General features: G+C 35.6%; 5 protein-coding genes across 12 annotated transcripts; 3 read left to right on the forward strand and 2 right to left on the reverse strand.

The window, feature by feature from the left end:
• The first annotated feature begins 14,286 nt into the window (after positions 1–14,286).
• LOC112741027 (protein transport protein SEC23 G) lies at positions 14,287–17,564 on the forward strand. The gene is made up of 2 exons (XM_025789835.2): positions 14,287–15,188; positions 15,595–17,564. The coding sequence occupies exons 1-2, from the start codon at positions 14,460–14,462 to the stop codon at positions 17,254–17,256; spliced, it is 2,391 nt and encodes a 796-aa protein (XP_025645620.1). The 5' UTR covers positions 14,287–14,459; the 3' UTR covers positions 17,257–17,564.
• A 10,570-nt stretch (positions 17,565–28,134) lies between these two features.
• On the forward strand, positions 28,135–34,819 carry LOC112741028 (uncharacterized). Of its 2 annotated transcripts, none has more exons than XM_025789838.3 (11): positions 28,135–28,715; positions 29,399–29,523; positions 30,067–30,424; positions 30,644–30,753; positions 30,996–31,779; positions 32,045–32,500; positions 32,697–32,885; positions 32,982–33,206; positions 33,396–33,729; positions 33,820–34,003; positions 34,116–34,819. In XM_025789838.3, exons 1-11 carry the CDS (start codon positions 28,506–28,508, stop codon positions 34,588–34,590), a joined length of 3,450 nt encoding a protein of 1,149 aa, XP_025645623.1. In that variant the 5' UTR covers positions 28,135–28,505; the 3' UTR covers positions 34,591–34,819. The 2 variants fall into 2 exon arrangements, with proteins under 2 accessions (XP_025645623.1, XP_025645621.1); XM_025789836.3 differs by having other exon boundaries at positions 28,163–28,715; positions 30,067–30,511.
• A 997-nt stretch (positions 34,820–35,816) lies between these two features.
• On the reverse strand, positions 35,817–43,878 carry LOC112741030 (ATP-dependent DNA helicase Q-like 4A). 2 transcript variants are annotated; one of them, XM_025789840.3, is made up of 26 exons: positions 43,684–43,878; positions 43,424–43,516; positions 43,156–43,329; positions 42,613–42,670; positions 42,157–42,447; positions 41,486–41,656; positions 41,270–41,400; positions 40,771–41,134; positions 40,559–40,690; positions 40,204–40,290; positions 39,985–40,112; positions 39,728–39,848; positions 39,497–39,648; positions 39,289–39,424; positions 38,943–39,066; positions 38,795–38,865; positions 38,564–38,632; positions 38,271–38,399; positions 37,994–38,152; positions 37,773–37,853; positions 37,494–37,655; positions 37,288–37,343; positions 36,943–37,075; positions 36,765–36,859; positions 36,556–36,633; positions 35,817–36,479 (listed from the first exon to the last, which is right to left on the reverse strand). In XM_025789840.3, exons 2-26 carry the CDS (start codon positions 43,477–43,479, stop codon positions 36,110–36,112), a joined length of 3,528 nt encoding a protein of 1,175 aa, XP_025645625.1. In that variant the 5' UTR covers positions 43,480–43,516; positions 43,684–43,878; the 3' UTR covers positions 35,817–36,109. The 2 variants fall into 2 exon arrangements, with proteins under 2 accessions (XP_025645625.1, XP_025645624.1); XM_025789839.3 differs by having other exon boundaries at positions 43,424–43,573; positions 43,684–43,830.
• Positions 43,879–55,071: 11,193 nt separating this feature from the next.
• LOC112741031 (thiamine biosynthetic bifunctional enzyme TH1, chloroplastic) lies at positions 55,072–59,544 on the forward strand. 6 transcript variants are annotated; one of them, XM_025789845.3, is made up of 11 exons: positions 55,105–55,226; positions 55,519–55,539; positions 55,639–55,839; positions 56,221–56,295; positions 56,589–56,664; positions 56,750–56,825; positions 56,935–57,069; positions 57,593–57,657; positions 57,805–57,932; positions 58,115–58,374; positions 58,865–59,544. In XM_025789845.3, exons 1-11 carry the CDS (start codon positions 55,206–55,208, stop codon positions 59,394–59,396), a joined length of 1,590 nt encoding a protein of 529 aa, XP_025645630.1. In that variant the 5' UTR covers positions 55,105–55,205; the 3' UTR covers positions 59,397–59,544. The 6 variants fall into 6 exon arrangements, with proteins under 6 accessions (XP_025645628.1, XP_025645631.1, XP_025645630.1 ...); XM_025789844.3 differs by lacking the exon at positions 55,105–55,226 and adding an exon at positions 55,238–55,376; XM_025789843.3 differs by having other exon boundaries at positions 55,072–55,226; positions 55,519–55,839.
• A 556-nt stretch (positions 59,545–60,100) lies between these two features.
• On the reverse strand, positions 60,101–63,873 carry LOC112741032 (serine/threonine-protein kinase SRK2A). The gene is made up of 9 exons (XM_025789848.3): positions 63,198–63,873; positions 62,902–62,976; positions 62,715–62,816; positions 62,421–62,474; positions 62,223–62,315; positions 62,041–62,133; positions 61,151–61,255; positions 60,973–61,071; positions 60,101–60,689 (listed from the first exon to the last, which is right to left on the reverse strand). The coding sequence occupies exons 1-9, from the start codon at positions 63,315–63,317 to the stop codon at positions 60,372–60,374; spliced, it is 1,059 nt and encodes a 352-aa protein (XP_025645633.1). The 5' UTR covers positions 63,318–63,873; the 3' UTR covers positions 60,101–60,371.
• Positions 63,874–71,536: the final 7,663 nt, after the last annotated feature.

Below are 71,536 nucleotides of genomic sequence, written 5' to 3' on the forward strand. Positions count from 1 at the left end.
GCTCCGAGAACCAGGCTGGCGACCTGGGCTCTCTCACTCATCAAAAGAGAAAGAGAGGGAGCCCAAGAAAAAGGAGGAAGTCGGCCCGGAAAGGCCTATGAGATATCACTCCTATACTCCCCTCCGAGTTTCCCTGGTTGATGTATACAGGAAAATTTGTCATACTGAAAGGCTACCTCCCCACAGACCCATTAAAAACAAGAAGGGGAAAAGTTGGGGCGACTACTGCAAGTACCATAAGATATATAGTCACTCAACGAACGAGTGCTACGACCTAAAAAATGTGATAGAAAAGCTAACAAGAGAAGTTCGGCTGGACAGATATCTCGTTGAAAGGTCGGATCATCACGGGAAGAGGAAGCGAGATGATGAGGACCGAAGATATCCACCACCACAGACCCCAGAGAGACATATACATATGATATCGGGGGGATTTGGTGGAGGCGGCCTTACAAAGTCATCTCGCAAGAGACATCTGAAAGAGGTCTACCAAGTCGGGGGTGAAGATCTCGACCTCCTTACTATCTCTTTTACTAAAGAAGATGGGCAAGGCATCATCCCTGGACACGATGATCTAGTAGTGATAAACATGGTTCTTGCCAATGCCCATCTCCACAGAACCCTGGTGGATCAGGGAAGCTCAGCCGACATCCTGTACAAACCAGCATTTGATAAGCTGGGATTGGACGAAAAGTAGTTGAGAGCTTACCCCGATACTCTGTATGGGCTAGGGGACACCCCAATAAAGCCACTGAGATTCATACCCCTCCACACGACTTTCAGAAAAGGGTGAAATCCAAAACTTTGAGCATCGACTTCATAGTCGTCGATGTGGGGTCAGCCTATAACGCTCTAATAGGCAGGACCACCCTAAATCGGCTCGGAGCAGTGGTGTCCACTCCCCACCTATGCATGAAATTCCCAATACCAGAGGGGATAGCAACCATCAGAGGAGATCAGAAGCTGGCAAGGAAGTGCTACAACGAAAGCCTGAACCTGAGAGGAAAGGGCAAGGAAGTTCACACCATAGAGCTTGGTGGGGTCAAAGCTAAAGAAGAGTTGCGGCCGCAACCAGGGGGAAAATTGAAGAGGTACAGGTTGGAAAAGAGGAAGGAAAAATACCAACATAGGAGCCAGCCTAAGGGAAGACCTGAAACAGAGGCTGATAAAGCTCCTACAAGACAATTCCGACCTCTTCGCCTGGAAGGCTTCCGACATGCCAGAGATAGATCTCGAACTCATGTCACACAAGCTTTCAGTATACCCCAGATCACGACCTGTTCAGCAACAAAGACGGAAGCTCGGGCCAGAACGGCCTCAAGTGGTGGAAGAGCAAGTACAAACCCTCTTAGAAGCCGGCTTCATTAAAGATGTCAAGTATCCGGCATGGCTGCTGAACGTGTTGCTGGTCAAAAATCAAAACGACAAGTGGAGGATGTGTGTCGATTACACTGACCTGAACAAGGCGTGTCCCAAAGACCCATATCCACTTCCAAACATTGATACCTTAGTAGACTCCAGCTCGGGGTATCAATACTTGTCGTTCATGGACGCATACTCGGGATACAACCAAATCCCGATGTACAAGCCGGATCAAGAAAAAACATCCTTCATCACGCCTAGAGCAAACTATTGCTACGTGGTCATGCCTTTTGGGTTAAAAAATGCTGGAGCCACGTATCAAAGGCTGATGAATAAGGTGTTTGCTCCTCACCTTGGAAATTTAATGGAAGTCTATGTGGACGACATGCTAGTAAAAACCAAGGATAAGACCAACCTCTTGACAGATCTCTCGCAAGTCTTCAACACCATAAGGTTGCATGGGATGAGGTTGAATCCCGCAAAGTGCACCTTTTCGGTAGAGGCTGGAAAATTTCTGGGATTTATGCTGACATAAAGGAGGATTAAAGCAAACTCCGACAAGTGCAAGACAGTCCTAGAAATGAAAAGCCCGACTTGTCTAAAGGAGGTCCAGCAGTTGAACGGCCGACTTGCAGCTCTCTCCAGGTTCCTGGCAGGATCAGCACTAAGATCCCTACCACTCTTGTCTCTACTAAGGAAAGGATGCTAGTTCGAATGGACTCCTGAGTGCGAAGGAGCATTTCATGAGTTCAAAAGGTTTTTAAGCCAACCTCCCATTCTGACCCGACCTAGAGTCGGGGAAGAGCTCGTCCTGTATTTGTCTGTAACAGATAAAGCTGTAGCATCAGCTCTAATACGGGAAGATGAGGTCGGGCAGCATCCTGTATACTTCACTAGTAAAGTTTTACAAGGCCCTGAACTAAGGTATCAAAAACTGGAGAAGTTTGTGTATTCCTTAGTAGTAGCCTCACAAAGGCTACGACCTTATTTTTAAGCCCGCACAATAAGGGTACGAACGAACCAACCCATAAAGCAAATCCTTCAGAAGACGAATATTGCGGATAGAATGGTTCAATGGGCAATAGAGCTTTCCAAGTTCGATCTGAAGTATGAAACTCGGGCGGCAATCAAAGCCCAATGCCTCACCGACTTCGTGGCGGAATACGCAGGAGACCAAGAGGAAGCCTCCACTACGTGGGAACTGTATGTGGATGGATCCTCGAACAAAGTCGGAAGCGGTGCTGACATAATACTAGTCAACAAAGAGGGAACCCAAATAGAAGTCTCCCTCAAATTTGAATTCCCAGCCTCCAACAATCAGGCAGAATATGAAGCCTTGATTGTAGGATTGAAGTTGGCAGAAGAAGTCGGCACAACCAAAGTAGTTGTGTTCAGCGACTCTCAGGTGGTGACCTCCCAAATAAATGGAGAATACCAGGCCAAAGACCCCAACATGAAGAGGTACCTAGACAAAACCTTGGAGCATCTTAGGCGTTTTACAGAGACCGAAGTCAAACACATAACTCGGGATCTTAATAGCAGAGCAGACGCCTTCTCCATGCTAGCTAGTACCAAGCCAGAGGGAACAATAGAAGTCTGATACAAGAAACTCTCCAGGAGCCCTCTGTCTCAAAAAAAGAGGTCAAATAAGACGTCCTTGAAGTTTTCGGATTGGATCTCGGATGGATGAACCCACTAATCGAATATATAAAATTCGACATCCTACCCAAAGAGGAAAAAGAGGCCAAGAAAATTCGAAGGGAAGCACAGAATTAAACCTTGGTAAAAAATATTCTCTATAAAAGAGGAATATCCATACCACTACTGAAGTGCGTCTCGACCTCAAGGACGGTTGAAGTACTAGAAGAGGTCCACAATGGTATCTGCGAAAACCACCTCGGGGCAAGATCATTAGCCAGGAAAGTCATCCGAGCTGGGTTCTACTAGCCGACCATACAGAAAGATGTCACCGAGTTCGTAAAAAGATGTCAGCCATGCCAAATGCATGCGAACTTCCACGTCGCTCCCCCTGAGAAGCTCATTAGCATAACTTCTCCAATCTCCAGGCCCTTCGCCAAATGGGGATTGGACCTACTAGAACCTTTTTCCCAGGCACCTGGACAAGTGAAATATCTAATAGTGGGAGTAGACTACTTCACGAAATGGATAGAAGCAGAACCATTAGCCACCATCACAGCCCAGAGAAGTCGGAAGTTCCTCTACAAGAACATTATCACAAGGTATGGGTTCCCCACTCTATCACCACGGATAATGGGACTCAGTTCATCGATTCCATCTTTAGAAACCTGGCAGCCAGCCTGAAGATCAAGCACCAGTTCACCTCGGTAGAGCACCCACAAGCAAATGAGCAAGCCGAGGCGGCTAACAAGGTCATACTGGCTGGACTGAAGAAAATGTTACAAGAAGCTAAGGGAGCATGGGCTGAAGAACTCCCTCAAATACTATAGGCTTATCGGACTACACCTCAGTCTGCCACAGGAGAAACACCCTTCCGACTTGCTTATGGCATAGAAGCCATGATACCAGTTGAGATCAATGAGCAAAGTCCAATGGTGAGCTTTTACGACAAGATTGGCAACATATAGGGGCACAAAGAAGAACTTGAGCTACTCCCTGAAGTCCAAGAACAAGCCCAGTTAAGAGAAGCAGCACTAAAGCAAAGAATGACAAACAAATACAACAAGAAAATCATTCGAAGAAGCTTCGCTCCAGACGACCTGATCCTAATCAGAAACGACATTGGAGTTAACAAATCTGGAGATGGAAAGCTTGCTGCCAACTGGAAATGGCCATATAAAATTACGAGGTCCTAAGAAAAGGCTACTACAAGGTGACCGACTTGAACGGCACCGAACTACAGTTAAAAGCGAACTCCACTCCCTGATGTACTCTTTTTCCCGACTTCATGGTTTTTTTCAAATAAAAAAGAAAAGGGTTTTCCTGAAGGGGGTTTTAACGAGGCATCAAAGTGGAGACTAAGGGGCAACAATCCTTAAACCCCTTAGTAGCAAAAGGTACTTATGCAAATAAATAAAAGATCTTTCTTCATTTCATATCTCTTTGTAAATTCCATTAAGTTATTTATTTCTACAAAACGCGCCGACTTAAGCTCGACAAAACGTGAAAATCCCATGACCGACCTAAGTGGTCGTCAGGATAAAACGACGAGGTACAAGTTGGGGTAAAGAGGTTATAAAAGCTGATCATGTAACTCGGAAAGATAACGACTAACAAGTCGTAAAACCGAGAAAAATGGAATGCATCGCGAAAATAGCCTAAGTTACTGGCAATTCAAATAAGAAAATTTGAGTTCACAAGGAATACAAAAAGAGATAAAAGAAAGCCATGAAAAGGGCAAGCTGTCTCAAGTCTTTTCAAAATCTAAGATAACTTAGGCAAAAACACAACCTACCCAAAGATAAGAGGCTTTCAGCAAAAAGATCAAAAAAGGTTTTTTTTTTCGAAAAAAACCTAAAAACAAGAGCAAAAAGCATGCACCAATTAAACTTAACCCCTTGTCCAAAAAAGGGAAAAGAACTTTTGTTTACGGCCATAAAGAAGCCAAGAAATGTCAGAGACAAACCACCATCAACAAACAAAATATAAAATTGTTTAAAAACAATGGGCCCACGGGCCGAGCCCCAAAATAGCCAAAAAACAATTAAACGGTAGAAGGGTTGGAATCACCAGCAGGAAGGGAGCTCGGGTCAACAGCAGGAGAGGTCGGACCAACAGCAAGAAAAGTCGGATCAACAGCAGGAGAAGTCGGATCGGCAGCAGAAGAGGACGGAGCAATCTCTTCAGGACCTTGAGAAGGAACCCCTGAAGAGCTCGGCTCCTTCCGAGGAGGAGATTCCACTAGCCTCTGCCCCCGAGTCTTCAAGTCGGAATCTGTCTCAAGTCGGGGAGGAGAAACGATCGCCTCATCAACAACTATCTTATCAGGATCAAGAGGAGAAAGGTCCAAATCAGGAGCAATAACTCCGACCTGCACCTTAAAGATCCCCCACGCCTCTTCCGAGCTCTCCGCTACGGAGTCCTCCAGATCCTGATAAGCCTCCCGACCTTTCTTCAGCTCCTTCTTCAGATCCAGGTTCTCCCCGAAGAGCCTGATATAATTCTGCTCCGCCTTCTCCTTAAGGCCCTCTGCTATAACACATTGGCCCATCAACCTCTTCTTCCTCTCCTGAAGATGGGCCCTCTCCTCTTTCAGCTCCTCCACCTCCTCCTTGAGCCTCTTCTCCTCTTCTTGATAAAGGAAAATCCTCCCATCCAACTCCTCAACCTTTTGGGTAGAACCCAAAGAGTTGAGGGGTGTCTTTTCCAAAATATCAAGGAGTCTGGTGCATACCCCAGCTACCCTGACACTCCCCTGAACCATGGTGTTGAGATGGTTTCGAACGGAAGCATCATCCATACCAATTGTGGTATGAGGAAAGATGTGATTCCGAACAAATTTGGGACCATCAAAACTAGGCTCCCCAGAAGAAGAGCTAGACCTCGAAGTCTTACGCTTCTTCTTCTCGGGCTCAGAAGCAGGTCAGGCAGGGGAAGAGGGAGGAGGGAGATAAGAGGCAGAAGATACCACAACAGGGCGAGAAGAGGTTCCCAAGTCACGAGGAGGAGGAGGAGGAGGAGGAGGAGGGAGAACGCCAGTAGCCCTGGCAGCATCAACTCGGGCTCGAGACCTCCTTTTAGCCTCCTGAACCCTCTGATAAGAATCACTGGATCCCTTCTTCACCATTTCTGAAAATGATCAAAAACAAAGAGTTAGTCAACGAATCAGAAAAGACAACTCGGTAGATTTAAAAGTCGGAAGCAACAAAATCAAGTCGGGAATTATCGATAGTCAACAACAAATCTACCTATCTGGGTCCGAACAAAGCCCGGAGACCCCTGAAGGAACTTCTTTGTGTCCAGATTAGGGGCCCTTCTCCAAACTTCTCGGAAGAACCCCACAACAACCTTCTCAGCCTCATCTAAATCATTCAGGCCATACTTCTCCACAGGATAGGCCTCTAACCAGTAAAGGAGAAAGCGGGGAGAAGAATTTCGGTCCAGAAAAAAGGGGTGATGACCCTCCACGGCTTGAATTTTGAAGAAAAAGTTCTTAAAATCATGAAAAGATTAATCAAAAATGGAGAAAACTTTCCGACCTTGAATGGCCCGGAAAGAAATCCAATGTTGCTTATTATTTTGCCCACTAAAGGGCTTGGTCCTATGAAAAAGATAGAAAAAGATCTTTAAAGAGATCAGAAAATCCAGTTCTCGACTAACAAGCTGATAAATTTTCAGAAAACCCCAAGAATTGGGATGGAGTTGATTAGGAGCAACTCGGCAGTGGTTCAGATCCTCAATCTCAAAATTGGAAAAAGGTAGAAAAACTCCCAGACGATAAAGAGACTCTCGTACATAAAAAAGAAATTAGGGTCAGCCTCAGCAGCCTTCCCAAAATAGACCCGGTCTTCAGGACCCAGAGCAACCAACTCGTACTTAGGCTCATCAGCCTCATCACTACAGATCCTATGGTGGGTGCGGAGGTCGGTGATGTAATCTGTATCCACTAAGGGCTCTTCCCCTAGGACAGTAACGTCTACCCACTCAAAAATCAAAGAAGACATCTTTTCTCTAAAAAGTGGTGGAAAAAGGCGACGAAGAGCTACAGAGAAAAATGAAAAGAAAGAATCAAGCAGGGTCCCTAAAAGGCGAAGGTGGCCCCTCAAAAGAACAGAACCATCAAAGCCACCAGCAGACTCACTACGAACTCCTCTAAAAATAACAAAATAGAGCATTCAATAATAGAAGAAGAGAAGGAAAATAATTGACCTTTGCTTGCAGAGATAACCAGGCACGGCAGCAACTAAAGTACTCAAAGAAGGATGAAGTTTTCTTTCGAACAGAGAGCAAGCAAAAAGTTTTCAGAAAGGAAACGAAGAAAGAGAGGGAAAAAGTATTTGTAAACACCCTAGGGAGAAAAAAGTAAAAACGACGCGATCATTAAAGAAACGCGCCGTTACCAATGTAACTGCTCCCCACACATAATTACGCAACCTCTAACGAACGCGACTATTGAGAAATTCGAATCACGTCGGTTTTGAAAAATCACGTCGGTTCCTCACCACGTCGGCTACAAGCCCGAGTTCAAATACTCGAATCTAACTCATTAACAAAAGAGATCGGACTCGAGTAGGGGTACTGTTCATACCCTGGCTCAAACACCAAAAGGCCGAGGTCCCAATAGAATAAAAATGGGCCCAATCCATAGATTGGTCTCCACTCGTAACCGACCTCCTACAAGTGTAGGAGGTCGGATTCAACACAGACCCCCCCAAAGAAGTCGGGAACGAAGATTAGTTGGCAGATAACACTTATTCAAATAAGTAACTGTCCCTAAAATCTCTCAACCCACTTCGAGGAGCAATATCTCAACTTTCCTAAGATAAAGGGACAGTTATTCCCCTTAAAAGGCGAACTACTCCAACGGTGGTTATTGCTTCACCACTATAAATACACTGATACCCCTCAGGTATCAAAAAAGTTCCAATACTCTCTAAACCTGCTTAGGCCCCTACTGACTTAAGCATTGGAGTGTCTTTGCAGGTACCACCCCCATTCTTTCATACACGGAAGTCGAACGGAGGCTCCCTGACACTAAGCAAGTCGAAGACTTCACTCTTTAGACGATTGGGCCAACCTAGCGAGTCCAGCCCACTAATCTCCGGTTACCCAACGTAACAAAAATCATGAACAGAAATCAAACAACAATAATAAATAAAAAATAGAACGGCATGAATAGAAGCATAACCCCTAAATTGAAATCAGAATCATAAAAACAAATACCAAATTTGATTAGAAACATAAACCCATAAATTGAAATCATGATCAGAAATCAAACAGCAATAGCAAATAAAAAATAGAACATCATGAAAAGAGACATAAACCCAAAAATTGAAATCAGAATCATAAAAACAAATATCAAAATTTTTTAACCCTAACCCATAAATTTTAAACAACCAAGTAAACTGAACAAAATCACTAATTGAATGAAATAAGAAGAACAAAAAAAAAACAATTAAATGACTTCATCGAAACAAATTCATGCAGCAGAACATAAAGAGATAAAAAAAAATGAGCTAAATGAAACAAGTTCATACCTGAGGCTGTGACTCCATTGAAACTCTTGAAGTGTAGCAATGAATGGGGAGACAGCACTGAAGACGACAGAAAGACGCGGTGCACGATGAAGACAGAAAGAACGACGACACTCTGAAGCTCAAAAGGGAATTGACAAATAAATTGGCAGTATACGTGGGTTCTGTGAAAAGGGAAGAGAAAGAGAGGTTGATGGCAGCGGGTAGGAATTGTTGTTGATGGCAGTGAGTTCTGTAAAAAGGAAAGAGAAAGAGAGTAGAGAGTGTGTTAGTGGGTTTAGTCACTGAATGAAGGTAACAAACTTAGGGTTACCCAAATGAATTTTAAAAATATTTGTGGTAAAGGTAAAAATTTAATAATTATTATTAAACCCCATTTGGGTTATATTTATAAATTATTTATTGTGCTTATCACAAAAGCTCAAAAACTTGAGCTTACTAAAGACAGACCCTATTTAAAATACCAAAATCATTGCGAATGTAAAAGAAACTTTCTTTGCTTAAAGATTTTGTAAAAATGTCAGTGAGTGGCTTGCTAGTTTTAACAAATTTGACAATTACATCCCTCTTTTGAATACAATACAGTCTCTTATAAAATGATATCTAATCTTAATGTACTTGGTTCTTAAGTATAAAATTGGATTCTTGGTTAAATTAATAGCACTTATATTATCACATCAAATAGGAATGTGATCAAACTTAAGTCCATAGTCGATTATGTCACGATCCAAAATGAACCATGACTAATATTAAAAAAAAAATTGTCTCTTAATAAGCCTAACAAATTTGAAATTAGTTAAATAAGAAAGTTACAAATGTTTTTAATAAATTTACAAGCATTAGAATGAATAGTTATGAATAGTTACACATTATTTTTAACAAAAACATAAAATAGACTAATATAGTTGGATCCAAGGTGCTTCACTGTTACTTTGTTTGACAGGCATCAGTCCAAATAAGGTATGATTCTGTCGTGCAAAGGCATGTTCTGTTGCTTCCAGACATTATAAATACACCTACTTGGCTTGTAGCATATGAGAGAAATAACCAAACCAAATGAAATTCCGTCACTAACAAATTTAACACATAGATTATAAACGGAAACAAACATTACAAGTGTCCTGTCTATCCAAACTTAACTAACATTTGAGATATACTTCAAAATTACATATTTTTCAAACTAATTTTACTATGTTGGGGAAACAAAATTACTCAACTTTTACATATCAGTTTGAAACGTATTTAAATGTATCACACAACAAGTAATAAAGGTCCAACTTTTAAATTCATAAGTCCTACGATAGTAAAACTTAAATATAAGACTCAAATCTTTAATTTAAAATAATCAATTACTAAATTTATGATTTTAAAAATTAAATTTTAAATTTAAAAAACTAAACTACAAAACTTAAAATTTTAAAATTTAAGGATGTAAAATAGCAACCATTAGGTTCTTTTTACCAAATTTAATTTTTAAATTCTAAACACTAAACAACTAAAACTATAATATTCGAAGTTAAACTTACATATTTAAAAGCTATAATTTTAAATCTTAGTTTTTATATAGGTTTAATTACTCAGCAGGTCCCTATAGTTTTACCGAATTTTCAATTAGGTCCCTATACTTTTTTTCTTTTCAATTGGATCCCTATATATATATATTTTTTTTTCAATTTAGTCATTGTTAACGTTAAACGACAAAAAATTGTTAGTAAATTGTGAAATTACTTGTATACCCTTAGAGACTTAATTAAAAAGAAAAAAAAGTACAGGGACCTAATTAAAAATTCGATAAAACTATAAATATTCAATTAAAGATATTCCTATAATCCTTATTCAATGATTTTACAACATACAACATAAAAGATATTCCTATAATCCTTTTTATTTTGTCACTATCATTCTTTTGCTTGTGTACCCTTAATCAATCCAGGTACAAATATGAGTTTCTTAAAACATTTTTCTCTAGTAATATATTTTGGTTCAAATGATACATGAGCTGATGAGCATTCTTAAAACAATTGGCCCAAATTCTTATGGTTCAATTGCTCGGTTTAGTTGCTGCATCTTGAATTCGACACAAGTTTCCGATCAATGCTCATAGATTATCTTCAAGATAATTGTTTGAATTGTCAACTAAAGAGTAATCATGGATTAAACCATACACACATTTTGTTAAAAAAAAAAAACACTACATTATACATGTTGGGCAAAGAGCAATAATGAAATACTTCTCATAATGAATGAAATTATTTCTATACCAATCATTTCCATTATTTTGTTGAATGGAACAAGAAGAAATACAGATTTGGACAAAGTTATGTTCCCACCATAGGAACATAATGTAAAAGTAAATGGACTAAATGAAAGTAAATTTAGAAGTAAGAAAAAGTATCATCAGAGGGGGATGATCCTAGAAATAAAATCTATGATTCTCCAAATATGCAACCCAAGTAAAAGTCAAGTTTGTAGTTGTGGCTGTTTTGTTAATAGCTAGGTATACATGTGGCTGCTACAACAATGAGTTATCAAGAAGAAAACTTGCTGCTTCACATTTTGCAGTGTAGTTGTGCTTTGAAGAACAGTACTTCCGATGCACCCCTATAAGTTTCCCTGACCCAGTCTTCTGATGGAAACCAACCATTAAACTCATAAGTAAGTATCAATTAACAAGTTCGTAATTTTAACCATATCAATGATCATCATCATAATAAGAGAAATGAGAGTTTTTAACTATGAATGTTATCAAGCATGTTGCTACCTTTCTGTCTGCTTGTGCTGCCTTTAAGAACCTTCTAATGAAAACATATGCTGTTGGAACAGACATGTTAAAGTGCAATGTGTTCAGCATCAACTTCTCCTGAAAGGGTTTATTAGACAAAAATAAACAAATAAATATCAGTTTATTTTCTTTATAAATGCATGCATATATGTTAAGATAGTAGTACTAAACAAGGAAAACATATATTATCATATCCAGAACTTCATTCCTTGTATATGCCTTGTCTGATATAAGGATCAAGAACTCCAATTCCTTTGGCTCAAATACTCTTTGAAAGATACGAGTGCAATACAATACATCCTTAATTTTGAAGAATCCATGGATCATAGCCATCAACAAAATTTAGAATATAATTTGAGAAACAAACAGAAGTTGCAAACAATTAAGCAAAACTGAAATTGAACTACAAATTCACACAACTTAAGAATTCACAGCTTAAGAGACAGGAACTAAAAACAACTAAAAAAAACTGGAAAAAAAAAAAACAACACAATACGAATAGAACACCCCTAAAACATTCAGCTTCTCCTTATTCCCAATCTCAGTCAATCAATTCTTCCTCAAAAGCCAAGAGATTAAAATGGGACACCAAGATGAAGAAGAAAGGTTGGAATATCATCATATCTAGAATATCATTAACTATGTTGATGAATTAACTGACTACACAAAAGATAAGAAAATATAACAAACACCACAAGTAAAGAGCAATCACATTGCTCATTGCTACAAAGGTTTTGCCTCTTTCCTACTCCACAAAACCAGCAAACATGGTTAAGAAAAACTAATTGAAGCTTGCATAGCAGACCCAATAAAGGGATCAATGAGTAATCCACTAATCCTAGCTCAAATTTGGGGCGCAAAGCATCACATAACATTATATGAAATCAGATATTAAGGCATGAAGTAACAAAAAAGATTTATCATGATGAGAAGCTTCACGTCTTCAATGGTTAGTGTTACTTCAAGATTTGTCATAAACTTGCCACCATGATGTATGTTTATGGTGAAATCTGAGTCCCCCATCACTACAGGTATTAAAAACAGAAACATAATCCATTTAAAAAACATCAAAACAGCCACAACAATCAACATTCAAGAATAAACACAATTTATCATTAGCAAAATTAATTTATATTTCAATTCCCTCTTTAACAAAATCCATGCATAGAGATATCCATATTGTAAACCCTAAATCAACCATTATCAAAACAATCCAAAAATCAATCCCAGAAATAGATATTCAACCAATGTCATTTTTATAAAAAAATAAAATAAAATTAGCATACACATCAACTTTTAAAACTAACAAAAGAAGCTTTTTTTCCTGACCTGTTTTCAGAGAGAACGTTCGAGTGCAGGGAGATGGAGCAGACGCACAATGCGGGGACGGGAGACCAGGCGCTACGAGACTCCGATCGATACGGCGCAGCGACGGTGATGGGCTTCACCGCAACGGACGGCGACGGGGAACGCGCTGACCACCTCCGAACGGAACAGAGTAGAACAGACCGGTTCACAGGGAAGGTGGCGACGAACGGTAAACCACCAAGCGTTCCTTGCAGAAGCCCCCGGCGACGGATGTTGACGACGGCCCGAAAGAGGGGAAGCAAAGGACGACTTAATCGCGTTCTCCACATAGAACGTTAGGGTTTCTTTTTTTACTTGTGATAAATTGCAAGGGGTGATTTGGGTATTTTGAAATAATGCATGTCTCTCCAGCTAGCCACTCCAACCAAATTTAAAGAATATTCGTTTTTTATTAAGAATATTCTGTTAACTTTAACGTTATACACACGGCAGGGACTTAATTGAAAAAAAATTTCACGTATAGGGACCCAATTAAAAAGAAAAAAAGTATAGGGACCTAATTGAAAATTCGGTGAAACTATAGGGACCTGCAGAGTAATTAAACCTTTTATATACAAACCCTATATTTGATCCTACTTTTAAATTTTACATCTTAACTTTAAAATCCTAAACTATCCAATCTTAAATTATGTGTTCTAACTATTGCACCCGAATACTATATTAGTATAGTTTATATTATATGAAATTCAATAACTAAAAGAAAACAAACTTACTTATTCGTTGATGCTGTTGGCAACGTGCACAACGCCGTTGAGCCGATAAAGATTGCATCCGTCCGCCATAGTCCCGACCCCAACAAAATTCGAATGGCCAATTCCTCATCACACTTTCCTCTCTCCCTCTCTCTAGAACGCCTCTTTCTCTCTCTAAAAAGATGGAAATGGCTCAAATTGAATAATCTACGACTCCCTTCTCGCGTATTTATAATAAAGCATAAATCGCTGGACCCCTGTCGCAGTTTATACACATTTCACATCAATATAAAAATCGCGAGACATCTGTCGTAATTTCTAGCTATTTCAGTTGTCAATGTAAATCACTAGTCGGATGTAGTGATTTACGCTCATTTAAAATCCGTGGACCTCTCTTGCGATTTACATAAAATAGTAAAAAATTATATTTACGTATACAATTTATAAAAATTGTATTTGAATAAATTTGAGACTAAAATAATTTATTTTAGTCATTTATCCTAATAAAATAAAAATTAAATTGAGTCCAATTATAATATTGTCACGTCTTCTAACTATTGAAAATTTTTAGTGAAATAAAAAATAATCACATCAACACTTTGTGAACTGAATTAGCACCAAAAATACACTAAGAACCTACTATAGGGTCCAAAACTAAATATAAAGGACTATTATAAAAAGAAAAAGTCTAGGGGTCAGCAATTTTATTAAATTCTAGTCAGCATATAATTAATAAAAAAAAATTATTAAATAAAATTTTACATTAATCTCATACCATTAAAATTATCATTAATAGCTATTTAATGACTACAAATCACAAAAATTGCTGCCCCTAACACTCCTCTTATAAAAAAATTAAAACTTCGAGGACAAATACTTATAAGTAATTGGGTGAATGGTAGGGACCATTATAAAAATTTATTTATATACCGGAAATGATTTTTAGTGTGGAGATCGATAAGGAAAGAGGAATCTTCAAGGTATTAAGGAAGTAACAAGTAACTGTGTTGCCGTTGGCTACGGTGGATCGGTCAATTTAGCAATTAGGAAAGTCGTCGAGGGCGGCGGGCGATCCCCATCGAAATGGATTTCTTGGAACTGGAGGCAGTGGAAGGCTTGAGGTGGTCATGGAACTCATGGCCAACCTCGAAATCCGAAGTTTCGTCTCTCATAATCCCCCTCTCCATCATGTGCACCCCTCTCATGCAACCCCCCGAGCTTCCCATCGTACCCTGCGACCCTCTCAACTGCTCTCGATGCGACGCCGTTTTGAATCCCTACGCCCGTCTCGACTACCAGTCTCGCATCTGGCACTGCCCTTTCTGCTCCCAACGCAACCCCTTCCCTCGCTCCTACTCCGACATCGCCGATACCAATCTCCCCGCCAAGCTCTTCCCTACCTATAGCTCCGTCGAATACGCCCCCGCTCACGTGCCTTCTAGTTCTAACTCCCTCCTCTCACGTGCGCCTATTACTTCTCCTCCTTCTTCTTCTTCTCTTCCTCCTCGCGTGCTGTCTTCGTCTTTCTCTTCTTCGTCTTCGCTGGTTAGTGTCGCCGCTGCTGCTGCTGATCCGCGTGGGCCTGGGCTTGGGCCTGGGCCTGCTTTGGTGTTTGTTGTGGATCTCTCCTCTGCGGAGGACGAGTTGCGTGCGCTTAAGAAGGAGCTGCTGCTGGTCATGGAACAGTTGCCGGAGAACACCCTTGTTGGATTAGTTACCTTTGACTCCATGGTTTATGTTCACGATCTTGGCTATTCTGAGTGCTCAAAAGTTATCCTATTCCATGGCGATCGTGAAGTTTCGTCTAATCAGGTACTATAGGTAGTTAATTCTAATTCATTTTTTAGTATTTGGCATTGTATCTGGTTATTCAAATTAATCCGACTAGCACTCTGACTGGGCTTAAAGTGTGAGGGCTAGTTTAAGTTAGTGATTGAGATAGTTGCTGACTAGTGATTGATTTGAATTAGGTTTCGCAATTTGGTTGTGACAGTTGTAAAGAAGTAGAAGAGAATCACATATTTAGTTGGTAGGAGTTCATTCAATCTTGTTTTAAGTTCTACTTTTTCAAGGACTTACATGCTATGCTGCTTTATTATCATTTATTGTGAAATGTCATAATCATCAGCTAGATTAAGTTTCTACTTTTTTCGTTGCAGAACAATCTAATCTGCACTGTCCCTAAAATATTTGTTTTTTTTTTTTTCTTTGTTCACAGACCAGACAGTTCCTCAACATTAGTCACGCCCACCACCAGCTGCATCATGGACAAACGCCTGTTGTCCCAAAGCAGGGATATTTGTTGCCAATTTCAGAATGCGAGTTCAGCATCACCGCGGCAATTGAAGAGATCCATTGTATGTGGAAGTACACTTCAGGAAGGCGTCCTCTAAGGTCCACGGGTGCTGCAATATCAGCTGCACTTGGAGTTTTAGAGTCTTGCCAAATAAATACTGGGTCGAGGATCATGGTCTTCACATCTGGACCTGCTACACTAGGACCAGGTGTGGTTGTGGACTCGGATCTCGCCCAAGCCATGAGAACCCACCAGCACATCATGAATGGGCATGCAAGACACCATGAGAAGTCTTGTAGTTTCTACAAACGAGTTTCCAAGAGGCTCTGTGATGCATCTGTTGTTCTTGATCTGTTTGCTTGTTCTCTTGACCAAGTTGGAGCGGCTGAGCTTCGAGAACCTGTTGAGCGCTCAGGTGGGTTTATGATTCTTGCTGAGTCTTTCGAATCAGATCAATTCAGGAAATGTTTGAGGCATCTATTTGAACGTGATGATGGTGGCTATTTGAAGATGAACTTCGATGCTACCATTGAAGTAGTGACAACGAAAGATGTGAAAATCTGTGGAGCACTTGGTCCTTGTGTGTCTCTTCGAAAAAAGAATAGTTTAGTAAGTGAGAGTGAGGTTGGAGAAGGGGGTACCTGTATGTGGAAGTTAAATACTCTGACCGACAAGACTTGTATTGCTTTTTTCTTTCAAGTAAGCAACGAACAGAAAATCCAGCCTGGTTCTGCATTTTTAATTCAGTTTATCACACGATACAGACAAGGGAACTTGGGAATCCGGAAGAGGGTGACCACAGCTGCAAGACGATGGGTTGGGAATTATTCAACCGATATTGCTGCAGGGTTTGATCAAGAAGCCGCAGCTTCGGTTATGGCAAGACTTGCTATTCTCCGGGCAGAGACATGCTATGCCCGTGATGTGATTAGATGGCTGGATGACACACTTATCCGTTTTGCTTCCAAGTTTGGGGATTATGTGCCGGAAGATCCTTCTACATTCCGGCTTTCTTCCAACTTTTCCCTTTATCCCCAGTTTATGTTCCACTTAAGGCGATCTCAATTTATTGATGTCTGTAACACTACACCTGATGAAACTGCTTTTTTCCGACTAATGCTAAATCGCGAAGGAGTAGTGGGCTCTCTTATAATGATTCAACCTACGCTTTTCCAATATTCATTTGATGGGCCCCCTGTGCCAGTACTTCTAGACATTCGTTCCATTTATCCAGATGTTATCTTGCTCTTTGATTCCTACTTCCATGTGGTGATTCATTATGGGTCCAAGATTACTCAGTGGAGAAAGCTTGGTTATGATAGGGATCCGAATCATGAGAACTTCAGAAAGCTGTTGGAAGCCCCAGAATTGGATGCACAGCAATTGGTGATGGAACGGGTGCCAGTGCCAAAGTTTATAAGATGTGACCAGCATAGCAGTCAGGCAAGGTTTCTTCTTGCCAAGTTGAATCCATCCGTAACTCAAAATTCAACATACACAGATGGTTCGGACGTCGTCTTTACAGATGACTTGAGCTTGCAAGTATTTTTAGATCACTTGCAGGTCTTGGCGGTGCAAGGGTAATAAAAAATGACATTAATTAGGTTTAGGCTCTTCAGCATGGTCATACGAGAAAGATATCTGTAAGTAGCTTACAAAGAAGAGGTTTCCGTGTTTTTGGCAGAAAGTATTTCCTTGGTTACTTTTGAATTGTAAATTCTCTGATTTCTTCTGTATGATTACAATTTTATTTAGTAAACTAGTTTTGAAGATGTAGCTTCTGTTTATTGTTTCTTTGTCTAGGAAGTAGGAACTGGGTTATCCGCCCAAATTTCTCTGCCTATATTGTAAATATCATTTGGTATGATTAAAAGAATGCCCCGTTTCGTTTATTTATGATTTGTCTTGAAGGTAGCGAATAAATCTTTACTCTTCTTTTGGTTGGAAAGGTTAGTATGATTGTCAGGAGTCATAACTCATAAGTAAGTGTCAGCATTAGCAATTTAGCATCTCATATGCAAGCAATCTGAGTAATTCTTCGAGGATTGGAAAAATTTTGTCTCAAACTTATTACAGGTTGGCTTGATCTTCTCTGGTCTGTTTTTCAACACAAGAACAATTTTCGACATTCAAGAGCCAAATTTCGTCTGCTATCCAGTAAGGATTCAAAGTTCAATACTTCAAGAATATGGTGAGATCTAGATTCAGAAACTTTATTAGATTGATTCGGGATAAGAACTCCAACCTCTGTTGTGCCATGTATACAGCATATGCCATGAACGAAGGGCGATTTCTTCTGCATAGAAGGTTGGTGAATTATGCAAAATCTTTCTTGCGTTGGCATGGATTTTTTCTTAGAAAACTGAGATAGAAATGTTTGCCAACTTCACAGCTATGATATGATAACCAGTTCCTGAATTCTGTGTTAGTTCCATGCTGATTTTCTCCAGCATTCTGTCTATTCTGGCAAGATTCTAAATCATTACTATTTCCATACATGTTTATAATTGTTCCACTAATGGTATGCAGAAGTTGTTAACAGTTTTTACCAATTTTTATGTTTTCCTTGGACGGTTATTCTTTGTGTAATTTTGTGTTCAGGTTCTAATATCTTAGATCAGAATTACTCCTCTTATGGCAATCGATCAAAGAAGTGAATCAAAGAGGAAAAAAAATACAAAGAATAAAAACAGCAATCATAAAGTTAATCCATACAAACATGTCGAAAAGAAATATATCAAATGATTAATCATCCCATATTTCATATACAAACAAATGCATAAACGTTGTTTTGATATCTGAAAATGTTCTACTATTTATAAAAGTTTCAAGTCATGCCTTAATCTTCACAAAATTTCAAAATTTAAAGTACAAATGACTTAGGATCGAGGATGAAGTTTACATGAATGGTAAAACATAAATGACAAAAAAATAAATTCGACAATGGAACGTACTCAATCAGAGTAAACTTGTAAATTGTTTTTTTTTTTTTTTTTTCGTGATGGATTAGATTTGTAAGTGTTCTTTGAGAGTAAAGTTCCTACTGTTTTCTATTCTTTCGCACTTTCTATTTATAGAAGAACTAGCAAAAAGTCAGCGCATACGCGCGGTGGGTGATTAAGTTTGAGCAATTAATAACAAAGATATATGAGAGAAAAACATAGAAATTGGATAATGATATGTTTGTCATATATATTTATTGAACTTAGAAATATGATGACAATGATATAAATAATAATTTTGGATCATGCATTAACTAAACATGGTTAATTAATATAAATACATGGCATGAAAAGAAAGATTGATTGTTGAAGCAAAAGTGCACATTTTCTATTCTAAATTTGATAGTTGTGCTGCAATAAACGACATAAATACCAAGTGAGTTTGCAAATTAATAATGTGTGCAACATATAAATACAATGATAAGGGTAAAACTTGGTAAAATTTTAGAAAGAAAATATTGAGACATAAATAAAAAAGAAATAGTTAAAGAAAGAATTCAAAAGAATTGAGAATATGATCCTTATCTATGCTGTGTGACACAATATGCCAAAATTAAATATTTCTGAAAACTTCATGATAAACGACATTGTTGGTTTTAGTGTAATTATTTGAATTGTCATGAGAAATAACAATTTTCAGTCCATATTTGTTAGTGACTTTTGAGACTCCAATATATAGTTGGTCACGTGTGAATATTAGCTGTTTAAGGAGTAACCCAACATAATCCAATGATTGTCTTTGACTTTTATTTATAGTCATGGCATACGAAAGTATCAAAGGGAATTGCCTTTGTTGAAACTTAAATGGCAGTTTTGTATTCGAAGGAGTTAATGTCATCCTAGGTATGAAAACCTTTTCACCAATGTTAGATCCTGATAAGACTTCTGCTCCGATAACTTTGTTGCCAAGTCTTGTGATAACTAATCTAGTACCATTACAAAGGCCTGCTGAATGATCAATATTTCTAATAAGCATGACAGGACAGCCTTGCCTAAAGCAAAGCTCATGATTTGGAAGTACGGGAGATTTAATAGTTGCCAAAAATTCTGAAGTGTGCATTGATGCCAGATTGTCTACTGCTCCTTCTTTAAAGGAAGGTGAATCGGAGTTGAGATCAACTTTTTTTTTTCATTTTCATTTAAAGCTAGCATACAATCATTAACTTGTTCAACAACGTTGATTGTTGGAGCCAAAATAGCACAGCCATGCAAATTCTTGAACTCTGTGGAATCCTTTAGGTAGTCACTATATATAGCTTCAACGATTGTATGAATTGGGTCATCAAAATTTGTAATTAAGAGTTCAGGTGGTATAAGGACCACACTGTATCCGTCTTCTAAATGAGCAAGCTTTCCATCTCCTAAATCAAAGATTCACTATGCAAATTCTTCTCGTTCTCTGATGCTTTCATCTTCTATTGAAGACCTTAATCTCATATTTTGAGTTAAAGTTAATAACTTGCATTCATGCCATAGATAAGAGGAATTAATCGATGCATTAACAATATCTTGTTTAGATCCCTTTGTTGTTTTTCCCCTAAATGGCAACCGTAAACTTGAATGATTTGTGTGCTGAAGTAAGTCTCTCATAGTTTGATCTAGTGCTTCAAAGCAAAATTTATTCATCATTGGTGCTTCATCCCAAATAATAAGTTTGGTTGCCAAAATTAACTCAGCTAGTGGGCTTCCTTGTTTTATATTACAGGTGGAATATTCATCAGGAGTTAAGGGGATTGCAAACCTGGAATGAGTTGTTCTTCCTCCAGGTAGCAAGAGTGAAGCTATTCCACTTGAAGCAACTGTTAAGACAATTTGTCCCTTTGATCTAAGAGCAGCTGAGACAATATTCCAAACGAAAGCCTTTCCTGTACCTCCGTACTCATATAAAAAGAAAAATTTACTGCAATCTGAATTGACGGCTTGAAGTATTTAGTCATATACATATTTTTATTCTGTTGTTATTTGTGATAAAAATTGCTCGTGTTGCTCAGCCAACATAACTCGATCATAGATTCATAGCAGAGTTCATCCAATATTAATTTGTTTTGCAAAGAGCCACGTCTCATATTGTGAGTGTTATCCATGTTGGGAAATGGCATTGTTGCATATTCTCGAAGTGTTTTGCCATTGCTGTTAAGTATTTGTTCAATCTCTATTAGAGTAAGCTCTGATAATTCATCATTTGATAAAACTAAATCTGCAATTAAAATTGAAAATGAGTATTAGAAAACTAAGAATAAAAACACCTTAAGACATTTAATTGTACATTGTGACATTTATATTTGCTAAAAAGTTTCAACAATTTTGATATTAATATCAACATAATAAATTATATCATGTGGACATTTGATGAAGAAAGTTTTAGCAAAATAAATGTAGATATTAATGAATAAGTTTAAACCTGGTAAATTGAACATAGTTATATGATTATGTAATATCCCATCTGAAAGTAAAGTCCAACATTTCTGCCAAACTACTTCAGGTTGAATAATTGAATTTGACCACAAAAGAGTTGCAAACAACTTTCTCAGATAATATCCATAACCCTAGTGACTTGCTTCTTCAATAGCATCAATATATTCTTGATCATCATCAAGTAACCCACACACGTAACATGCATCTCTGAATGTAGGATAAACAACACCATTGAAAGACCAAAGTTCTTTGTAGCTTCTTGGCCCTTTAACAATGTTGATTAACATTCTTAAATAATATAATTCACCTGCAGATGGAGGGACAAAGAATAATCTACCAATAACATTGTTTGTTTTCCTAGGCTCCCATATTCTAAGGCTGCGTTTCCAAACAAATTCAATCAGAAAATTGTTATAATTTAATTGTCTAGCTGCCTCATATTCTGTGTTTGCTTGAAACCAAGCTATGAACATGGATTATTTAATTGTTGCTTTCTCAACCGTTCTTTGCAAATTGTCTTGATTTTTAAAGATAACTGGTTGTTCATCGAGCAAGTGAAAGCTTAACCATTCAACTGAAGGTCTTCTATAGTGAATATCAAATGCAAATATTTTTCAAGCAGATTCACATGGAGAGATATACCGACAATCATAGTACATTTTCACTTCATCTATGATTGAATTAGAATTGGGAAGCGTTGAAGTTGAACAAAAAAAGCCGTGACTCGATCACTTTCCTTATTAACATACTTAAAAATATACTTCATCGATCTTGATTGATTGCACCATTCAACATTGATATGAGCACCATAATTCACTAATAAGAACTTATTATGTGGCACAACATACCGATTATCCAAATGAATACTTGAAATTTCAATTGTATGACCGTCATTTCGATGTCCATAAAGTGGATATCCATTTTGATTGATGGTGGTAAACTCTACAAAGTTTTTAGGGAAATGTCGGGTGCAAACACCATTCTCCATGCAAGGTGATTTTTTGTTTGCAATTTCATAGGGTCCATGCATCATTAAAGCCTTAACTGCCTAATAGTATTTTGGATCCAGATTTTTATCTGGAATTTCTGCTGAGATAATGTTGTCTATGTCGTCAGGACTAGGGAATTTATGCTATTGCGCAAGAAATTGTAGTATATGTGCGTGCAGTAATCCATGCTTTTGGAACTCAATAGTATATATAACTGCAATAATAGATATGCATTAAGTATGATTGTATTATAATGGATTGAAATAGTTAACATTTTCCCACGAAAGTGCGGGTTTGGAGTATTACCTGCCTTGATGTACCAAAAATTCTATTTTTTGGATATCTTTGATGAGTATGTCAAACTTTCTCTTGAATAATCTGCAAACCATATCTGGTCTATCTTCAGGTTTTAAATTATTTTTCTTACAATAACGTTTCAATTCTTCCCATTGGGGGTTGCATGTTACTCTTATAAATAAATCTGGATAACTAATTGACCTACAAATTGCCATTGCATCTTGGTAATTCTGAATCATATAATGTGGTCCCCCTGTGAATGTTGCAGGTAAAACAATGCGCTTGTCTAGTGTACATAAGTTGATACTACCAAGTTTGATAAGGGTAAGTACCCATAGCAACTAAACTACAACCAACAAATGTGTACAATCACATTACATATCCTAAATTTAATGAATCACTCAATTTTCCTCTTGGTAGAACCACGACTGAAAGTCTTGTTACTGAACCCTGGCCTTCCGGATTGGTAAGTCCACTAACACCCAAGCTTGGAGTAGAATCTACTATAACACATTTACTAGGAGTATCTAAGTCGCTCTCAAAGATGCTCTCAGTGCCAGAATCCTGCATGAGTGCAACAGAATTTGTAATATCAATTATTGGGTTCTACAATGCAACATGAGCGACAAAGAATATCTAATGGAATCCTGACCTTTGATAGAGAAACAATTGCAGCTCCATTCCCATCTGAGTCGAGGTCATTATTTCCAATTATAGGCACTACGTTTGAAAGGCCTTGTTCAACACCCTGCACCACATGAATTCTAAATTTAATTACGAATACACCCTTTAAGAATATGGAAACTGCAATAGGCAGTTTAATAATGAGTCATAATTTAAATACGAATTCCAATATCTATGGAAGAACTGTGGGATGAATAGAGACCAATCAGTGTCTCGTCATCACTAATCTTAACAGCATTATAAGCTTGGTCAACAGAGGTCAAATTTTTGTGTGAAATAGACAATTTAAAAAGGAACTTCCTATCAATTATAGGTTCAAAAGCTTTTAGGCAGGCATTCTCATTAGCATCTTTCTGCACATGAAAAAAGGCTTCATTAGTTGGTTAACACACCGACAGTCCTAATATTGATAAATAACCAAGTACACTCCGTAAAATGCATAATAGTTTACCATTATATCCCTTATGTCATTAGCAGATTTTTCAAGAATGATTTTTGCCTCTTGATTCCAAAGCATTATATTAATGCATCCAGTCCCATCCGTGACTACAACATTAAGTCGATACCTGAGGAAAAAGAAACCAAACAGAATTAAAAGTGTTCAGGGGAGAGATAAGTATGGATACGAAACTTATAGTGTAAATAATTCTTGAAATTAACGCGTTAACAGAGGTTACATTTAGAGAATTTACTCCATTCCAACAGCCAAGGAAACACACTTTGAAAGAATATGTGTATACCTTAATTGGTCACGTGATTTATTTGAAATAGACAAAAGAATTCAATTAGAGGCAAACTTATTCAAGTTCTATTATCAGTAAGAATACAAAGCGCTAAATAGTGACCTAAGTCAAATACCCTTATTACTCATGTAGTATACCTTGAGTTTATCCATTTAGTTTTTTTTCTCAAAATAGAATTAGTTAAGTAGACTAACTCATGTTTATAATTATGTGTGAAATTTAGATAAAAGTATAAACACACCGCTTTTATTTATATGGTATACCCAGAGTTTTGGCCATTTAGTGTTTTTCCTTAAAAATAGAATAGAACTCTATAACAAGTAATAACATCACCACAAATTACACACCCTTTCTAATTACATCTCATTGCTTCACATTTAGTAAAACCCAACTGGACTTTTTGCTATAAGATCACCCTAATGAGTGAAACTTCATTTGCTCCAAAAACTGATGTGTTATTTGTAATCAGCAAGGTGTAACAAATCAACATTTAGAAAATTGAGATTTTAGCATTGAACGCAGAAAACATGGTCACATTTTGCTGTTAAAAGGTTGCAAAAAATTCATCACAAAGAAACTGTTACCTCAATGGAGCATTAAATCCCACTTTTTGACAATGATCACAGAAATATCAACCCTTATTCTCCACAACTTTTAGGGTATATTTATATGGTATACCCTGAGTTTTATCTAGTGTTTTTCCTTAAAAATAGAATACAACTTGTAACAAAATAATAACATGACAACAAATTACACGTCCTTTTTAATTACACTACATTGCTTCACATTTAGTAAAACCTAACTGAACTTTTTGGCATGGGATCACCATAATAAGTGAAACTTCATTTTCTCTAAGAAGTGATGTGTTATTTGTAATCCCCAAGGTGTTCCAAAATCAACAGTGACAAATTTGACATTTTAGCATTAAACGTAAAAAACATGGTCACATAAAGAAGTTTACTGTTAAGAGGTGGAATAAAATTCATAACAAAGAAACTGTTACCTCAACGGAGCATTAAATCCCACTTTTTGACAATTCTCCACAACTTTTCTAGGACAACTCTTACACGAGACATAATATCAATTGCGGGTGCCAACATCAATAGACACTATAGTGGCTAAAACTCAAATGGAGCCTTCCTGCAACAACATGGACTCTCATCTTAATGACATTTAAAGGCAATGCAACGAAATTAGTGTTAATATAAAAAGGTGGGAAATGAACTCACATAAGTCATGTTCAAAACTTCTTCAATTGTATTGATTGGAAAGGAACCTCCCGAAAGCTCATCACTCACTGAATATTGAGGTTGGATCTCTATATGATTAATTCGTTGTGAGCCAATGTCACCTTCTTTCAATAGGCTAACTCGAAGTAATCTGATAAAAAGAAAAAAAAAACGTTGTCACTAATATACAGCTGTGCCTAAACAGATATACAATCTTTTCCCCAAAAGTAACTTAACGTTCAGTGTTTACATACTGATTCTTGAATGCAATAACATCAGGGAAATCAGGGTTCAGGAATACTCTTGAGGCATAAAGACTATTCTTAACATTAATCTGATTGAGGTAATGATTTGGCTTGAAGAGTTGAGCGACCAAAATCAGTGGCTCACCATTATTCTTATTGACAAACGGAGTTAACTTGCCAATCATTTTACCAAATATAGTGCATTTGATCTTGTTTTTCCTACGATATTGTAAAACATACAACAATAAGAATAGCCACAACTGAAACAACTACTTAATGATACACCAATGAAGCCAGCCAAATGACTTACTGAAGATCCTCCAGGTATAGTGCCATGCATTTGCTTTCTTGACCTGATTTTGTAATCATTGGTCTAACATCCTCCTTTCCAACAACATGACCAATGCAATCTATACCACAATGAAAATAAAAACCAACAAAGACAGCATCAGTTATCCACAAACAAAATAACAAAACCAAATAAACTGCCAAATGATTTATGAATCATTTGATCAATATATTACCTAGGAGGATGTTCAAATTGACACTTGTGTGCAGTTGTCCTTACACTTTTCAAATTTGACTGAACAATGAAATTTCTCATTGAGTATATTCTAAATTCACGAACATCTGTCTTAAAGACCACCACATTTGCCTTCGGAATGGAGTAATGTATATGATCATCCTAAACAGGCACACACACAAACACACACAAATTAACATGCATAAACTCCACAAATAAATATGATCATTCTTAAAATGAATAGTTGGATACATACCATTTCATCCTGGAGCACCAACTCTAAGCTACATACATCAGTGGGATTCCATGAGCTAGGAATCTCGTACAAACGAACAACTCCAACAACCAAATTCCAAGTCAGTTTCGTTGCATTGATGTCTACAACACAATCAATCTTTTGAGTAAAAACATTTGTTAGAGCCATACGGAGGACATGAAGTAATCTAAGCTATGTGGATGGTGGGATACCAGCTTCCAATATATAAAGACTATGTCATAGAAAAAGTTGTTATACTGGTTTTAAATTTCACAAAGTAGCGTCAAAATTATATCATCGTTTAAACTAACGTACTAAATTTTTCAATCGACTAAAACATGTTGTGTACTGGGATTAAGCCCAATCAACCAATCAGAGCAAACTATCAGTGGTTAATCCCATCGTTTTGGGATTGCTAATGCTCTAACATGCGCTAAGCATAATGAATAAAAGGAGTACCTTAAAATTTCAAAAAATATTGTTGCCTCTTTTTCTTTTTTTCTATCAGACACAATGACTTTTTAATTCATTGTTTATCCTAATCATTTAATCAAAAACTAGCATTTTTGCTTTCTTCTATTAAATGGTAGTTTTAGGATTGCTGCTCCATTCACTTTCTATGAGTGAATATTCCATCCGGCCCCTGACAATTATCTCGAAAGGACAATGAGGCCCCCAAGAAAAAAAAACACTCAATCCGGCTCCTGATAATTTTTTTTGGGACTGATTAGCTCCTGTGCCAAAAAAATAACATTGATTTTTTTTTGGCACAGGGGCCTCGTTGTCCTTTTGAAGTAATTGTCAGGGGCTGGATTGAAATTTTTTTTTTGTCAGGGACCGGATTGAGGTTTTTTTTTTTCAGGGGTCTCATTGTCTTTCGAAGTAATTGTCAGGAGCTGATTTGGGTTTTTCTTCACTTTTCTATAACCCATTAGACAAACGACTCCCTTAAGAATCTTCCACCAAGTAAAAGTTTTTGCCGACGTTGAAGATTGTTGAGCCCACTCCTATATTTGTGCCATCCAAAAAAAAAAAAGAGGAACTTGCAACAGTAAAAAAAAAGGATTTGTAATAATCAATCTATATATAGGATAGGATTGTAATTTCCATAATAATAAAGACAGGTGTCGATTGGAGAAAAGTGAAAACTAGTTGAAAGATGGATAGGTATTACACTATGTTTGATTTAGGGAAAAATTGGAGGAAAGAAAAATGAGTGAAAAATTTAATTTTTCTTTGTCTGGATGCCAATGAAAATGGAAAGGAAAGAAAATTTTGGTATGGATTCTACCAAAAAAATTTTTCATCCATTACAAGCAAGAAAACAAGAAGAAAAATATTATCTTTAATGTATTTACAATATTACCCCTAATTCTATTATTATTAATAATTATCAATATAAATTTAGTTTTAATAGTTTTAATATATTATTATAATAGAAATTCACATTTAAATATTATATATGTATTAGATAAATAATTTATAAAATTATAATATTTTATAATATTTATAAAATACAATAAAACATAAATAAATAAAAATATTTATATTTTATTTTATTATAAAGATATTAATGTAATTTTTTATTATTATAATTTTCTTTTTTTTTTACTTTTTTTTCAATCCAAACAAAAGAAAATTTTCTTTTTATTTTTTTTTCATCCAAACAACATATAAATAACTTTATTTTTCTTTCTATTTTTTTTTTATTTTCTTTCCTTTTTTTTTTTAATTTTCTTTTCTACATCCAAACAAAGCTTTAGAGTCTGGTGTATGGTGTTGCTGTTTTACAACTCTTCTTTTAGATAATAAATAGATAAATAGATTAGCGAGTGCAATATTCAGTTTTAGTCCTCAATCTGAATTTCAACTAGAAAGGAGGAAAAGGGGAAATATGTCAATTGTCAAATGGAGAAGGTGGCCGATAAGATAGGGGCAATATAGTCAAAAAGGATATGAACGAGGGGCATTTAAGTCCGAAAAAAGCAAAAGGAAGAGTGCCGTTGAGGGGCCATGCTGACGTGGCTAATACCCTTTTAATCCTGCTGATTAAGAGTTAGATACAAAAACACGTCACGTAAACCCATTCACATTATAAACCCAAACACGGCCTTCACATTTTCATTTATGAAAAAGGAACTCTCTTTATTTCTCAACTTTCTCTCTCTAAAAACTCCCAAACCAAAAAAACGAAGCTCCTCGAAGCTGAGTCCACTCGGCGCAACGTTTCCCGTTTGAATCGTTTTGAATTTTCCGTTGTTACTGTTATTTCCTCTGAATTTTTACGTGGATATATATAATTGAATCGGTTCTTCGTTGTGATCTTTAATTGAATTCACCGTTCCTATCTTCTGTGTGGTGCGTTTCGTACAGTACGACGTCGTTGCCTTGCCTTCATCGCCGTCGTACTAAGGGTTTGATCGGTTTCTGCGTCGTCGTGTTTCCCAGAGATGGCTGCCGGAGTGGAGTTGCCGGAGGGGAGAGTCGGCGGCGGCGGAGGAATTGCGATGGAATTTCCGACCGGTGATGAAGATTCTTTCTCGTCGCCGACGAGGTTGCCGAAGAGGCTGAGGCGAAGGCTCCTCGACACGGAGTGCAAGTCTCCGAGCACGGTGGAGGAAATCGAAGCCAAGCTTCGCGACGCTGATCTCCGTAGACAGGTGTCTTTACGATTCCATTTCTTAAACAGTATTTTGTTAGTTGGTGAGAAAGTTTAGGGACTTAAAATCGAAGTGATTTTTTCTTTTCCCTGTTTAGGCGTTTCTATTTTCTTGCCGTAAATATCACCACGTGTAATTTTTTCTCTCTTTCTTTTTTAAAGCCGGTTTCAGGAAGAAACATGAAACTTTTACTGAGATTACTATCTGCTAATCTCTATTGGCAAATTGTTTTTCTTCTGGCGTTACATAATCCCAGTTTTTTTCTTTTTTTTTTCATCGGTTTCAAGAAATTATTTTGATTAATTACGTCATGATTTTGGTTGGTTTCTTCCACTTCCTTGCTTTGTTTACAAGACTTTTATATGGTAGGTAAGAGAGCAGGAGGGTGTTTTTTATTCTGTTCGAATTTTGATTCGCACTCCTTGGTGGTACCTTTGCACATGGCTCTGTCTTTCTGTGATAACTTTCGTGTTGGTTAGTTATACGAATTGCAAGCATTTAACTGATCGCTTTTTGAATTGGTTGGAATATGCTTTAGTATGTAGCATATATGGTTTCTCCATTTCATGGTTTAAATAGTTACTGATTCTTCTCTTTATATGTTTTTCAATTTTTAAAACCCCCCTCTCCCTTTTTATATGTTTCCTGGGTCTCTCTATTTATTTAAATTTTCTTGACTGCAGAAATACTATGAGAAGCTCTCAAGCAAGGCACGTGCAAAGCCAAGAAGCCCCTCACGGTGTTCATCTCAGGATGAAGATCTTGGTCAGCGACTGGAAGCAAAGCTGCAGGCTGCTGAACAGAAGAGGTGGGGTTGCTTATGTTCAATTATTTTGAGTCTATTCTAAACTTTAAGTTCAATTAGTTGTAGCGCTGTGATTTTAAGTATTGTAAGAACGGTTATTTTTGCTATCCTAGTTGGAGGCCAGCTCATTTTTTTCTATGTTGTCCTTGCCAATTATTTTGTATAATAACTAATTACTCAAATTGTTTTTCAATCTATATATCATTTTTTCCAGAGAAGTTTACTCCTCAAGAACTCGGTCAATGCTAGTTTTCTGAGTTAGAGATGAGGAACTTTTTCACACACATCTTCAATGTAATATAATATAGTTCTCGAAAGTTTTTCCTATAACTATTGTACTCATGAATAGTTAGATATTTAAAATGACATGGTCACATTTAATATAAGATTCTTAGACTTTTTGTTCTGTTGATAAGTGAATTTATTTGAGTTCTAAAATTTGTGTCTGCACTCGGTGATTTCAAATTGGTTTTAATGCAGAATAATTTTTTTTTTCCAATAATATTATTTGACTTAATTAACATAATTTACTGCTTTCCCTTACAGGTTGAGCATTTTGACAAAGGCCCAAATGCGCCTAGCAAGGCTAGATGAATTACGCCAAGCAGCAAAAACTGGAGTTAAAATCCGCTATGAGAGTGAACGCGCTAAACTTGGGACAAAAGTTGAATCACGTGTTCAGCAGGCAGAGGCTAATAGGATGCGTATCCTCAAGGCTCACAGACAGAGAAGGGCGTCTCTTAGAGAAAGGTCTTCTCAGTCATTGATGAGAAGGATGGCTAGAGAGAACAAATATAAGGAGTGTGTGCGTGCAGCAATTCACCAAAAACGAGCTGCTGCTGAAACAAAACGACTTGGATTGTTGGAAGCTGAGAAGAAAAAAGCACATGCTCGAGTCTCTCAGGTTAGACATGTGGCAAAGTCTGTATCCCACCAGCGTGAGATTGAGAGAAGGAAAAAGAAGGATGAGTTGGAAAATCGATTACAAAGGGTACCATGATGACTTTTGAAGCTGTTGTTTTTCTATCTCTTTCATTCTCCATCTCAAAACTCTCACTTGTTCTTGTCTTTATTAGTGCTTGTTTTATGACTAAGACTAAGCTTCTGAATTTATACTGATCAGGCAAGAAAACAAAGAGCTGAATTTCTCAGGCATAGGGGAAGGGGTTATGGACGAGAGAACTGGGGTAGAATGCCACAACAAGCAGAATATCTTTCCAAAAAACTAGCAAGGTTATCCTCATTCAATATTTCTGTTTCCACTTCTTTACTTGGTTGTAGTCACTTTAGAGGAGGTCTGTGCTCAAAGCTATTATGTGTTCTCATAGGAATTATGTACTTGAAGTTCTGTTTATCTGTTGGATTGAATTTTACACCCTTCTTAAAGCCGAAGTACAATGAATATTGGATTTTTTAAGCCTGACAGTATGTGGGACTTCACCTAACGTATGTCATTTATTTGCTTCTTCTTTAAGGTGCTGGAGGAGGTTCCTAAGACAGAAGAGAACAACCTTTGCCCTGGCAACAGCTTATGACTCGTTGGGGATCAATGAGAAATCTGTCAAGTCAATGCCTTTTGAACAGCTTGCTCTTCTGATTGAATCATCTTCTACGCTTCAAACTGTCAAAACTTTACTTGATCGGATTGAAAGCCGCCTCAGAGTGTCCACAATGGTTTCTCCTGTGAATCGTTTTTTGAGCTTGGATAACATTGATCACCTTCTCAAGCGTGTTGCTACCCCTAAGAAAAGGCCTACACCCAGGAGTTCTGTGAGAAACAGGGAGGCAAAGAAAATAGATTCAGTCAAGGAGTCGAACAAGAGTTTAACTAGGTTATCAAGGTATCCAGTGAGAATTGTTCTTTGTGCTTACATGATATTGGGTCATCCAGATGCCGTCTTCAGTGGAATGGGAGAACGTGAGATTGCATTGGCCAAGTCTGCACAAGAGTTCATTCGGAAGTTTGAGCTGCTGGTTAAGATTATACTAGATGGACCCATACAGAGTTCTGATGAAGAGACTGACACAGCAGTTATAAAGCGCTGCACCTTCCGATCTCAGCTTGCCTCTTTTGATAAAGCATGGTGCTCGTACTTGAATTGTTTTGTCGTCTGGAAGGTTAGGGATGCTCAATCACTTGAGGAGGATTTGGTAAGAGCTGCATGCCAGCTTGAGGCTTCTATGATTCAAACTTGTAAGTTAACGTCAGATGGTGATGGTGTGCAACTTAGCCATGATATGAAAGCTGTTCGGCATCAGGTAATTCTCCATCTTGTTCTAGTTGCGAGTTTTCTTTTTTGAATGTTTGCTGAATGGTGATTTTGGTGAACTTCTGGTAATATTAACAAGGAGCATTAATGACTCTGGATACTGAATGCGGCAGTGAAATATTGTCAGATGTGTACGGAGATTGCTTATTTTGTTGAATAAATTTTACACACATTTTGCTTGCTCATTAGTCATTTGGATGATCTTTCAAGATCCGGTTTTCTTCCTTTGATTGTTTTCTTATTTATTGCAATAGGTCACCGAAGATCAAAAGCTTTTGAGAGAAAAGGTGCAGCACCTGAGTGGAGATGCTGGGGTTGAACGTATGGAATCTGCATTGTCTCAAACACGATCTAGATACTTCAGAGTGAAAGACAACGGAAAGCAAGTGAGGTCCGGAATAACTCAACCAATATCTCAAAGCCCAACACCTCTTTCTACTGTCGCTAGCTCAAGTGAAAGAAATACTTCAGATGTGAGTAATAACAGGCATAGCCGAGTAGTTCGCTCTCTTTTCAAGGAGAGTGACACATCCCTTGGAGGGGCAAGCTTCTCAGCACCTAGAACCAATTCAGTCAGTCAGATGGACTCTCTGTCATCTGCAATGTCAATAACAGAGAATGAAATTATTGTAAATGAATTTCTTCATGAGAGTCACCGTAGCTTTGCTGATGGCTTTGACGTCTCTGATCACATTCAGAATAACATTGAGGTCAGTGCATCTTTTTGTCATGTTGCATTGTTGGGTCATTTTGGTTGGTGCTTTAGAAGTCTTCAAAATTAAATTCTCTAATCTAAAATCCATTATTTGATTTTTTTTTTCAAAATATAATTTATTAAAATTGCTTTCAACTGATGACATACATAAAATTCTGATTATCGATTGAAACATTTTTTAATTAATGTAGGGGAAAATAAAAGAGACAATGGAGAAGGCCTTTTGGGATGGTATCATGGAGTCTGTTAAGCAGGAAGAGCCCAATTATGATCGGATTGTGCAGCTTGTGGGAGAGGTTAGGGATGAGATTTGTGACATTGCTCCACAAAGCTGGAAGGAAGATATTTTTGCAGCAATTGATTTAGAAATTCTTTCTCAGGTAGCAGCAGCATGTGATGCTATTAAATGTGGCATTGACATATCTAACATTTAATTTACTTCTCATTTTCTGATATATCTTTTTGTGTATCTCAAGGTGCTTACATCAGGTAACCTGGATATTGATTACCTTGGACAAATCCTCGAGTTTTCGCTATCCAACTTACGAAAGCTCTCGTCCCCAGCCAATGAGGAGATAATGAAGGCTACACACCAGAAATTATTTTCTGAGTTGAGAGAAATATGTCGATCAAGGGATGAGGCAAACAATTGTGTTATAGCCTTGATCAAGGGTTTGCGATTTGTCCTTGAACAGATTCAGGTGTGTTTGCCTATCTTTCCTCTACTTATTTCCTTCAATGAATTTATTGTTACTAGCGTGAGGAGTAGTTATAGAGACACATTTGAGCAGCTTGAGCTCAAACAAAAGGAGAAACTGCACCAGCATGGATGCTTTCTAGCTTGTAAATATTTGTTTTATATTGTGATATATTAAATGTTTTTATGACAGATTCTTAAGAAAGAGATAAGCAAAGCACGTATAAAACTGATGGAGCCTTTGATTAAGGGGCCTGCTGGTCTGGACTACCTTAGAAATGCCTTCAGTAACAAATATGGATCTCCATCTGCAGCCAATACCTCTTTGCCATCAACAGTTAGATGGCTTTCATCTGTTTGGAATTGCAAAGATCGGGAGTGGGATGAACATGTGGGTTTCTGTTCAGCGTTGGGTAATAATTCTTACCAAATTAGTCTTCCTCCCACTACACTCAGAACTGGGGGAAATATTATGCTTAAAACAACTGGTAGTCAAACAGCATCCTCTCCTGATGTTAATGCTACAGGTACAATGTTGAGAAATCTTCTCTACCTCTAATTTCACTGATGCCTATTTATGGTTGCCGCTTGAATATAATTTGATTTGATTTGATCAGGTAACCAGCAGCCTGAATGCCAAGGAGAACCAGTTGATCTAGTTGTGAAGCTTGGTTTGCTAAAATTAGTTAGCGGAATATCTGGTTTGAAACAAGATGATCTACCGGAGACCTTATCTCTTAACTTGTCGAGGCTGAGATCCGTTCAGGCTCAAATTCAGAAGATTATTGTGATATCTACAAGGTAATTTTGTTTAAAGTTAACTGAATTAATGCTGGAGATAGTGTTGTGTAACGTGTCTGATTTTCAATGGTATGTATGTATATTTACCAATATCTTATTTTGGAAACTGCAGCATTCTTATATGTCGCCAGATTCTTCTGAGTGAAAAAGCAGTATCTAGCTCTACAGATATGGAGAACATTGTAACTAAATGTGCTGAAAGACTTGTTGACCTCGTCGACAGCGTTGAGGATGCTGATGTTAAAGATCTTGTAGAAGTGATATGCAACTTGGGCACAGGTGAGGAAGATGCTGGAAAACTTGAGTCAAGGAAGGTGGTTGCTGGGAGGATGCTAGGCAAGAGCCTCCAAGCTGGGGATGCTGTGTTTGAGAGGGTGTTCAATGCTGTCTATTCAGCACTGCGTGGTACTGTGCTTGGCGGAAGCGGACCATGCGGCAGAAAATTAGCAGAGCTGGCCCTCCTCAAGGTTGGGGCTTGTGTTCTGACTGACAAAGTAGTGGAAGCTGCCGGTGTTTTGATTGTGGCAGCCAACATATCAGTTAGTGTTCATGGACCTTGGTACAAGCATTTGACTGATAGCATGTGAATGTAATTTAAGTACAAAAATAACACTAATAATAATAATTATAGACACACACATTTGTATATATATCAGTGTGTTAAAAGTTGTCAGCTGCATGACCGGGAAAAGAAAAATGTTGTCAGCTGTTTATCCTAGGTTGCTGTAAAGATAAGTGATTGTTTGTAGTGAATTCTTTTGAATGTAATGAACAGATATGTAAATAGGTATGTATCTATGGTCTAGATTTTAATTACTGGTATTTGTTGATTTCGGAAGTTCTATTCCTGTGGTGGAATATTGTCTATATAATGAACTAGTTGTATTTCACCCGAAAGGGCACGGCAAACTCCCTAGTTTATGACAATTGATCGAGAGAGGAGGCATTTGTATATGATTTGAATGAAACTATCAGCAGCCAACGGCCATGCTGAAGAATCGATGGTCAATTTGTCTAGACTCTAAAACGACGTAAATAACTCTAAGGGTAAACTTTGTATAGTTTTTTGGAATGTCTGAGAGTGTTTTAGATAATTCCAGAACGTTCTAGAATATTCTTAAAAAGTCCTGAAATATCTTAAAAAATTCTAAAAGATTTTAGAAGATCATAGAGTAACTTAGAAGAATGTGGATGTATATAGAAATATAAATAGTAGTATGGAATAATTTAAAAATATTTAGAGAAATGTGGTAGAATAGATATTTATAGTGAAGGTTCTAGATGATCAATCTGAATCGTTGATTAGATTTAATTCTATTTATTCATTGAGGAGGTGGATAACTATAAATAGGAGATGAGAGTTAGAATTTGGGTATATAAGTCATTTGTAATAAATATTTGAGTAATAAAATATTCTTTTTACCAAAGCTTTTTTTCTCTTGGGTTCTCTTGTATTCTTAGCTTTCTTGCTAAATATTAAGGTTTAGGCTAACTTAATCTTATCTTAAGAGGTTGAGTAAATCTAAGTACCGACACAAGGCCGTTAGAATGTGCTTAAGGCCGTGACAATACTCTCATGTATTTATAAAAACTTTAAATAGGTTTTACAACCATTCAATTATAGCACTTTTTAAAGATAAACATTCAGTGCGATGCCGATATATTAATGCATAACTAAATATTAAAACTAAATTCATAAATAACCAAATATAATACACTTGAATAGAATGCCTACCAATTAAAATTACCAAATAAATATAATTATTAAAAGCAATTGACTATATAAGACCAGCATATGTTTGTTCCACCATTGTTTTGTCGTAAATAAAGAATATAAGGACTTTCTCTTAAATTTATTCCTCATCAATTAACTTAAGATACAGGGCCGCCTATTCCGAAGAAATAAAATTGACAATTTGTAATTGTGACCAATAATACATATTAACAATTCGTCAACGGCATTACTCAAAATGCCGTGTTGTCCCAGAATACACAATTGATGGCCATGACAGAGTGAGGAGCTATATACAATTTCCTCTTAATTTATAGGTTGGCACCAACCACCAAGTGTTCAAGAAAAAGCCCTTAATAAATAATAATACAATTTCAAGATGGTGTCCATTGAGGCAGTACTCTTCCATTAGCATTCCTACTGTTTATTCTATTTAGTGCTTCATTTTCTATATTGTCAAAATCTAGGTCCTCATCAAGACATCCATAGTAATTATCTTCCTCTTCAGAATGGTATATCTCAGCCTTTTTATTATTTCTCTGCACTGTCCTTTTCTTTGAGCGACCAGTACTTTTAGGCAACTCATCATCATCCTCAAGATTTCTATCTAGGCCTCCATTTGCATCTCGTCTCCTTTTTGCAGAATCAGCACTGCCATTGCTGCTTTTATCCAACTTGTAATACTCATTAATAGTATTTTCGATGGTTTCCAGTATCTGATCACCATAATTGCTTACCTTGGCCCTGTGTTAAACAGAAACATCTGTGAATGCCGACTCAGTTAACCAGTACATTTGATTAATTCGTAGAATGAACTTACTTGCTCATGCCATTGAGTTCAAGGAGTTCTTCCTTTGTTCTTGGTACTTTCTTGCTCATCAGCTGCAACAGAGAATTACTATATAACAGAAACAGCAGCTCATCAGATGCTTAGCATTCAAAGACAAAATTTCAATTGAATTAAACTATTCATAATCCATTACTGCACAAGATTAAATGAGCTCCATACAGAGAACTTGTATAACTAACCAGAACACGTGGTGAGCCAAGACATCGTCTCCAGCTTCACCAAGAATAGTTGCCCGCAGCAACCGCAGTGCTGAGTATAACTTTGCTGAAAGATTCTGAAATAAAGTTCTATCAAAGACAATTCAAGACAGATTAGAAAATTGAACAAAAAGAACCATAAAGAAAACCCATTATATACCATGTCAACTTGAGTTTGGGGCTGAGCAGGAGTATCAATTTGATGACTATTTTGTTTTCCAGATGTCAGAGATCCTTTAGCTGGAGTGAACTCATACTTCGCTAATTTTGATGCTTTTATGGACGATGGGAACCTACAACATTTCAGGATGCTATTAAGTAGGAATATAATACTGAGAAAGAGTGTGTTGTAGATGTTAAAAATGAGACTAGAGAAGGTTGAGACAAGAATTCAAAGTAACTTCGATGTATCAAGCTAACAATATCTGAGCGCTAACAGAATTGGACCCCCCAAAATTCTGACTAACAGATTCAATCAAGAAATAGCTTCATGAGATCGGCAAACCTCAGTATAATTCTCTGGCCCCCGAGCAACAGGTTGTGGACCTTGGGGTCATTTACCTGCAAAACAATTCAACCCATTGGACAGCTTACTATTATTTAAAGTCTAACTATGAAGGCTGCAACAACAGCTATAGAAGCACAACAAGCACATAAGAAACTTTTGAAAATAAATTGCAGGATTCAAACATAGACTATTTCTTTCAATACCTTCAATATTGATGATACTGATCCATAAAAATCACTTTTTTTAACCTCCTCCACAAGAAAATCCTCTACAACAAGATGATGCAATACTCGGGAAGCCTCACCCTTAGCTAGACGCTTCCCAGCACCATGAAAGCTCAAAGTATCATGACGGTGTTTCTTGACCTGATTTTAACATTAAAAGTACATAACTAGAGGACATATTTAATGGCTAAATAGGGCAAGAAAATATTTGTAACAGTGAAGAGAGGAGAAATAAAACAAGTTATCTTAGTGGCATACCAACTGGCTTAAGGATCCACGATAGACTTCTAATATATGTGATGATGAGACCTTCTGCCCAGTTAGCTTAACCAGTTCAACCTAAAAAGAGGCAATCGAACGAACTGAGAAATAGTGAACTACGGTCTCTATCTCAAATATTGGAAGTTTGAAACTAACATAATTCCTTAAACTGGAAGGATGAAAACAGTATATTTTATAGAAATAAGATGCTTTCAAACCAATTGCTTTGCAATCTCGGTGACATCTTTCTCAATAAAACTTGTGTTCTTCAAACAATTATCACATGTTTTCTGACATGTTGAAGAATCAAACTTCTCCCCAAAATGAGCAAGCTGCAGAAGACGCCTACAATCAACGTCATTTTCACAATAACTGACCTGAGACAGTTGAAGGAAAACATATTGTAAAATCAACAATAAAAAGGGTGACAATATAGCAACAGCCAATATAGAAACTTCAACCAGCCTTTTGTTATCCCATTTAAGAAAGAATTACCATTCGCAAAAGGTTTTCAGTGTTTGTTTCCAATATCCTTCCTGAATTTGTCATATTTGAGCGACTGTATCCATATGTCATTGAATTTTGCTCTATTGCTCCTTGACTTATCATATGCTTAACTCGAATCTATAAATAAATTATATACAGCTAGATATCAGCAGTGAAAACACCAACAAAATGGGGAGATCTGGATATCAATTATTACTTATTTCAAATAACTTGCCACTAATATAAATTCTGAATGATCTTCCAATTCCATACAATTTACTATTCAATTATCTGATACTAACATAATCACTGTAGCTGTAATATAATATACAGGAAGAACGTAGACCATCTCTACCAGCTCGTCCACATTCCTTGAAAGATAATGAAAAGCAAGAAGACATGTTAGCAAACAGAAACAAATGTTCAGAAACTATGCCAAAATAATATTTTAATTGAACATGTTAGCAAACAGAAACAGAAGTTCAGAAACTATGCCAAAATAATATTTTAATTGTCTGCGCTATCTGCCATACCTGATGATAACCTTCAATAGATTTTGGAAGGGAATGATGGATTACGAAGCGAACATCAGGCTTGTTAATACCTGAAATTTTAACTCTAAATTATGATTCTACTCAAGCAAATCAATGCAATAAATAGTATCTGAGAAGCATATTTTACCCATTCCAAATGCCACAGTAGCACAAATTATATTGATCTCATCTTTACTCCACTGCTTTTGAACAAAGGCACGTTGAGCAGGATCCATGTTACCATGATAAAATGCAGACTTATGTCCAAACTCCTGGACAATGAACATAACTAGATAATGTATTTGCAAACAATTCAACTAGATGTTGACTTCTAGTTTTACTTTGTTTATAGAAAATATAAAACAAGAGTCCAATTATGGTTTATCATGTAGCCATACCATCATCATCCAGAAAGAATAATAAACAAACAATAAGCATGACACAGAAGAAAAATGGAAGAGAAGCAACAATACAGGTGCAGTCAGATGACCAACCTGCAACTTTTCAGCAACCTTTTCACAGTCCATTCGAGAAAGGCAATATATAATGCCACACTCATCAAAATGGTTTTCCCTAATGAATTTGTCAACATCTTCCAAACACTTTTTGGTCTTGGGAAGGACAGAATACCTGCAACATTCAAAATGAGTAATGATTCATACTTTCAAAGTCTAGTAAGAAGTAGGTCTCCATTTGACAAACCTTAAGTTTGGGCGATTAAAACTCTGCCGGAAAACAATGCAGTTAACAAGTCCTAATGCTTGCACAACGTCCTCTTTGACACTAGCTGTTGCAGTAGCTGTTAAAGCTAAAACAGGAGTATTTGGGAATTTCTGTTTCAATATGCCAAGTCCCTGCGCAAGTCACAACATCGATTAAAATTTATATGATATATCATGCAACATCAATTTGAAAGGTATAATTAGCTCCAACCTGATAATCTGGTCTAAAATCATGCCCCCATTGGCTCACACAGTGAGCCTCATCAATTACAATTCTTGCAAGCAATTCTCGAGCATGTAAACTCTCCAAGTTTCGTAAAAGCGCGTCACTTCTGCAGTCACATTAAAAACTAAAGAACTTCATCGAAAATCGAAAATGAAAAATATGCTTCTCAATTAAAAAGCAATATTGCTTATCAAGAAAAAATAAATAAATTTAAGAGGGTGGGAGAGCATAATGGCACTCACTTGGCAATCTTTTCTGGTGTTACATACAACAACTTATAATTACAATATTCGGAATTAAGTTCTCTAAAGATCTCTTGCTGTTCAGTCCATTCCATATTAGCACTTAAGTAAGCAGCGGATATATTTGCCTATATGGCAAGTAAAAAGGAGAATGTAAGCATATATCTATCAGAAAAACACAATGAAGAACGGAATACATTAATAGAAAATTAGCAGTACCTGTAGTAGATGCATAATTTGATCTTGAATAAGGGACACAAGGGGAGAAATTACTAATGTTATACCAGGACAGATAAGAGCTGGCAGCTGCAAACAAGACCATTTAAAGTTGTAAGTTAATAAGAACAAAATGGAAGTATATAAAGTAAGGGAAATTCATATTGTATAGCATCACTTTGACTGAGCCATTTGACACAAGTGATATTGTATATTTGTCATACAATATGTTATAGACACTGTACCAAATAAATTACATTGTAATTGAAAATTATAAAAAGAATCTATCATTAAAAGGTATCCACAGTCTACTTGAAAAAGCCATAAGTCAAAAGGTCACTTGATAAATTGTAAGTACCTGATAGGTCAGACTCTTTCCTCCACCAGTGGGCATCAAAACAAAAACATCACATCCACTCATTGTGGCATTAATGATCTCTCTTTGATTGGGGCGGAATGAGTGATTTCCAAAAACTTTTTTATTATTAACCTGAACATAAAAGGAAAATTATAATGATGATAGCTATAAAGGTATATGCAGTGGGAAAAGGCAATGAAGCAGTTAAACACCTCCAACTGTTTTGTCCAAGGAAAATCCTTACTGCTCCAGCGCTTGTCTCCAGAACCTTCAATGTAATTTACTTCAATAATCTTTGGGATGAAAGCTTCCCTCGACACTGGACCTGATGACACGCCATATGTATCGGCACAAGAGAATGAAAGAGACTGGAACAATGACCCACATGTCCCATTACCCACATAATCCTGAGATTCATATGTCTTTGGTGCATTACTGTGGAGAGTCTGCTGAGGAGTTTCATATACAAATGATGTAGGTGCTGTGGATGCAAACAAATTTGACTTTTTCCTGTCCTCAAGATTATTGGAATGAATATATTTTTCAAGCTGCTGAATTTTCATATTCAGCTGTGACCTAGCATCAGCAAGTAGAACAAGTTACAAATGATACAGGTTTTGAGCATTTTCCTTATGTTGTATACATTATTGTATATTGAGAAGGAAAATGCCATAAGCAGGAAATAATCCCAAGTGGGAGAGGAAGTCACACCTATCTTGCCGAAGCTTTGCCAACTGCAAAGAAGTAAGGTTGTCAACATTGTCAAGTAGTTCATTAGAAATAGCAATCAGATTATCCTTAAATTCCTGCAAATGACTTGTTGCTTCAGGACAAAGCCCTAACTGCATGGAACATTCAGGATTAGGCATAATGATCTGACAAATAAAAATGAGATACTCATTAAAGAACAAAATTTCCAGTTAATACCTTGTAACCATGATTGCAATCTATACACAGTTCTGGTGGCAAACAGTTACCCCCGTCTCTAGCAAAATTATTTGTATCTGCAGTTGGTGTAATAGGAGGGAATTTGGAAATTGGAGGTTTGGGTGTGGAAGAAGACTGATAATTCTCCACTATTTGATCAATATCAATGGTCTAAGACAAACATAGCAGCACATAAATGATGTGAGAATTCAGCATCTATATGTTGGGGAACAGCAAAGATAAATTTAATTAATGGACTGAGGGGAAAACACTGAAAGAAAAGGAAACAACGCAGCAAGAACACCTACAAAAGAGAATAAAATCTGGACCACAAAACCATTAGAACTGTCTAACCTCCTAACTGGTTTCCACTTGGAAAGAAAAAAATTGTATAGACTATATCAAATAAAATTCATTGGTAAAGTAGTTGACAGTTAAAGTAACTCAAATTGAATCTTTACATGCAATTAATAACATTAGTAAGACATTCAATATTGTAGTTGTTTCCTTCTACCAAGTTAAAATCAATCCTGTCAATAGCCAAAAATAAAAAATAAAAATCAACCATGTCAAAACACAATGGTACTTCATACTGTTAGACATACAAGCTTTGTTAGAAAATAATAATAATTAAACTTGTTTAGATCAACTAGACTGGCTTACTATATTACCTCAAGTATGTCATCATCATCAATGTCAACAACCATGCCTGTTGATGACTCGTTGATTTGGCCAGCATGCTTGATATGCTTGTTCACTGAACTGTCCAAAACTTGTGAATTATGATTAGTAACAATTGGAGTTGTGGTAACATCAGGAGGCTTAAGCTTATCGTTCTCATGGGTCCTTTGTAAGGGGTTCATTCGCCTGTCTTCATGGTGCCGAGGAGTAACTTGAACAGTTTTTCCAGGTTGGGGATAGCTCCTGCTAGAATTCTGGAGACTTGAAAGAGCAAGCCAAGCCTGTCAAGATTTGTTTGAACAGATGTCACTGCTGAATTATATAAATATCAGATGCAAAAACTGTATATGGGTTCTAAGTCTAAACAAAAGATAGTCAAATCCAGGTTCAGTCCGAGTAATCTGAAATGACTGCTAATGTTATCGTAGCATTCATTACAATTATACCTTCTCAACTTGTGCCCTCTGTGAAGTCTGAATATTTGGATTCTGATTGATTACAAACCTGAAAGAATTAAAAGGTGTTAGAGAGCAAGTTGAAAGTGTAGTCAAATTTGGACGTCAGTCCAGTGATCTACCAAGTTCCATAGTAATAGAAATGTTACAGCTGATGAAAGAAACAGGGAAATATTCACCAAACTATGTCTGTGTTGATTAAGAAGTGGATGAAAAACAACTTATACCAAGATAATAACTCTGAACTGAAGCAAATGAAATGATAGACAGACAGACAAAAATCCTTATCTTGCAATTTCGACCCCTTCCCCCCCCCCTCCCTCCCTCCCTCCCTCTCCCTCTCCCTCTCCCTCTCTCTCTCTCTCTCCAAGCAGAACTGTATATCCACATTCACATAAGATATAATGAAGCCTCCGTTCCTAATTATTGTAGGTAAAATCCTACGATCTGTTGTCTAAGAACTAGAAATTACATCAAGTTATTATATCTGTACCAAAATAAGATGGAAAATGTCTCTTGCAACAAGAAGATTACCTCCCATCCGTTGGTTCTCCATTTTGAGGCTTCTGTGTTGGCAAAGAGAATAGGAAATTGGAGCTCAAGAACTTGAGCTGGCAGGAAAAGTTTTGATGTGCTTCTTCATGTTGCGACCAATTGACACTTGGCCTTTTACCTTGACAATGAAGACCACCCGCAGAATTTGATTGGCTGTGAATGTTTTAAACTCAAACATTGTTAATGACTAACTACAAAATGATGAATCAAGCATATTGAAAGGGTGAGAAAAGTAAGTAGAAATTACAATTGCTTCATTTGAGTTATAGAACACATTCTGTTGGTAGTTTGTTGAGCGTCCATTGGAACATCATTAGAACTGGAAACGGAGAGCACGAAGCTGAATGACATAAACACAAATAACAGAGGATAATGTCATTGCAGTAGAAACACCATTCTGTATTGAAAAGATAAAGTTTAGTAATGCAGGTTTGGGCGAGTGGAATATGAAAACCCTAGAAATGAACAGAGAGAAGCGAGAGAGAGAGATTGAGAAGAGAAATGAACCGAATGCAAGCGGGGAAGTGATGAAGCTGAGCTCAAGTGATGTTTGTGAGACGACTGAAGAGATGAGATCGGCGAATCCCAGCGGCAACAGCCACAGGCGGAGGAAAAGGGAAAGGGAGAAAGAGATCGCGCTGCCGGTTCAGCGTTGGCGGGATTTTCTATTTCATTATTTTTAAAACATCCATTTGTACTAGTAGAAAAGAACATCCATAATTCATTTCAATATAAATACACATTTATTTTAAAACAAAATATACCTATTTATTCTTATTTTTATGTGTATCATTTTAATACAAAATATATTTAACTTTAATTTTAGTCTCTAAAGTATAGACTGAAAATTTTTTTTGTCTTTAACTTTTTTTTTATATACAAAATCGTCTCTAAAATTTAAAATCAAGTTTTAAAGCGTTCTTTTTAACTTCAATATTAAAATTTTAGGCTAAATTATCCATAACAAAAATTATAAAATAAGAAAAAAGAGTATTTTTGTTCATATAAAGGGGAAGGGAAGAATAAGAAGAAGTTGTGCACGATCCACATCTGTCTTCACTTTTGCTGCCACTTCCGTATGATTTTGGTCCCTAAAATAAGGACAAGTTTAAAACTAAGTTAAACCGTAGAGACGATTTTATATACAAAAAAAGGTTCAAGATGAAAAAAATTTTCAACCTATACCTTAGTGACCAAAATCGTACTTAACCCTTTATTTTTATAATCATGCTAGGTAACCAAAAAAGCAATAGTGAACTATTAGTTGGATTACAAACAACTTAAAAAAATATTTAAAATTAATTAAAAAGAAATATATAAAATCTAAAAAAAAACATCTAAAACAACAAAAAATTTAAAATACAACCAAAAAAATATTTAAAACTAAATAAAAATAAACATCTAAAATTATTGTAAAAAGAATAATCAAAACCTAACAAAAAAAAAATATTCGAAACATATAAAATTATTATAAAATAACTTTCAAAACCTAACAAAAAAAGTTCCAAAATCTGAATACAATAAAAACTGCTTTAATTAGGGTTAAAAAAGAATGAATTACTTGTAGATATTTCTTACACCTAAATTTTGGATGTTTAAATTTTAGAGATTTCATATTTTTCCTAAAAATATACCATTAAAAGTAGATGAAAGCAAAGTAATAAACTATTTAAAGGGAAAAAAAGCTTAATTTTGGATGTTTTTTATTCCTGGATTTCAAATGTTTAATTTTTAGAGATTTCGAGTATTTTTCTATGAATATACAATTAAAATTAAATGAAAGCAAATTATTAAAAACAAAAATATCGTTTCAGATATATTTTACACCTAGATTTTAGATGTTTATATTTTAGATATTTCTGATTTTTTTATGAAAATGTACATTAAAAAATAATAAAAAACAAACAATACCTTTAGATTTCAAATATTTAAATGTTAGAAGTTTAAGAAAATTTTTTCTATAATTTTAAATGTTTTATTTTGTTAAATTTTTTATGTTATTTTTCTATGATTTTAGATATTTTTTCTATTAAGTTTTGGATGTTATTTTTCAAAATATAAGAAAAAAAATTAAAATAATCAAATGAAAACCTAAAAAAAATCAAAAAATGAATAAGAAAAAGTATCCAAAATTATTGAAAAAATGCCGCAATCAATTTTGTTAGTATTTGTTAGCTTCTCAATTTTAAAGAGGTGAAAGCAGCGGGTAATCCGAATTAGAAGAAGAGATGCATAGGAAAAGAAGAAGAGAAGTGAAGAAGAATATAAAAACATATATTTTTTTATTGTAAAACTAATTTTTAAATTAGAATTTCTTTTAAATTAATTTAAAAATTCTTAAAAAGATCCAAAATGAATAAAAAAAATATCTAAAATTATTGAAAAAATGGCGCAATTAAAAAAAGGATAAAACTTTTTAATATCTATGTTAAATATTTTTTAGTTTTTCGATTCTGGAGAGGTTAAAACAGCGGTAAACAGTAATTCAAATTAAAAAAAGAGATGAAGAAAAAAAAAAGAAGAGAAGTGAAAAAGAATGTAAAGATATACTTTTTATTGCAAAACAAATTTTTAGGTTAGGATTTTTTTTTAAATTAATTTAAAATTTCTTAAAAATCAATTTTAATGTTTACTCTTATGATTAATATACGGTATATTATGCTATAGTCAGACCTACACTTATAAAGGAGGGGGCATTTGCCCCCACAATTTTTTTTAAAAAAAATTAATACTTTTATATATATATTATATTTGTCTCAAAATAAAATATAAATAATTTTTTTGTATTTTACGTTAAAATAATATTTTGTTAAACTTAACACATAATAATTATATTATTAAATTTAATTTAGTATAAAAACAAATAAATAAATTCAAAAAATAATGATAATAATTTCATTATATTAGCTAAATTAATTAATAATTAAATTGAGACTTGATTTTTTAATTAAATACAATTTAAATTATTAATAATTTTTTAAAAATTATTTAAGATAGAAAAACATATTATCTATATATTAATATATTATAATTATTTTGGTTAAAAAAATTATTTATACCATAAAGACTATATAATAAGTAAACTTGATAATTAAATATGAGATAATAAAAAGTAAAATATTGTTTAAGAATGTATATAGAAAAATGATATTTAGTCATGTTAAAAATAAAAAATAGCTGTTATAAATAATTTTTTTGTTATTTTGAATATTATACTGTGTGTATGAAATTATATTTTTATTATTTTAAATATTATAATAATTAATTATCTGTATATGTCTAGTTCTTATCAATGTGTATAGATAGTTCTAACTTAAAATTTTAAATATAACTAAACCAATTTGAATTGGTCAAGTGATCAACTTAGTCGTTCGCTTAAGTAAGTATTGGGGGTTTAGATTCTATCTCATATGTGTAGCAACTTATTGCAAGTCAATTGCAGACTTTTAAATGAAATTCAAATTCAGGACGGATTAGTCTTTAACTTGTTGGGTATTATGGGAAGTAAAAAAAAAATATTTATATCTAAATTTTATTATATTTTTGCCTCTACTACTAAATTTTTCTGGGTCCATCACTGGCTATAGTGTTAAATGGATGGTAACGATACTTCCTAACTCCTATGAAGTTTTACAGTCAAAGGAGAGTTCAACCCATGAAAGAAGTTTAACCATTTTTAAAGTGAGAGCTAACTCATTATTGCTGTAAAAGATTGAGACTTCTTTAATAGTATTTTTGTAGTTAAAGATAAATTTGCCACATGCCCACATATTATAGAATTTATTTAAAATTTATTATTGATTAAGATTTAAATTTCTTACACTTATTTTATTTTAATAGACAAACAACATAATAAAGTGTGTAGAAATTTTTTTAAATGATTTATAGTTGTTGAAATATTAGAGGCCTAGAAAGGTATGGAAAGTTGAGTATGGTGAAAGAGTTGAAAAAAAAAGTACAGATTGAATATGCTAGGTTTGATTGAAACTAATAGGGAGGTGGTGACTAAGTTTGATGTAGCACGTTTGTGGGGTTGTGACATGGTGGGTTGAGATTTTATGGAATCAGTTGGTGTCTCTGGCGGTTTATTGTTAATGTGGGGTAATTTATTATTTAAATGATCGAACTGCTATAAAGGGGATGGCTGGTTGTGCGTTGAAAGTTTGCTGACAAAAAATAATTTTAAATGTGCTTTCTACTTGGTGTATGGTGCACATGTTCGGAGTGAGAAACTGGTGATATGGGAGGAGTTAAGCTACATTATGGGTTTATGTCAGATTCCGTTTTGTTTCATAGGAGACTTTAACGAGATACTACGGTTAGAGGAAAGAAAAGGCGCTGTTAGTTTACCGGCATCTGCGGAGGAATTTAAGGAATGGGTGCAAGATTCACAGTTAGTAGATTTACCGTTAATGGATCGGAAATTCACATGGTTTTGAGGTCGATCTTGTGGCCGCATTGATAGGATCTTGGTTAGTTTGGAGTGGCTTGAGGAGTTCCCAGATACTCGTTTGAAAGGAGGACCGAGAGGCCTATCAGATCATTGCCCGTTGATTTTAGAAGATTATAGACTTTGTGCGGGTTCGAGACATTTTCGTAATTTGGATTCCTGGTTTACACATGAAGCGTTTCTGAAGTTGGCAAAGGATGAGTGGAGGAACTTGGGAGATGATATGTTCACAAACAAGCTGAAGGCTTTGACAGTACCGCTAAGGAGATGGCATAAGGAAAACTTTGGGGACATGGACAGCAAGATAAAGAAGTTTGAGGAAGAGATTAAGAAGATTAATGATATGGTTAGTGCTGGTAGTTATGACGGAACAATGGAGGCTAGACAGAAGGCTCTTGTGACTTGTTGTGCGAAGTAGTATATCAGAAAAGAGATTCATCGGAAGCAGATGTCCCGATTCCAACATGCTAGAGATATGGACAAGAACACTATGTACTTCCATAACCTAGCGTCGGCTAGAAGGAGGAACAACTGAATCGATTCTTTAGTGATTAATGGAAGATTGGTACGAAATCAGGCGAGAATAAAAGACTGCAATTACGGGTTTTTATAAAGAACTGTATAGGCAGGAGTATGCTCCTTTGATTGGGATCCGTGATGGGATGGTTAAGCAGATTGATGACGAAGAGGCAGCAGTGTTAGAGAAAATGCCATCAACTGAGGAAATACGAGAGGCAGTTTGGGATTGTGAGTCCAGTAAAGCACCAGGTAGTGATGGTTATAATATGAACTTCATAAAGAAATATTGGGGTGAGCTTGGTCAGGAGTTTACTGCAGTTGTGTTGGGCTTTTTCCAGAGTGCGAAGCTACCAACAGATGCTAATGTTACTTGGGTGGCGCTAGCTCCAAAATTTGTGAGGGCTAAGAAAATCAAAGACTTAAGACCTATTAGTATGGTTGGCTGTGTTTATAAGGTGATATCTAAAGTGTTGGTAAAAAGAATGTGGTTAGTGATGCCACATTTAGTGGGGGGAGACTCAGTCTGCGTTTGTAAAGGGCCGCAAAATGCATGATGGTGCTCTCATTGCTTGTGAGACGGTCCAATGGCTGAAGCTGCGTAAGAAGCAGGCGGCAATTGTTAAACTAGACTTTCAGAAAGCCTACGATAGAGTGAGATGGAGCTTTGTGGATATAGTGCTACAGAAGATAGGTTTTGGTCTTAGATGGAGGACTTGGGTGAAGAAATGTGTGACTACAGCGTCTATGTCGGTGTTGATCAATGGGTCACCATCCAAGCCGTTCAAGATGGAGAGAAGACTCAGACAAGGAGATCCTCTCTTTCTTTTTCTGTTTATTCTTGTCATTGACGTTCTGCACAGGATGGTGGGGGAGGCGGTAAAAAAATGGATGAATTTCTCCACTGCTGGTGGGAAGGGACAACATAGAATTGTCGCATCTCCAATTTGCAGATGACACAATATTATTTTGTCCACAGGAAATGGAAACGCTTGTGAATTATAAGAGGCTCCTGCATTGTTTTGAGTTAATGTCTGGCCTAAGTATCAACTTTGATAAGTCGAGCCTAATTCCAATCAACTGTGAGAAGGAATGAGTGACAAATATGTGTGGTTTGTTGGGATGTGCTGAAGCTGTGTCACCTGTCAGGTACTTAGGAATTTCTCTAGGCGCTAACCCTCAGTTGGTGAAGACTTGGAAACCAATCATAGACAAGGTGGAAGACAAGCTGAGCTTATGAAAAGCTAGATCTCTCAACAAAGCTGGTAAGTTGGTCCTCATAAGATCTGTTCTCAATATCCTGCCGATTTACTACTTAAGCATGTATAAGATGCCAAAGGCGGTTGCAGAAAAGATAATTGGACTACAGAAAAGGTTCTTGTGGAGTAAAGAAGATGGGAATAACGGTTTACCACTGGTGAAATGGAAGATAGTTCAAGCTCCAAAAAAGCTAGGTGGCTTGGGGGGTGGGAGATGCTTTAATTAGAAATGTATCGCTTCTGTTCAAGTGGTGGTGACGCTTTTCAAAGGAGGACTGCCCGTTGTGGAAGAAGGTTATATGCTCTTGTAATCAACTGGACCCAACTGTAATGTTGTCAAACCAACCTTTGCCATCAAAAGAGGACCCGTGGAAAGATATCTGCCAGCTTAATATTAAGGAGTAACAGGTAAGAGATATGATGATCAGTGGTTTGTCTATGGAGGTGGGAAACGGCAGAAGCACTCGTTTTTGGGAGGTTGCTTGGTTACAAAGTGGCTCTTTGAAAGATAGTTTTCCGAGACTCTTCTCTGTTTCAAATCAACAAGGATTCATAATAGGGAACTGTGGGTTTTGGGATGGGTTAGAGTGGGTATGGAACTTCCAGTGGAGGAGAGAACTATTCCAATGGGAGTTAGAGTTGCTCAATCAACTTCACGACCGGTTACGGGTTGTAAGATTATCGATTGATAGAGAGGATTCGGTTGTATGGAAATTTGACAAAAAAAAGTATTTTTTCTACTAATTCTTTTGTGCAGGTGTTGCAGAAAGAGACTCTTTCAGAGGACATCACGAGTTACAGCTTCACTAGTTTCACTTGGAGATGCTTGGTTCCTCCAAGAGTTGAACTATTTGCATGGTTTGTTTTAGTAGGCAGGGTCAACACGAAGGAGAGGCTGAGTAGGCTCGGAATTATTCATCATAATGACAATATATGTGTTTTGTGTAAAAAGGATATAGAATCTGTACATCATTTATTTTTTGCCTATGAGTTTACGTGGCAGGTGTGGTGTGCTTGGTTGACGTGTGCTAATAGAGCATGGGCCATTTCGGGGACCGTTAAGGAGTTCTTTGAGAGAGTTGGACTGGAGTACCAGGTTGTAAGTCTGAACAAAAAAAATGGCTGATAGGCTTCTTTGCGGTTATTTAGAACATTTGGTTGGAGCGGAATAGCATAGTATTCCAGAGCTCAAAGACAGGTGTTGAACGAGTTAAGATTATGTCTTTTTTGAGTTACAGGAAATAGTGTAGAGTTTATCCGTTTGGTTGCTGATGGCAATGCCGGAGATGACAATGGATTATACCTTTTTATTTTTATTTGTGTTTATGTCTTGTATTTTGTTGTGCTTTATTCCTTTTTGTTCCACTATATTGTGTTGTGTTGAGCTCCCTTTATTAAAAAAAAATTCACCAATTCAAATTAGTTATATTTGCTCATTTTTGCTTGCTATAAAATTCCTAACTTTTGATTTGATAGAAAAATAAAAACTAAAAATTTACTAGTTTCTTGCTATTTTTTAATAAAAATGTTATTTTACATTTTTCGTAATAGAATTTTTGTTAAATATTTTTCTATTAGATTTAGAATCTCAAAAGTTGGTTGTAGTTAAATTTTGATGAAAAATCTCATTGTTGCTATTATTATTGGCTTAAATGGTCCTTACTTTTTTTATTGAAAAAAAAATGACTCAAACTCACGATTTTTTAGATGAATACAAAAAAATAATGTCATTTAAACTAGAATTCATTAACAAATAGTCCTTACTTAAACTCTTATTAATATAATCATATCAATGAATATTCTTCTTTGATTATATATATATATATCTTATAAATACCAGAATGAATTATTGCATGCTTTTTTTTTGTGACTTAAAAGAAAATAAACAAAAACTAAGGAAAAAAAAAATAAGAAACTGCTTAAGAAAGGCAGTCCCGCTGAATACTACTTTCAAACTCCTTCCAAGGCAATGGAAGCTCCACTTGGGGAGAAATAGTCCTCATTGCAGTCTTTGCCATGATGTCTGCTACTGTATTTGCATCTCTCAAGATCAATCGAAGATCAGCATGCCATTTCCAAGACATGATATCTCGGATTTTTAACACCAAAGGATCAATAAACCCATAGCAATCTTGTAAATTATTGACAATAGTTAAAGCCTCCACACAGTCTGTCTCACATATAATGTCTCTTTGTCCCGAGTCCCATGCCAAAAGAAAGCCTCTCCAAATAGCAAACAACTCTCCTTGCAAAATGCTACGACTCTCAATTGTTCCCAGACAGCCTCGTTGCCACCTTCCCTTACAATCTCTGCTAACACAAGCAAAACCAACTCGAGCACCACTGCCAGGATAGCTAACATCACAATTAATCTTAAAGGTACCCACTGAAGGGGAAATCCAAGAGCCACTAATGGTTGAGGGGATAGATAGTCGTTGCAACTCAAAAATATTTCGGAGCTCCTTTTCTAAGGACAAAGCCATACCAATCACTTTGTCTATGGTCCAATGCTCGTGAGGATGAAAGATCTCGTTATTTCTCGAACACCAAATCCACCAGAGACCAGAAAAGAATCTAAAGGGGCGTTGTTTGCTATTATGTAAGAACCAACTCATCAAATCCACTGGTTGATCGGAGATCCCTAAAGCTTGCCAAACAAGTTGGGCTTTTGGACAATCCCGAATACAATGTAAAATCGATTCCTGACCTGAGAAACATCGTGGACAGCTATCCATGTACGAAATGCCCCTCCTAAAACGAAATGCAGCAGTAGGAAGAGCCTCCCGAAGACATAGCCAGGCCAAAAATTTGTGCTTTTCTGGAACATGTTGACGCCAAAGCCAAAGCCAATTACCCATATCCTCCCAACTAAACATCTTCTTACTGAGCCACAAATAACCACTATGAGCATCATAAACCTTTGAGGCCGCACCAGTTCAACACCAACCGACCTCTGAACCAGCTTGAACATCTGGGTTGTAAGAGTTAATGTTGCTCTGCAAAGACTGATTCAGAGGGGAATAGATATTCTCAAGGTTCCACTGTCCAGATGACCAAAGGTCCAAGATCCTGAGATCCGAATCAGAAATGTGAACATAATCCATCTCCTGACACAGTCGCCCCTCTCTTCTCCATTTAGAAAACCAAAAGTTCTGTTCCAAATCCCCAATGCACCAACTAAAACCTTCCTTCAGGATATCCCAAACTCGACATATACTCTTCCAAACATAAGATCCCCTTCCTCGAGACCGACTAAAACAATCATCCTTAGAAGAATGGTATTTCTCCGTCAATAGTTGAACCCATAGCTTGTCGAGATGGTGAAAAAGTTGCCAAACTAGTTTTCCAAGAAGAGCAATATTGGCACAAAAAGGATCTCTAATTCCCAGACCTCCAAACTTCTTAGGAGTGACCAACACTTTCCAGTTAACTAGATTCAGGCCTCTACCATCAGCTTGACCCTTCCATAGAAAGTTTCGCATCATGGATTCTATCTTATTAGTTACCCCTTTAGGGAAGAGAGATACTTGCATGCGATAAGTAGGAATCGCAGTCACTACCGAGTTGAGCAAACAGAGTCTGCATGCCTTATTAAGCAATCTTCCTTTCCAACTGGCTAGCCTTCCCCGAATCTTGTCCAAAACATCGTTGAAAGTTGCGCGTGTCACCCGAGAGTGATTAAGGTTCACCCCTAAATACTTGCCCACGTTCTGGACGAATCTGATGGAGGAGACTCCAGTAAAAATCTCTTTTCTTGTCGCTGAAACATTCCTGGAGCATAGCGCTTTAGATTTTTCCACATTAACCTTCATCCTAGAGGCTCTGCAGAAATTTTCCAAAGCTACCATTACAGTTTGAACTTGCTGTTTTTCAACTTTACAGAAAAGAAGCAAATCATCGACAAACATCAAATGAGAAATTCTTGGACCCCCTATAGAAACCGCAACCGGCTTCCACAAGTCCTTATCAACTTGCTGATTAATAGAACAGGACAATCTCTCCATACACAACACAAACAGATACGGTGATATAGGATCTCCTTGCCTAAGACCCCTGCTCGGAGTAAAGCTATTTAATCTATCCCCATTCCAGAGGATAGACAGTGAGGAAGCAGTGACACAACGCATAATCAAATTGACTGTCGGAGGAAGAAAGCCAAAACTCACCAGGGTTTGTTTCAGAAATCCCCAATACACTCTATCGTACGCTTTCTCCAAATCAATCTTAAAGGCCAGGGTGCCTTTCTTTGACTTTGTCTTCTTCATGAAATGGAGAATCTCTTGTGCTACAATGATGTTGTCTGGGGTTCCTCTCCCCGGGATAAACCCTCTTTGAAGGGGCCCAATAATCTCTTTGAGATGGGGACGAAGTCTATTGACCAGGACCTTCGTTATAACTTTGTAAACCACATTACAGAGACTAATTGGTCGGAAATCCTTCATGGAAACCGGGTTTTCTACCTTTGGAATAAGAACCACAAGAGTTTCCATCATCCTTGGATCCATATCCAAACCAGAGAACGCATGACGAACCATAGTCAAAACATCAAAACCAACAATCTTCTAGTATTCTTTAAAGAAGAAAGCCTGAAACCCATCAGGGCCCGGCGCCTTAAAAGAATGCATACTGAAAACAACCGACTTAACTTCTTCCAGAATAACTGGCGCTGTGAGGCTACAACAGGCTTCATCATTCAAGGAAGGCAGCGGCACATCACCAAGACAACCTAAGTCTACATCCTCCGACTGGCAGAATAGGCGTTTATAGAAGGATTCAGCTTCCCTTCTAAGGACATCCGGGTCCGTTTCCCACACCCCATCTTGAAGAAAGAGACCATGAATCTTATTATGCTTTCTCCGCACAAGAGTCTGGACATGAAAGAACTTGGTATTTTTATCCCCAAATTTTACCCACTGCTCTCTGGATTTTTGAAACCATAGAAGTTCCTCCTGCACAAGCGTGTTATTAAATTCCTCAATCAGCTGTTTTTCTTTTTGCCGCATAGACAAATCTTCCATTACTTCAACTCGCTTCTGAAGGAAATTAATCTGTCTCTCCAATTTGCATTTCTTAACGAAAATGTTGCCGAATACTTTAGAATTAAACTCCAAAGAGTTCTTCTGCATTTCTGAAAGCTTGCCATGCATCTCTCTGTAGCTAGCCTGCCATGACTGGTTCACAATATCTCTATACCCCGGATAAATTGCCCAAACTGCAATAAACCAAAAAGGTCTATATATATATATATATATATATATGTATTTATAGGTATCATTTATATATATATTTTTTTAAATAATCAACTATAATTTTTTTTAAAAAGATAATCAAACTTTTTTACCGTAACGTAATAAATTTTTTCATAAACTTAAAATCGGTCACCATATATTTATTACATTTATATTTTACTTTGATTATAATTATTACTTATTTGATTATAATAAATATTAAAGATTCAATTTATTTGTTATCTTATACTAGAAGAATGTTTTACATTTTAAAAAAATTTATACTAAAGTTTAACTAATATATATTTATTATAATTTTATATATTTAATATATAAAAAATAAATTAATATAATAAATTACACTAATTTAAAAAATTCAATCAATTATAACTCAAATGATATAATTTTATTTTTTCAACTAAAAATTTCGAATTCTAATTTCACTCTTGACTTTATCTTTAGGGAAAAAAAAAATAGCGAATTGGTTCCGATCGGGTCGGGTTGTTGAAGTGAGAGACAGAGCTGAGCTGATCAGCTGACATAGCTTGCAACTTGCATGTTGAAGTTTTGCCGTTAATGGCTTCCTGCACTTTCGTGGTACACTCTACTCTCTCTCCTCTCTTCATTTGATTCAACACAATTCTACACATTATTGTTATGCAATATATCCTCAACCAATCTTCTTCTACAACACACCACATCTTCACGGATTATCCACCTACTAATTTCACTCACATACTACTCAAAGTATCAATAAAATATCTGTGAACTTTGACTGACTTTATTTCCTTCGACTAATTTATTAATGCATTCAGCCATTCACGCTATTCTTCTTTGTTCTGCTGCTTTTTTTTTTTTTTTGAAATGTTTTATACTTTGTTGTGTGTAGAACTCTTGGCATTCACCACAGGTTGCTCCAATTTTAGGTTTCAAACAAGTTAGGATTTTGACTCCTCTGTTTTCGGATTTGGATAGAAAGAATCAAAGGCACGTTTTTTTGAACATGCAGCACTCCCAGTGTGTTTCTGGAATCGGGAGTGGAACCACGCACATTTCTGACGCCAAAATTCCGCATGTGCTCACTGTCGCTGGCTCTGATTCAGGGGCCGGTGCCGGAATCCAAGCGGACCTTAAAGCTTGCGCCTCCCGCCATGTCTTCTGTTCAACTGTCATAACGGCTGTTACTGCACAAAACACTGTTGGAGTCCAGGTTCATTTTCATATAACAGTCTTGAATGAATTTAATAGAGATAGAGTCCAATTAAGTTTATGTATTATGTTATACTAAGTCACTATCATATATGATCTCAACAACCTGATAACTGATTCTGTTATGGAGTTGATTGTCAAGTCACTGCACTAACTAATCTTAATTAGACTCTATCTCTATTAGGGTGTTGACTTTAATTTTTTTATTTTGGTCAAAACAAAGCATTAAGTTCTCTAGGTTGAAAATGAACTTTTACCTACTTTTATTTTCATGGATAGTCAATTATAATTCTGATTTTAACAGTAATGCTAATGATTACTTGAGCTTTGCATTCCTTTTGGTGATTGTCTTCTCATTTCTCATATATGTGACGATTGCCAGGGAGTGGAGATATTGCCTGATGATGTTGTGGCTGAGCAATTGAAGTCTGTGCTCTCTGATATGCATGTTGACGTGGTAAGTTGAAATAGGAATCCGCATCTCATGAAATAATATCTGAATACAAGTGCTAGTTATTAATGTGAGGAACTGAAACGTGCTCAATTTTTAGGGAGAGATGATGGCCCTGCATTGTGGTATTGTGAAAATTTTATATATGTATTACTATAAAGTGGAGAAATAGGCAAATATCACTCATTATCATTCCTCCTTACATGTTGTTCTCTTGGATATACCCTGAGGTTTTGCTTCACAATAGTTGCTAACATATTTTTTTGCTCCTGAGCTAATTATCATTGTCATGTCCCTAGGTCAAAACTGGAATGTTGCCTTCCCTTAGGGTAGTGAAGGTCCTATGTCAGAGCCTTAGGAAATTTCCAGTGAAAGGTATGCACCTGGAGCAAAAATCTAATGTGTGTTCAATTGCAAATGGGAATAACTGCCATTCTAACTATTTTTTTGCTGAAGGCAGCTATTGTGGTTGATCCTGTCATGGTATCTACCAGTGCAGATGTACTTGTCGGTCCTTCTGTTCTTGCTGGATTTCGGTATGTGTTTTAGAAACTGAAGTATGAAACATTTCATTTGTATTCAAAACAAGATTTCAAATGAATATCGCTATTTGATTTCCTTTTATTGCTTGGTTTCTGTATGCAGGGAGGAACTCTTTCCCATGGCTGATATTGTAACCCCAAATATAAAGGAGGCATCAGTCTTACTTGGTGATGTGCCATTGAAATCAGTTTCTGATATGCGTAGAGCTGCAAAACTGATACATGATATGGGTCCGAGGTTTGTATTGTTTGAACTTCCAAACAAAGTAAAATCATATTTTACTTGCATTATGGTGGTTTGTCTCCCACACTGATTACCATTCATTTGCCTATGCTTTAAGTAACTTAAGGAAGCCTATATTTCATTTATAGTGAGATAAACATCCAGAAATTGTATGGCTATGAATTTTGGGCTGAAGGTGAACCTTCATAGTCAAAACATCTTACACCAGACATAATTGTAACAACATCTGACTGTATTATAGTAGCATTACATTGATTTCATTTCGTTGGAGGGAAACATACACTTGGTAATATTTTTATCTAAATGACTCATACTGTATCAGGAATATGGACTTAGAGAGTTAGAGTTCTTTTTTTGCAAACTCTTCTGAAAAATTGCATTGCATGTGGGAAATAAAGTGATTTTTAATTGAATATCTGGTTGGCCCTGAAAGCCTGAGCGGTATATCTGAGCTGAGAATTTAGGTTATTGAAGTGTTTACCTTAAGTGAACTTCTGATAATTAATTTTCATTGCAGGAATGTACTCATCAAAGGTGGTGATCTTCATGCATCATTAGATGCTATTGATGTTTTCTTTGATGGTAATATTAAGTCTTTGATTCTATTTACATAACAGCCAAATAAAAACTAAACTATACAAGACTCAACAACTTGTTTCCTTTACATCTTCCTAATGTATGTTCCATCCACTTTAAAAATGAGCTCCATCTAGGTTTTGAGTTTTGCAGGTGAGGAATTTTATGAGCTGTGTTCATCGCGTGTAAAAACCTGCAATACACACGGTACTGGTTGTACTTTGGCGTCATGCATAGCAGCAGAGCTGGCTAAAGGATCGTCAATGTTGTCAGCAGTTAAGGTTTGTCCAGCTGTCTGAGTTCACATTAATAGTACCTCATTTGACAATATCCATCTATCCCTTTCTCCATTTTAGTTTCCTTTGTAGATAAAATTAAGAAGCAGAAACTGAAAATATATAAAAGAACATATAGATGACATATGCTAATATGATAAGATATCTACATATATGGATGTTGACAGGTAGCTAAACGTTTTGTTGAGACTGCCTTGGATTACAGCAAAGACTTGGTCATTGGAAATGGACCCCAAGGACCTTTTGACCCTCTTTTGGCACTTAAGAATATCAATCGAAGTTCTTATAGGCAGGAGAGATTGTTTAATCCAAATGACTTGTTAGTATATGCTGTAACGGATTCAAACATGAATAAGAAGTGGGGTCGTTCCATTGCTGAAGCCGTTAAAGCTGCTGTAGAAGGAGGTGCTACCATCATTCAATTAAGGTTTGTTTTTTCAAAATCTCCTTTGCTTGCCTTTGTATTATGATGATATGCTAAGCCAACCATACTAAAGAAATGCAAATATAATTTTTTTTTTTAATTATGAAAGTTCTTTTTGCAGTATGTTTCTTGTAATTTTTATATATTTGTTCCTTGTAATTCCTACCCATGTCTCACAATTCAATCAACATGAGGCCATCCTCTAAAGGGGAGCATTAAATATTTGCATAAGGCTATCCTCTGTGTTATTATTTATTTCCCAGTCTCCATAGTAATTCTGTCGTGGCTTCATTATATATGTGTGTAAGGTGAAATTCCAGGTCAACGATTGCTTGCCCCAATTTTTTTTTTTGGTGGTCGCTCGTGCTTGTAAATTTAGACATTTTTGTTGTGGCCTCTTCCTCTCTTTAATTAAGTGTCTTTTGATGCATAGTTGTTAGGACTTGATCATGGCCACTAATCACCTAAACCTGCCTTTACGTTTGTAATTCAGGGAAAAGGATGCTGAGACAAGGGAGTTTATTGAGTCAGCCAAAGCATGTCTTAAAATATGTCATTCCTATGGAGTACCTCTACTTATAAATGATCGCGTAGATGTGGCCCTTGCTTGTGATGCTGATGGTGTTCATGTTGGTCAATCTGATATGCCTGCACGTCTTGCTAGAAGGCTCCTAGGCCCTGAAAAGATTATCGGAGTATCATGCAAGACACCGGAGCAGGCCGAACAAGCATGGATCAATGGTGCTGATTACATTGGTTGTGGTGGTGTATATCCCACCAGCACAAAGGCAAACAACCGCACCATAGGCTTGGATGGATTGGGGGAGGTATGTAAGGCCTCTAAACTTCCTGTGGTGGCAATTGGTGGCATTGGTCTTTCAAATGCTCATGATGTCATGGAACTTGGTCTACCAAATCTTAAAGGTGTTGCTGTTGTTTCGGCTTTATTCGATAGAGAATGCATTTTAACCGAGACAAGGAACTTGCACTCAGTGGTAAGTGGGGCAGCATTGTTGGTAAAATGAAGACATACGGCATTCTATATAAAAGGATTGGTTAGAATAGGGCCCAGTTGCTTTTCACCTATAATGGAACTAAATAGCTGCAGAATCTTTATGGCTCAGCCTAAATTTGTAAATGCAGATTTCAAAAGTAATGAAATGCATTATGAAAGCATAGTGGGCCAACACAATATATATATTTGCAGGTACATTAATTGTCCTTGTTACTTGTTAGATGTCCATGCCATTATAGGTTGAATAATATTGCAGTTTTTTTGCATCGGATAATACATTTTGAAGGTATAGGGAGTAAAACAAATTTGTGGCATAAATTGCATTCTTTACTGAAAATAATTAGACAACTACTGAGAAGTAATTAGCTGCCTAACCAAATAGAAAACTATTGTTCTTTCAACAAAATAAAGAGTCATTCCGTTGCTATCTTGTCATTCCCACTTCTCCAAAGGCAGAAAGGTTAGTTGGCTTTTCCATGCTAACATTCTCATTCTATTCTTGTTATCCCCACTCTTGCCATCACTTTCACAACTCACACACACATTTTTAAAGATAAAGTAGATGCAAACACCATTGATTAGATGACTATGGGAAGCAACCTGCATGAATTGATGTGAGGAGAGCATGTTGTGTCTGAGGGGAAAATTAAGTTTAATTTTTTCACAAACCAATCGTACAACTAAAGCAGTATTTTTAAGCTAGGAGACACTTCATAACAAACAAAAAAATCTAAACACAACTTCATAGATATAACACGGTCATAATTAACAACCTTGTACAAATATTAAAAGGGGGAGGGGGAAAAGAAAGAAAGAAAGAGAAAAAGGGGGGGGGGGGATTCTACAGCCATTATTCAACTGTGTCCTATGGTGAAAACTGAATTTTATACATATGGGCAAAAACACTTTTGTACTTAGTTGACTTAACCAAGAGCAAAGGGAACCAAGAAACTATTCTACTATCCAAGAATCAAACTGTTTACTTTTAACTAACATGAAACTCTCCACTAGCTTGTGCCTCCTTGACCCTTTTTTCATATTCGTCTTCTTCTACCTCGGCTTCTTCTTCTTCTTTTGCTTCATCTTCCTCCTCTTCTCCCCCCCATCCAAATCCTCCAACTGACCTGGAAGCTGGCGGAGGAGTTTTGGCCTCCTCGACAATTTTCATGATGTCCTCTATACTCTGAAGAGAAAAGGTCGGGTTCTCTTTTCTATAGTAGACAGCTTGAGCCATTTCTGTCAATTCCCTAGGCAAGTTCTTTAAGAACCATGGGTGTGACTTGATCTCCTTAATGGTGATTCTCTGCAGTAAATCACAATAGAATGATAACTCATTTCCCACAATCCACGAATGACGGGAGTTGGCCTAGCAGCCTTACACTCCTCAAATTGGTGCATGACTCTTATTAGTCCATGTTTGAAATTACAACAAAAAATACAACATAAAACTATGATTAAGAATCTTGTGGATTTAACAAGGCATAGCTTTAAATTCGACAAAATTAATTAAAAACATCTCGGTCAATAGATACATAAAAGAGCAAATTCGGCCTCAGATGATATTTAGCAGCAAAGTATGTACATACCCTAGCTGGATTAGCCACAAAAATGCGAGATAGAAGATGCCTACAGTCTTGAGATACGTGAACATAGTCTGGGATCATATATTGGACAGCCATAATTCGCTGCATAAGATTAAGAATATAATGAGTAAGAAGAGTCAACATTAAATCTATCAACTGGCGCCATTAAAACGAATATTACATTTATGGTTTTCCTGAAATTTTTGGGATCCTCTTGGTCCTCAAATGGGTATGCTCCAACTAGCATTACATAAAGAGTCACTCCACATGACCATACATCTGCCAACTGAACAAACACAAAATAGAATAGAATAATAAAAAAATGAACACCATTGGCATATAATGCACATAAAATTCATCAAGCAAGATTTATTCTTTATAGGGTTAAATCCTGGTGAAGTGTGGGTATATAAGGTATAGGACTTTCCAATCACAATAAATAGCTTTTGTGGTGTGACACTCTCGGTCCAATCACAATAAATAGCTTTTGTGGTGTGGCTCTCTCAAAGTTCTTTCAGTGTCGAGTGTTTTTTTCTGACTCTGACATTTGTAAAAGAGGTTACAGAGTCATTGAAGCATCCACAATAAAAATCAACAGAAGTTATACAACACTTGCTAAATATTTTATATAAACACAGCTCCAGATTTTGCCATGTAAAAGTGGGTATAGTAGGTGGCAATGTGAAATGTGTAAGCCAAAATGCAGAACAAACACAATCATGGCCCTTTCCTTGGATGGCTAAATTTTGAACAACCATTTGAAAATTAAAAGAATTCATCATAAGGCACTTGGGCTTCATAAAATTAGGACCTCGCATTCCAAACTACCCAATTCACACATTAAATTTATCCATATTATTCCACAACTGAAATATTGAAGCATCATGCCATCAAACCTGATGCACATCAAGAATTACTTGTGACTCAATTGCGAGAACCATGTTGCTTGATGGCCTTGCGCCAAGAGAACTAATTAACAACCATTTTATTTCTTATCTTTCATCTAACAAAGAGAGGCACATGTGTATTGAACCATTCCATCACAATCTGGATCTTAATCAACCAGATTACCTTTCCATCATACTCTCTTCGTTGAAGAACCTCTGGTGCAATGTAGGCAGGAGTTCCCACTGTTGATTTAGGCCTTGAATGAAGCAGAGATGACTAGAAAAAGAAAGGTTATCATAAGCAAAATTTATGCTTTTAATAATTTATCTAAAACATTTGGGTATGATATCACTGCATAATTGAACCTTGGAATAACCAAAGTCACAAATCTTCAGACGAGGGGCAGGGCTGCCATCCAGTAAGGTATTCTCCAGCTTCAAGTCTCGATGGCAAATTTGCTGCAAAAGTAATGAAGTTAAATATATAGACCCCAAAGAGGTGTCAACAAAACATTATAACACATACCAAATCAAACAACCAATTAGAATAATTATTTCATTTACCATGGAATGGCAGTAGCTAACTCCAGAGATGAGCTGCTGGAAGAAATACCGAGCCTAAAAATTTGAAAGATGCAACAAGTCAACAACAACGAGAAACAGTTCGTAGATTCTTCCCATACTTAGTGGGATTTAAAGTTGGCCAAACACCTTGATGCTCTTATCCTACACTCACTAAACAATGGTTAAAGATCAAGATTTATGACAATTGAAATATTACACTCACTAAACAATGGTTAAAGATCAAGATTTATGACAATTGAAATATGGAGCTCTGAATTTTAGAAGAGTGCAAACCTCATCTTCACTAAATCTTCCAGCATTGCAAATTCGCTCGAAGAGCTCTCCTCCAGCTGCATACTCCATCACTATTCCAAGATGTGTAGGAGTCAAAACCACCTGCAAAGTTAAAATCCACTATTAAACAACCTGAACTATGAATATTATACAATTTATGAACACTACACAATTCAATCTCACAGACCTCCTTGAACCGAATGATATTCGGGTGGCGAAGGCTTCTGTGGTTTATGATTTCCCTTGCAACATTTTCATCAATCTGCAAAAGCATCAATTTTTTTATAGTGATCTCCACAGGCACAGCAAACACACCTGACAGAATAAATCAAAGCCCAAGATACACATGCTGACATGTTTTTTCTCTCCTAGAGTAAATTTAGCTTCTTAAAATGTGAAGTACCGCTTCAAAATAATGCTAGTGGCTATTTCATGTTAAGATTTTATAATTTTTAAATAAAGAGAAGATTTTTGAGGACAAACCTTGTGACCCCTTTCAATGTATTTCATAGCAACAAGCTCCTTGGTCTCTTTGTGGCGCATAAGCCTTGCCACCCCGAAATTCCCAGATCCTATATCCTTCACCAGCTCGTACTTTTCCATACTCCTTCTCCTTCTCTCGAATCAACCAACACGCGGAGAAAGTTCACAGCTTCCGGTTCCACCGAGATAACCCCAAACGCCGAAACAAGATCTCAGAGAAGAGAGAGAAAAATCCGAAATTGGAGAAAAGAGAATGAAGCAGAGAAGAAAGAGAGTGAAGGTAGTGGGGATTTGGGAGAGTTTCCAAGGGAAGCAAAGAATCGTGTGCGCAATTCGAAGCTAAATTAGGATTTGATTTATTTAATTAATCAAATATTAGTTATTTATTACTGCTGATTATTGTTGATTTGGTTCATGGAAGAGGTGTTAAAAAGTGATGATTAAAAAATTGAACAGAACGGAGAGTGGGAACAGAAGAACGCATGTGGAAGGGAAGGGAAGAGAGAGAAAGGAATACCGTATCGAATACGTATGTATGTACGTCTATGTATCTGTGAGTGCACTCATTCTCTTCTTACAATCTTACTTGTTGTTACTTCCCTTTCAAAAAGGATAAATTAATGTAACAAGAATCTTATCAATACCATCAATCTCTGTTATTATATTATATTTTAGGAGCAAACTCTATCAGTATTACTCATCTTTTTAATTATGATTTTTTTTTTCCAATACTTTTATTCATATACTAAACATTTTTAATATTTGTATAAAAATATAGTTATTATTGATTAGTTTTATACTTAAATTTTTTAATTAATAAAACAAATAATATATATTAATTATTAATAAAATAATAATACAAAATAATATTTATTATAAAAAAGTACATGTAACGAGGTTTTTGTTTTTAAGGGATAAGATCTTTGAAAACCAGTCAACTTACCGAGTATTTTACCCTTTTTTTTGGTTAACCGCTATGATTGTATTTTAATAATATGTTGTTGCCCTTTAATTTATGGAGACTATTTGAATAAAGACATTTAAAAATATTTTTTTTTAAAGATGTTTATATATTTTATGATATTATTAGATATTTTTATTAAATCGATTAATAATTTAATTTTAATAAATCTATAATAAATTCAATTGTTCATACTATAATTATTATATCCGATTTGATTCGATCAATTTACACAATCTAAACCGAATTATGTTTAAATTTTTTGATAAAAAGATAAATATATCCTTAATTTTTTAAGAAAAAAACAAAAAAAATTATAATCTAATGAGTTATGTAAATTAGTCGGTTCGATCAGATCAGATAATAATTAAATTTATTATTACTGTTATAAAAAATCGATTTTATTCTAATTTGTTAAAAAATTAAAAAATAATCAATTTATTAATACGTTTAATAATAATACGACACATAAATATTTTTATAAATATAATAGTATCCTCCTTAATTTATAGTAGACAACTAAGGGAGTGGATTTGCATGAGCGCAAAGCACAATGTTTGATTAGTCATGACACATGAAGTCGGCAATAAATTTTTTTAATTATTAAAAAAATTAAAAGTATAAAATATAATTTTTATTTTTTATTATTTATTTATATTTATTTTTTATTTTATTTATAAAATTAATAATAAAAAAATTATACTTTATTCTCTCCATTATTAAAATAAATTGAAAAGATCTATTTCCCATGAGATGTTGACAATAGGAGGTGAAGGAAATCCAAGTATCCAACAAAGGCAATAAATAATTAATAATAATAATCATGCAATTTGATTTTTGTTTTCTTCCACATCTGCTTCTGGAATTCGCTTTTCCAATTTTATAAGCTATTTATATGATATGACATGATATTATGATTAGAGGATAGAGAATGACATTTTGAAGCGTGCTTCTTTTTCTCACCTTTCGCATTTGACTAACCCGTTTATGGCTGCCTAATCAAATTGGTCTACTACCACTTAGAAAAGGATTATTTAAAGTACAAAATTTGTAAAATAAAAAATTAATTATTATTAAATTTATAATTTTATCGTATATAAATTTCATAATTTTAATTTAAGGATAATTATTTTTTTTATTTTATTAACTCTTATAATTTTAAAAAAGTTGATCTATTAACTCATTTGAATATGACAAATAATTTAAATTTGTCTTTCCATTAATAAGTATTAGATATTCGAATTTCATTTTATACACATAATAATTTATTGACCAACTACAAAAAATTAATCTTTAACTTATTAAATTAAAAGATATTATAAAAAAAATAATTTGAATATGATGTAATTTTAGTATTTTACTTTCTGCTACCATTATTAACCGTGGTTTCATTATAATTCACTTTATCTAAAATATTGATTTGAATGAAAACAAATATATAAAAAATAAAATATTTTTATTAAATTTTAAATACGTTTGTATATATCTTTTAAAAAAAGTATTTTATTAAATAAATAATTTATTTTTTAAAAAATTAACAATACCTTAGTTTTAGAAAAAGAAAAAGCAAAAAAATATTTTTAATATTTAAAAATTTATTAAAAAATTTATCTAAATAAAAAATATTTTTTATGTATTAAAAATTATTTTTTTAAAATTATAAAAATATTAATTTTTTTAAAAGTAAATTCAGACCTAAAATCTCATTTGAAATATTATTTTTAACTAAATGTGTATAATATGGTTAGCCATCTTTATTACTGACAATAGTGAATGAGAAAATCACAAAAATACAAGTAAACCACGTTTTCTATATATATTATTAGTGTGTTAAGGATACTAGTTAAATATATTTAAAAAAAATAGTTTTTATAAAAAAATAAAATAAAAACCAATATCTTTATTTTTCTATATATTCAATCTATTGAAAAAAACTAATTTTTATAACCAATGCTTTTGTTGCGATCTTTAGCCAAATTCTATCTGTTGTAAAATAAATAAGGAAGAGATAATAAAATAAAATATAAATAGAAAAATACTACTATCAGTATTTATTAATACTATTATACTACTATAAAGATAATATTATATTAATAGTATAAGAAGAAAAAAAAGTAAAGAAGTGCTTTATTGTATAAAAAAGAGAGAGAGCGAATATTTGTTGTTAATATTGTTGTGTGTATTGTCTGGTACCATACCTCCTATTTATACATGTATAGGGTTCATATTTTCAACCTTTATTAAATGTGAATTCTTTCTTGGTAACATGAATACTGAGTCACCCATGATATTAATGGGCATCCATATCCCTTGTGTTTATCACAACACTCTCATTTGGATGACCATTTAGGATTATTGCCTCGTTAAAATTTTACTAAAGAAAAACCCAATGAAAAAAAAAAAACCTTAGTGAAGGAAAAAGAGTACAATATCCTTTGTGATGGGGACTGCCTCATTAAAAACCTTGTCAAGAAAAATTCAATGGGAAAAGAACCTGACCAAAGAAAAAAAGAGTATAGTCTTCCCCTCTTGTCGACATCATTTAATGTCTCGAAATCGGCGCATCCCAATCTCATGTACCAATCTTATTTCAGTCCCATTTCTTTTCTGTAAAGACATAATTTATCGAGATCTCGTCATTTTCACAATTTTAAGGTACCTGAACGTCTTCTGGCGTTAAAACTATATCAGAATTTTGGACAACTGCAGGTGTCTTTACTATGTCTTTTTCAACAGGAATAGTATTTACCTCTTTTCTTTTTCGAGGATTTTTGTCTTTGGAACCGACAGGCCTGCCACGCTTCTGGTGTGTATTTGCTTTGGTGGCAATTTGTCCAACTGGGACATCAATTTGAATTGGGGCATTTTTCACTGGTATATAAGATTTGGTTATCCTCTTTGTATCGAAAAATACATCAGACAATTTATTTGCTATTCTTTGAAATGTATAATCTTTTGAACTTCTAGTTCACATTGCCCTAATCGAGGATCTAAATGCATCAAGGATGATGCATTCCAATTAAGTTCCTTTTCAGGAAGCTTATTCTCTCCCTCTAATGTTGGAAATTTTGATTCATCAAAATGATAATCCGCAAACCGGGATTTAAATACATCTCCAGTTTGTATCTCAAGATACCTCACTATAGAGGGAGAATCATATCCAACATATATTCCCAATTTTCTTTGGGGTCCCATTTTGGTGCGATTAGGTGGTGCAATAGGAACATATAACGCACATCCAAATATTATTAAATGGGAAACATTTGACTGCTGGCTAAAAGCTAATTGCATAGGAGAGAACTGATGGTAACTCGTTGGCTTCAAACGAATAAGTGCTGCGGCATGTAAAATAGCATGCCCCAAACCGAGGTTGGGAGATTTGTTCTCATAAGTAAGGGTCTAGCAATTAATTGGAGGCGTTTAATAAGTGATTCTGCTAACCCATTTTGTGTGTGAACATGAGCTACTGGATGTTCAATCACTATGTTCAACACTTATTCTATTAGCCATACAATAAGCATCAAATGCTTGGGAAGTAAATTCACCAGCATTATCAAGACGAATTACTTTGATTGGACTTTCTGGAAATTGTGCTTTTAATCGAATAATTTGAGCCAGTAATCTCGCAAACGCCAGGTTGTGAGAAGACAATAAGCACACATGTGACCATCTCGAAGATGCGTCTATTAGGACAATAAAATATCTAAAAGATCCACATGGTGGATGACAATGTCCACATATATCGCCTTGAATCCTTTCTAGGAATTCAGGGGACTCAAATCCAATATTTACTAGTGATGGCCTTAAAATTAACTTTCACTGAGAACATGCAGCACAACAAAATTCAATAAATTTAAGAATCTTTTGGTTCTTTAGTGAATGTCCATGGGAGTTTTCAATAATTCTTCGCATCATGGTTATTTCCGGATGACCCAGTCGGTCGTGCCAAGTTATGAATTCATTTGGGTTACTAAACTTCTGGTTTACAATGACATGTGATTCAATTGCTCTAATCTTGATATAATATAACCACATGAAAGTGAGGGTAATTTTTCTAATATAACCTTTTTATTTGAATCATGAGTTGTGATACATAAATACTCATGACCTCCCTCATTCATAGTCTCAATATGATATCCATTTCGGCGAATATCTTTAAAACTCAATAAGTTCCTTAGAGACTTGGTTGACAATAGTGCATTATTTATTATGAATTTTGTTCCACCGGGAAACAAAATTATAGCTCTTCCGGAACCTTCAATCACATTGCCTGAGTCAATAATAGTATTAACATATTCTTCTTTTGGCACAAGATGGGTAAAATATATATCACTTTTGAGAATGGTGTACGAACTTGCACTATCTGCAAGGCATACATTTTCATTATATATCCTTGCCATTTTCTTCAAAGACAAATAATAATAAAATGAGTAGCATACACAGTCAAATTGAATTCTTGATTGAAATTATTTTTCTAAAAAACACTGCACATAATGTCATATACTAAAATTTTATTTTAAAATTTGGCATATTCAAAGCATAAACATTAACATTTCATTGTTTTATATACATCACATTTGAAACTTAAATACATAGAAAATAAAACTTAACAATAAGTTCTTTACATTATTTATTTACATGGATACTTAACAATCCCACATATTAAACTATTCTATCATTGATCAAATGACCAATATTTCCTTTAGGATTCTCAAAGAAGTCAGATACATCATAATGAGTGGTGAAATTTTCAGCATCATTTGAAACAAAATTTGATTCCTTTCCTTTGTCATCCTTTTTCAAAGATGCTTGGTAAAGATTGACTAGGTGCCTTGGGGTATGACACGTACGTGACCAATGGCCTTTCTACCACAATGGAAACACTTATCTTCTGTTGATTTATTTTGCCCAATATTTCTTTCTTTATCCCACTTCTGGTGAAAGCCTCTCTTCTGAACATAATTCATTTTCCTTCCATAATTTTTCTTATTATTAAAACCTTGCCATTTATCTCTTCTGGGGTAATTTGCCGCATTTACTTTAGGAAATGGGGCGGCGCCAGCTGGGCACGTTTCATGATTTTTTAAGAGCAACTCATTGTTGCGTTCAGCAACAAGAAAGCAAGAAATTAACTCAGAATATTTTTAAAATCCTTTTTCTTAATACTGCTGCTGTAGGAACACATTCGAGACATGGAAGGTCGAGAAAGTTTTCTCTAGCATATCATTGTCAATTATCTTTTCCCTACATAATTTCATTCGTAAGGTAATTCGAAACATTGTAGAATTATATTCATTTATTGATTTAAAATCCTGCAGACGCAAGTGCGTCCATTCATATCGGACTTGAGGAAGTATCACCGTTTTTTTATGATTATACCTTTCTTCAAGGTCTTTCCAAAGATCTGCAAGATCTTTTAATGTGAGATATTCATTTTTCAATCTTTCGTCAAGATGACGACGGCAAAAAATCATGGCTTTGGCTTTATCCTTCTGGGATGCATTATTTTCAGCCTTAATGGTATCTCCAAGATCCATTGAATCAAGATGGATTTCAACATCTAATATCCATGATAAATAATTATTTCCAGATATATCAAGAACATTGAATTCAAGATGAGAGAGTTTCGACATAATGAAAATTTGTTACCTGAGTCTTCCTAAAAATTTGATTAGAGTCTCGTGCTGATAACGTGTTATAAAATAAATAAGGAAGAGGTAATAAAATAAAGTATAAATAGAAAAATACTACTATCAGTATTTACCAATATTATTATACTACTATAAAGATAATATATTAATATTATATAGTAGTATACGAAGAGAGAAAGTGAAGAAGTGTTTTATTGTATAAGAAAGAGATAAAGAGAATATTTGTTGTTAATATTGCTTTGTGTATTGTCTCGTACCATATCCCCTATTTATACATGTATAGAGTTCATATTTTCAACCGTCTTTAAATGTAAATTTTTTTTTAGTAACATAAATACTGAATCACCCATAATATTAATGGACATCCATATTCTTTGTCTTTATCACAACGCTATCATTATTTTTTTTCCCTCTGTTTTCCGGTTTTCCCACATAATTTACCTTGATTTTTGATGGGAGCTAAAAGAGGCATTCTCATCGTTACTTTTCTTTTCAGGCCCTAAGGTCGAAACAAAATAGGAAACTAAACTAAATTAGCATTCAAGTTCAAGCAGTACAAGCTTTTTGTTTGGGTTTTGGTACCTTTGTTTTTGGTCGGATTCGCTTTTGTTAGTTCTTTTTTTTTTGTCTTGGGTTTTTTTTGGATGGGGACTACTAATGTGTATGTGGTGCTGGGCTGCTATTTCTAATATTAATATTAATAATTAAGGATTAGCTTTCTCATTGAGAAATGATTAAATGTTGGTACTTTATCCGTGGCTCTCCATTGCCAGTTTGCCACGGCTTCAAATCCTTCTGAGCTAAAGCTAATAATAATAAGCTCATAAAAAATGTGTTACTACTTTGCGTAAAGAAAGGGAAATTAATGACTTTAAATTGCATTATATTACAGCATGTCATGTTAATAATATAAATTCTAAGTACTAAATGGCGAGTTTGTAATCAATTACACCAATTGAAAAAAGAGATTAAAGGAGTGTTTGGTTAGTGTTGTTTTAACATAATGATACATATATTAATATACAAAAAAAAAAAAAAACATAAAAATATACAAAATCTGTAACATGTTCGATTATGATGTAGAAGGCATAATAATTTAATTCAAAAATTATTTTTTTCTCTAAATTATTACCACCATTTTTCTATTAGAGTTACTACTATCATCATACTTTCTACAACCATCACTATTTTATTTTTAAATTTGCTGAAAATTATAAAATTTGGTTGAATGATTTATTTGTCAAACTAAAGATATTCTTTTTTTGAGACAAAATCGTATGACATGAAAATCTCATGTACAGTTTCTTTTAGAAGGGTGTGATATTACTATCTATCAGGTATGAATAGATCAACCATTTTGAATTGTTACTGATTTCACACCAAGAACTAATTTGGACAACTTAAATATCTTAATATAACAACAACAAAGTCTTATCCCATTAGGTGGGGTCGGCTACATGAATCAAACCACGTTATTGAATTTTATCATATATCATGTCTATAGAGAGACTATTTACATATAGATCTCGTTTGACCATTTCGATAATGGTCTTCTTAGGTCTTCCTCTGCCTTTCGTCCCTAGTCCATCTTCCATCTCATCCACCCTCATAACTGGGTGTTCTGTCGATCTTCTTCTCACATGTTCGAACCACTTGAAACGCGATTCTACCATTTTTTCACAATAGATGCTACTCCAACTTTCTCTCTTATATCTTCTTTCCTTATT

The sequence above is a fragment of the Arachis hypogaea genome, chromosome 14 (assembly GCF_003086295.3).
Source record: "Arachis hypogaea cultivar Tifrunner chromosome 14, arahy.Tifrunner.gnm2.J5K5, whole genome shotgun sequence".
In the NCBI taxonomy this organism is placed as follows: domain Eukaryota; kingdom Viridiplantae; phylum Streptophyta; class Magnoliopsida; order Fabales; family Fabaceae; genus Arachis; species Arachis hypogaea.

Bases quoted from the DNA above. Each gene is read 5' to 3' on its own strand.
- LOC112741027 (XM_025789835.2), top strand. From the start codon at position 14,460: ATGGATTTCTTGGAACTGGAGGCAGTGGAAGGCTTGAGGTGGTCATGG. The intron at 15,189-15,594 runs GTACTATAGGTA...CTTTGTTCACAG, and splicing joins GTGAAGTTTCGTCTAATCAG to ACCAGACAGTTCCTCAACAT.
- LOC112741028 (XM_025789836.3), top strand. From the start codon at position 28,506: ATGGCTGCCGGAGTGGAGTTGCCGGAGGGGAGAGTCGGCGGCGGCGGA. The intron at 30,512-30,643 runs GTACCATGATGA...TATACTGATCAG, and splicing joins TGGAAAATCGATTACAAAGG to GCAAGAAAACAAAGAGCTGA. The intron at 30,754-30,995 runs GTTATCCTCATT...TTCTTCTTTAAG, and splicing joins CTTTCCAAAAAACTAGCAAG to GTGCTGGAGGAGGTTCCTAA.
- LOC112741030 (XM_025789839.3), bottom strand. From the start codon at position 43,527: ATGTCATTCAGCTTCGTGCTCTCCGTTTCCAGTTCTAATGATGTTCCA. The intron at 42,448-42,612 runs GTATAATTGTAA...AAATCTTGACAG, and splicing joins AGAGGGCACAAGTTGAGAAG to GCTTGGCTTGCTCTTTCAAG. The intron at 36,860-36,942 runs GTATATAATGGG...ACTTTATTTCAG, and splicing joins CCCAAACTCAAGTTGACATG to AATCTTTCAGCAAAGTTATA.
- LOC112741031 (XM_025789842.2), top strand. From the start codon at position 55,287: ATGCAATATATCCTCAACCAATCTTCTTCTACAACACACCACATCTTC. The intron at 57,658-57,804 runs GTAATATTAAGT...TGAGTTTTGCAG, and splicing joins TATTGATGTTTTCTTTGATG to GTGAGGAATTTTATGAGCTG. The intron at 58,375-58,864 runs GTTTGTTTTTTC...TTTGTAATTCAG, and splicing joins GCTACCATCATTCAATTAAG to GGAAAAGGATGCTGAGACAA.
- LOC112741032 (XM_025789848.3), bottom strand. From the start codon at position 63,317: ATGGAAAAGTACGAGCTGGTGAAGGATATAGGATCTGGGAATTTCGGG. The intron at 62,977-63,197 runs GTTTGTCCTCAA...ATGCTTTTGCAG, and splicing joins ACATTGAAAGGGGTCACAAG to ATTGATGAAAATGTTGCAAG. The intron at 62,316-62,420 runs GTAAATGAAATA...TTACTTTTGCAG, and splicing joins TTAGCTACTGCCATTCCATG to CAAATTTGCCATCGAGACTT.